A 62,832-nucleotide genomic window follows, 5' to 3' on the forward strand; every position below is an offset into this window, starting at 1 on the left:
TGTCTAGAAAGCATTAATTCTGATCTCTTGCTTGCATCGTTTTACTGAATATTGGCCAATAATGAACACAAACCAAACTTATTTTCTGGCTAACAAAAAATACAGCAATTGTTATGTTTATGTGATGTGTTTAAGTTGGAAATGGGTACAAAAGTCAAATTCTAAAATTGGCAACTTACTGATAATAATTACAGTTTCCAATTTACTTTCCCAACACAGCTGGACAATAACAAATGCAAAGCAATGATGAACATATTGAAACTGCAATATAACTGAATACTGAAATATAACTGAAACTCCATTTAGAAAATCTAGCACAATTGGCGTGACTTAAAAGCAAAGCATTTCAGACATGCACCGAATTGTTAAAAAAAATAAAAAGCCTGATTCACAGCAAGTCAAAATCAGCAGCAGCTGTATACAGAGGGGGAAAAACAAATCTGCATCTGTCTCACACACCAAGTAATTCTCACGATTAAAGCCTAATTACCAGAGACTGATATGAACCGGGCTAAATAAAGACTGAAACTGAGAATGATATGTGCTGCTCAAAGTTAATGAGCAACTCACCCATGGGTCATGGACACTGAAAATATTTCTGTATGCAAGAGGCAGGCCTCAGATTCCACATGGTGGCATAATGGAGGGGGATTAACGAAGAATACCTCCTGTCATCTGTGGACAGCGTGATGAGCTGAGAGGGGACTGAAGGAGAGAGAGAGTGATAAAGAGAGGAGGGAGAACCAGACAGAACTAGGCCAATTGTTTTGATGTGCTTAACTCTTTCTGGCTTTGTGTGTGTGTTTTGTGTATGTGCATCAGTGTGTTTACATAAACATTTTTAATTCTGGGACATTTGTCTTTGTCTGTAGGGCTGAACCTAATCATTACTTACATTAATGATTGATCTGTCTGTCTTTTTTTTATTAATAAAGTAATTGTGTACTTGATTAATCACGTTCATCCATTGTTTACTTGATTGTTTATTGAATAAAAAACAGACAATAGTGAGAAACGCCCAGAACAATTTTGCAGAGCCCAAGGTGACATCTTGAAATTGGTTGTTTTCAGTGAATATTCAGTGAACTATCATATAAAACAGGCAACAGCAGTAAATCCTCACATTTGAGAGGCTGGCGAAATTACCAGCACTGAAAGCATCAAAACTAAACTCATTCTGGACAAAAAGGTGATATATTCTTATACAGCATATTAGCCCACATGGTTAGATTGTTGCATCAGCATCATTTTACTGTTGTAGCTGCTAGAAGTGGAGCTACTTTTCAGTACTTAAGATGCAGTTACAATATGTGGCTTCTCCACTGGCATTTTTAGCTATGCCAGAGTCAAACTGTGCCGCTCTAATTTGTATTTCTGTGACCACTTTTAGTGCAACGAGCTGTGCTGGCTCTTCTCTGGAGTGGGGCCAAAGTGTGCCGGACTCGCCTTCAAGCAGGCTGCAGTGACATTTTGCCAAATGCATCCTACCAGTGATGAGACTGAACTGGTGTGTGCAGGAGAGCAGAGAGAAAAGTGTTTTTTAAAAATCTCAGTGTGTTTTCAGCTGATAGGAATCTTGCTACATTACCGCTGGTGAAAACCCAGCATTTCTTTATTTTTCTGCTTCATAATAAAAACTTTTAAAAGTCGCAGCGCTGGGCCGATGTGCCGACTCAAACCGAGTCAAGACAAGTCAGCACGTGTATGCAAAAGGGGTGTTAGGTAGTTCTATCCAGTGGATCTCAAACCTGAGGTCAGGCCCTCTTTAGATGGTCACAAGATAAATCTGAGGGGTCATGAAATTAAAGGGAGATTTAAAAAAGAAAAAGAAAAAGAAAAAGAAGAACAGTTCTGCTACACAAATCTGATGTTCTTCAAATTTTTGTTCTGTTGTGACATACTAGATAATTTTACATTTTGGGGCATCACATTCTTATTTAAATGAAACCATCTAAGAAAATTAAAGGGGAAATCACTCTTATGTGGAGCTGCTAGACATCTAAAACATGACAAGGTGTCCCCTCGTGTCCCTTTTTTAAGGTTACAAGGTCAAAAGGTAGGAAAACAGTAACCACTGGTTTAATCATTAAAGCTCAAAGCTCACCCAAATACTGAGCTAATCCGCTTCATCAGGACTGTTTGGGTGTGTTTTGACCAGATGTCCTGACAGACAGTGGTGGAAAGAGTACTAAAAATCTGTAATTAAGTAGAGGTACTGCAGCATTATTGAAATATTACTCAATTACAAGTTAAAAAACTGGTGTTTAAAGTATTCTTCTCAAAAATGATTAGTATTAATATTAGTATTATTTACTTTTTGACCGCTGATGTTTAAAGCTATAATATGTAACATCTCCACACTAAAATGTTTTTAAAAAGTTAGACATATATTCTCTATTTTGTTGAGCTGTGTTCTTTATTCCTAATGTTTCCAAAAATCTTCAAATGCAGAGAAATACATAATTTATTCAAGGTAATGGTGCTTTTATTGCTAGCCATTGTGAAGCTAGCTGCTAGTTGCTACAACAAAGAATATTTTTTGTCACTGCCCTTCAGCATTTCATAATGATGCATATGTTATCCTTGAGCAGCAGTAGAAGACACGGCCAGAAAGCCTCTTTAAAGTGGTTAATGCTGTGAAATGGTTGCAGTTTGTTGGTTTGATAAAGGTCATGTTTGGGTCAAAATAAATGCACTTTGTTACGCACGTCATGGAATGTAAATGACGTATATGGCAAGACAAAATTTACATGACACATGGAACGTTTTGTACCTCAAAACTTATTAATGTTTTGGATTACATGAATCCCAGCATCCTTGATGAAAGTTCTGTGTATGTTTGACACACACATGTCCACCCCACTTCCTCCATACGCAGACTTTCTCACTCCTTATACTACATTACCTGACATGGATGGGTTTACATTGAATTAACTTGGAAACCCGGTGCCTCTCAACCACTAAAGCGTATCTTGTGCGTCTATGTGAGATACCAAGGGGCATGACAAAATGTTGTTATCTGACAACATAAGACTGAGAACAGGCTGGCAATACTCATGTAAATTAAAGTTGAATAGAGTACCTCAAAACTGTACTTAAGTACAGTATTGGAGTAAACCTACTTGGTTACATTCCACAACTGGGATGATGAATAGAGAAATGCACCAGCCCTCAAGCAAAGCATTTTCAAACTCATATGTACCGTCATCTATTCATCTCATCTAGTAAAGATTAGTCTTTGTTAGGTAACATGGAACGCACCACAGCCTGGGAACCATTATACTGGAGAAAAAAACATTTCAACAGAGAGCACTTTCAAAGAGGATATGCTGTTAATACCCTCGGCTTCCATGTAAATTTATACGCATGCAGGGATTGTGTCATGGATTGTTTTTAGCAAAAACATCTGCATTTAATCCCCTTTTGTGCATTATTCAGATGATGAGAATTCATATATGCTCACATGACAGAATGCTCATTTGCTATTTTTAATTTTTTCTTACTTTCATCATAATTTATGCAGATTTTATCTTCCTATACTTTACCAAAGAGCGTTCAATAATAACACGAAGGCCGAGTTAGCTCAAGCAGTAAATCCTGAATGTGATGAGATGTGAGTTCAAGAATCATGCTGAAAAGTGTGTTAGGTGTGCACAAATAATATTTGAGCAAGACAAAAGACTAACATTTATCTGGTAATAAATTGGACACTAACTAATGGCAGTGACAGTCCTGACATGATGGGTGTTTAGTTGTTAGTTGGGATGTATTCAAACAGGTGATAGCTCTTGGGAAGACAAGAAAAGTGGTTTTACTCTTAATGAGCCCATTTACTTTTTGGCATGAAATTTCATTATAATGATGGAAACCCTTCTTAACCTTGAGACTGTTTAATGTCCCAAGAATCTCCACTTAGCTTTCTTTTGGTGTAACTTGGCATGTACTTGTGATTGGAGCAAGAAAAGAGGAGGACAACCTTTGGCAATGCACATAATGTGACGTCCATTAGGAGATTGATTCGCAACCCAGAGAAATAAGATGAGTGCATGGCCGGGGATGGCCGGAGAATGAGGGGGGACGGAATCATTAGAAAAGGGGAAAAATATATTTTCTGTTTCCTTGTCAATACAAACTGCATTATCTCATCAGTGGTTCCCCGTCCTCCGCCCCCGCGGTGCCCCCGTCCCTCCATGGAGACCAAGCATCCGCTGTCACCTGTCAATCAAGCCTTGACAGACAGTGACCTTGCTCGGCATTGTTAGAAACGATTTGAATCGACCTTGCATTTTCAAGTTGCTTCCACTGCTGGTTTCCCCGGCAATTGGCTTGTAAAAGAGGTGCCATGCCATATAAAATTGGATTGACTGGCTCTCAGATAAGTTGATTTATTGGGTTCGAGTCTGAGGGGTGTGTTTTTATATTAAGTTGTGCTACAGATTCACAGTGCACAGATGATGATATTTAGTTGATAGCTTTTCTCTTTATGGCCCTGATTTATCAAGCCAATGTATGCATTAGTGCGCTTTTACACTGAAGGTTAACATATCTCCTGTGGAAATCTAACAATTTATACACAAACATCTAGTGTAGCTGTGTATTGGCAAGAATCTGACTATACGATATGTATCACATCACAGGGTTTACAGGGTGACATATCGCAAAACTGTAAGCAAGATGATATATTAGGGTAGAAACAAATGACTGATTGATTAGTCTGTTGATTATTCTCTCGATTAGTTGTTTGGTCTATAAAATGTCAGAAAATGGTGAAGTAGTGTTTTTTCCACAAGCCAAAGAATTTCTGTTTATTTTCTTAAAGGAGTGAAGACACCAGAAAATATTCACATTTAAGAAGATGAAAGATGAAAAGAAATTACTCAAACCAATGAAAAGATTATCAAAATAGTTGGCCAATAATTTAATAATCGATTATTTATCGATTCATCCATTGGTGCCCAACCCGGGCTCTGGGCAGCAAAAATCACAAGGTTTTGTCTCCTGTGAGGTTGTCAAAATTAGACTTGCACATATTAACTAAAAGCACACAAAAGTCACAAAACTATATAAAAATACACATAAACTGCTGGATTACCCAAATGATCTCTGCAGCTCTAAATATGATATCGATATGTTTGATCTTACCTATTAACATCCACATTAGATATAAGAATACAGTTGAAACATTTACCATCCTTTGAGAATTTCCTTTTATAGTAATCATAGAAAATGTTTGAATAGACTTGCTTGACATTCCATTACTCCAAACATACTCTTTGTCTTCAATCTAGCTGTCTTTGTTTTGCAGAATGAAAATGGTAAGCATAAACCTTGTTTTTGTTGCAACTCAACAAGATGAGAAATACTTGACTGCAGGGCATTGTCATTTACCAGAACCCGCTATTTTGTGCAAAAGTATGTCAGCATGATTTGTGTTCTCTACTGATACTTGTGGAAGTCTGCTTTGTCCTAAATTATTGGAGAAACCTCTTATGTCAGCCCCCGAATTTGTATCTAAATGGAAGTAGAACAAATGAGGGTGCTGCGTGAAGGCGATCCATAATGTATGCGATTGTTTGTTGTTTTTGTGTGGGTATTTATTTGCAGTTGGGGGGAGCTGAGGGAGAGCAAGGGTGATATTAGTTGGTTTGTGTGTGTGTGTGTGTGTGTGTGTGTGTGTGTGTGTGTGTGTGTGTGTGTGTGTGTGTGTGTGTGTGTGTGTGTCTTTGTGTGCGTTGGCAGCGTTAGCTGTCTAACTCAATCTGTCCAAGCTCATGTTTCTCTGTCGGGGTTAGCGTAAGCCAGCAGTCAGATATGTCAGACATTAAATGCCAGTTTCAGGGAACAAAGTCACTCTATTTTTTATTTTTTTTTAAATCACAGAGAGACTGTGGAGGTTACTATTGTATGAGCAGGTAGGAAAACGAAGACAATTATACAGCAGGGAAGACGCCACTACAAAATATGCTGATGTGCTGTGTGTGTGAGTGAGTGTGTGTGAGGATGCATGTGACAGGAAGGTAACACATGGTGATGCTATTCCTCTCGAGGAGACAGAGAACTGTCACAATCTGCACCTTAAGCACTCTCTCTTCCTCCCTCTGTTCCCCCTTTGGCACTCTGTTTCAGTGTGAAAGTCAAAATGATTGAGGCTTTTTTTTGGTGGGGGGGGTGCTGTGGCAATAAAATAACAAAATTGTAGCCTCTGCGAGCAGTGATTTTGTCAAGTGGCTGTTGCCCGTCTCTCTCCCACATTTTCCCTCCCTTTCCCAGTCAAGCTCATTCTCACACATCACAGCCTCTACCCTCACCCCTCCCTCCCTCCTGTCTCCCTCACTCTGTTTTCCTCCCCCCCCCCCCCCTCTTCTCTCTCTCTCATGAATGTCACCTCTACTGATGGTGGCTGCTGGAATTCACGCACACATACTCTCACAACCACTCGCTGACTTTGGATGGGAGGAGGAGGAGGAGGAGGAGGAGGAGGAGGGGGAGGAGGAGGGGGAGAGGGAGGAGAAGGAGGAGGAGGAGGAGGGAGGGGGGGTTCGGTGAGGACTGTGGGAAAGGAGCGTGCCATCGGAGGCAGAAGAGGAATCTCTGTCTGTCTGTGTCCATGTCTCTGCTCTGTTCCCAGCTTCATTCCCACAAAGACCGCCAGCGTCCCGCCTGCTGTTCTACCTCTGGATTTAAGTCGGCTGGATTACCACTCGGACTCTCGGCTCATTATTCCATGCTGCCACGTTTAAATGGGAGGCAAAGTTGGACCTCCGTGGACTGCACAAATGGTGACACACAGTTTGGTTTCTCTCGCGCATTTAAGAGCTTCCTAGCATTCAAAATGATTTCACTTTTCTTCAGTAAAAGTGTTTTTATATGTAAAATAAATTGAGCTCCGTCTCTTTGGTATTGTCTAGATTAGTTCTTTTGCAATATAATCTTTTGAACTTGGCTATTTAAGGGTGCATTTTGACGTGAAACATGAGTGGGGACGAGGGGTAGAGTCAGTCTAACCTTGGTTTTTCTGTTGTTTTTGAAACTGAAAATGTGACTGTGGCACTTTTCCGTGTGCTCTGTTAGTGTCAGATTTTTATTTTTGGTCAGAGTGGAGGCTTTTCATTGGACTGCAGGTGAACTTGAATCTCTTCCTGTTCTTCCCTCTCCAAGGGAACCCTCAAACTAAACTCTTCCCTGTTAACCCACTTAGACACCCCGATCTCCCCTGTGGGGGCTTCTCTAAATCGTCCGTCCTACTCTAGTTTTTAGAGAAAAGCAAAAGCCAAACCCAGCGAAAGGGGGTACTGGGAAGGAAGACACCCCCCTCCCAAAGGTGAGAGGGGGGGAAGATGGCAGCTCTCGCCAGCTCTCTCATTAGACAGAAACGGGCGGTCAAGGACGACCAAACCAACCGACCGGTAGCCAACAAGCGCAAGCCCTGTCCTAAGAGCAACAAGTCCTTGTGCCAGAAACAGATCCTGGTCCTGATCTCCAAAGTACGACTATGCGGGGGTCGAAAAGGTCGCAACGAGAAAAGACCGGGTGAGTCATTGCTATCGTTTCCATCTTTCTCTGCTTGTTCCTTTTCTCGCTCAGCTTTTGGAGTATTTGGATATTTGAATGTATGTTAAAATGACTGAACATGGAGCAAATGAGTTTTACATTTTTACAATTCATCAAACACAAAATTAATCTTCATTTCTAAAATAAAATAGTTCAATTTGTTTTCGGAATGTCAAGATTTCAAATTCAGTGTATTTTACTTCAGATTAGAATTAATTTCTTGATTTAAATTAATTTGAAAGAATCTATTTAGGTTTAATTAGTCAATCAAAAAAAGCTGCCAGAGTGCTTTTTCCTCATGATTCAGTTCTGTTTTATTTCCAGTGCATCTGAAACTACAGATCAACGTTGTACCAAAATAGTCTTCCATTAGGAACAAGGAATCAGCATGACAGCTAATTTTTATGCACAAACATCTGTTTACCATAAATTCATACTTATCAACTTAATATCTGCTGCTGTCATAGCTCATAAAAGCTAATAGTTTCACATTAGCAGTATTTTTCAGGACAGCCACCTCTTGCAGCTTCACTGACCAATACTTGATGCTACAAAGTAAAAATAAAACAAGTTGTTGAATAAATTCAAAACTCAGCTTAAATGACTTTTCATACTCTCAAACACATAATTATGCAGAAACCTGCAGGAACAATATATTTTTTTTAATTAGTTGCAAACCATCAGCAGTTTCATGCACTTGACTCTGTTTCTGCACATCTGCAGATTGTGGAATTCATTGCAATGCACATGATTGCATACAACTGCACTTGCACAACACAGATCAGAGTTGGCTCATGCAGTGAGGAAAATCACTGGTGAACAAACTTGAAATGTTAATAGATGTACATACACAAACTTACCACCATGCTGGCTAGTTTGTGTGTTTTTGTTTGAATTTATTAACTGAATCTGTGCAGCATCCAGTGAGTGACAAACGCCCACATCCACAGACTCACACAAGCACAAAATGTGTTTGGAGGGAGGAAATCCAGTGCTCAATTAAGATTTTGACTTATAAATTGAAAGAAAAATTATATTTAACAGGAATAAACTACTTCTTTGAATAGTGTTTGCTCATTTTTGTGACTAAATGTAAAATTGTTGATTAAAATAACATTTCTGACATTTTTATTTTTTAAACTGGTAGACTAGTCTATGGTACTGTGTCATACCAAGTTCACGTATGTAAACACTTCACTGTTAAATCTCACAGTAACACTGTCTTGACACCCACACCTGCAACACAACAAAATCAGTGTAAAAAATTTCCTGTGCTCGGTAACTCTGCCAGCTTCTCTGATGTACTTTCTCTTTGAAAGCAGAACTTCAACACTGAGGCTCTGAATGGAGAATTATGTGATGTGTTGCCAACACCACCTCCTCTCTTACCAATGTGCTACTTGTCAATGGAAAAGAAAAATGTGCTACAACACAAATTAGTACACTTAAAAGTATACGATCTCCTTGATGTTGTGCTTGTAGGTGCCGTGTGTGCTGTTACATTCTTGTTACATATTCCTATTCATAAATTATGCAATCTCTATGTTTAACATTTAATGGTAAGTGAGCTTTCTTAATATGTAAACTCCTGTGTGTTATTTTCCCCATAATTGCCTTTTTTTCTAAATGCACTATTGCATTAAATCAGGAGAGAGAATAATTTCTTTTTTTTAAATTTATTTGCGCAGTATTCTTTTCTCCTTTGGTGTGACTGTTAGACTGCTGAATTATTCAATTCATGACTGAGAAATGTTTTGCCTTATTCATGCACAATTAGTAAGAGTAGTATGCTTAAGTTAAATGATGCATATTACAGCAATGTCGCTGAACAAACACCCTTCATAAAGAGGCCACAGACTTTCATGGCTGATTGGGGAAGAAACAGTGAATTTAGACACCCCCTCCCACCCCCACCCCCGAGCTAAAGACTGCATCTAAGCAGATTGAACGTGAGAATGATGAGCGATGAGCAAAGCTTTGTGCTTGATGAGGACTTTCGTTTCATTCTGCACCACTCTGCTCTCATACGACTACTATCTTTCAAACAGCATTGCAATTTGAAAACTGTGAAGTCCACCGCATGACCAAAAGCCTGACGTGCTGTTGATAAGAAGGTATCTACGGTGCGGTGTTCATTGTGAAAACAGCAAAAAAAACTTCAAATTCTAATCCAAATCGCCCGAAATTTGTCTGGGGATGAAACAGTCTTGCTTATTTGTAGGCATCTGTGGTACTGTTGGGTAAAAGACACAAAGATTTGATGGTACTGGCTCAATACATCCTTCCGCCATTAAAGGAGAATAGCATCCTGCTGATTGCTTCTCTGGCCAATCACATTCCAGTAAATACAAAAACTCTACTAAAACATCTGTGTTGCTAACACAATCCCCAATTTTCAGGCTTAGCAAACATGACATAACAATGACAATATACTATAAATAATAATACAGCTTTGTTTCTTAGAAAAAGTGTAGTGGAGCCATTATTTTGCATCTGCTCTGTGTAGCCTGGACAATCACTGTGTTTTTTAAAGCTGTAAGATGTTTACATAATAATATCAGATGTTTGTCTGGTGTTGCAGCGGCAAAGGGATTGAGCGCATGAATGAAAAAGCTAAGCTATATGTTCACAAACTGTTACATACTGTCATGAGAATATAATCATAGTTTTTGGTTTGTTTTGAAATACTCTATTTGGCTTTTGAGTTATAAAGCTCTTTGCAACATGCATTAGCTTTTGGGATTTGTTGTAATATTGAACGATGAACACTGGGTTTTACTAAAGTACTTGTGAATGCGTATGTTGTGCATGTGTAACTGTGCATGTACTCATGTGTACTGGTGTGGAGAAAGAAAGAACTTTGTACAGTATGTTCTTGCAGTGCGTGCTGGACGTGTATGTGTAAATTGTATTCTTATGCTCTTTTTTTTACAGATTAAAGTAAAAACCAAGTAAAAAAAAAAAAGTCTTTATCTACCGTCTTGTTAGCTGCTCCTTGAGGCTGGATAAAATCCCAAATGCGAATGCAATCATGAGAATGTTAATATGTTGATGTGCTGAACACATATTTGCTGTTATTTAGCGTTTTCATCATCGCAATTTGGCATGGTAGCATGCTAACATAGGCTAATTAACACTGAGGAATAAAACTGATGGGAATGCCATTAGTATGGCAGATACTTGGTCATTAACCAAAGTACAGGATAAATCAGAACTTTAAACTGATGATGGCACTAGAAAAGTCAGAATATCATCAAAGTTATTTGGATTTTCTGTGGACCAGGAATGTTTGTACAAAATGTTATGGCAGTCCATCCAATAGTTGAGATATTTCAGTATGCACTACAGTGGAAGACTGAAAAACAGCCTTGTTGACATTGCCATATACAGCCACACATTGATTACTTATAGCACTTCGACAACAATGTTAATTGCAACAGCACCAAACATCTGGCTGTATGTCCTCTGCTTAACTAGCATGAGAAAGTCTGTTGAGACTGTACAGACGACAGACTCTGGCATTACAAATCAAGCAGTAACTGCATCAAGATAACATGTCTGTGTATTAAATAGTCCTAGCTAAGCTGCTGGGTAGCTTTTTTCCATCTATTTTTATTAAAACAAACTTGCGGATTGATGAAAAAATTGATCTAAAATCAATTGTAAAAAGTTAGGAAACTACTCCCTCTGACTATCTTAAATATACAGAAGTTTTTATTCCAAAAAATGTTGTGTTGTGTAGCCCTGCCTAGAGGTATACAACATGAGGCCCAGCCACAACTTTCATCTGGCAGTGAGGGGTGTTTAACTACAGTTTGACAAGTAATTTGGATCCATCCTCTGGGAAAGATGAATGTCTGTACAGAATTTTTAAATTGTCATGTTAATTTACAAAATAGTTTTTGGTTTGGTCTAAATAGGTGGACCAAATGACCAGCAGACTAGCTTGCCATTGATAGGGTTATACCTCCAGCATGACTAAAATGGTTATTTGGGGAGGCAGGGTTAGGGGTAATGTTGGAGATTACAAGTAAATGATTAGCCTGTTCTAACTCCTAGGTGCTAACATTTTGTCACACCTCTCAGTGACACAAGGTACCCTTTAGCTGCTGTATGAGAGGCACCAGGGTTTGACATATTATAAAGAGTGAGAAAATCAGTGTATGGAGAAGGTGGGATGGATGGATGAATGGGTCAAACAAATATAAGACTTTTACCCAGGAGACCGTGGGTTCGTGTCCTTTGTGAAACCAAAGCATTATTCAAAGTTTTAATGAACATAATGTTACATGGTCATATAATGTGCCTCATGCAACTTCCATCTTGAGAATTGCTTCACATATGTGAGGTACGTAATATAATAGGGGTAGGTGGTGTCTACTAACTTGACATATGAGGATTTCCACAGTGAAACATCACAATGGATGATGATATTGTTACTGGATTTAAAATGGTCTTCCTCTCGGCACCACATGTACCTGATTAGTTGCATCTAAATAGAAAAAAATAAACATAGCACGGAAACGTAATGCAATGAACAGCAGCAACAGCTTCTTTTCATTTTTAGTCCCACATGTCAAAAATGGAAGGCAAGAATTCTATGGCAACTCTGAGGGGACATACTACCTCAAATACAGAGGGCTTTTTCAAGTCACGATGTTACGATGGTAGAAGACTTAGTGGTTGATGACTATCGGCCATCGCTTTAGATGCCATCCTTTATCGGCTCATCCCAATAACATAACGTACATTTTATAATCAGAAACACAGGCTTTTATTAATCCTAATGACCAAGTAGCTAAACCTACCCAAACTGCAACCCTGTCATAAAATTAACCATGTCTTAAAAATGCTTGCTGGCACCATCTCACACAAAACAGGCTCACAGACTCACTTGCAAACTGACAAATCCTTATTCACCACAAGGGAGAGCTAATTGGTTCATATCAGGCCTGTACTACATCTGCCAACCCGCTAGACCTGTAGATGTACATCTGCTAATGTTGCCACCTACAGGCAAGGAAGGTAATATCTGCTACAGTTTACAAAGTGTTTACAAAGTGTTACTCTTCTTATTTAGTTTCAGTTTGAGAGCAAAGTAGGAATAATCAGCTTGATTTAAACTGTTGACCTTGTAGTAGCCATGTAGTATTATCTGAAAGACATTTGAGCAGATTATAGACTGTATATTTTAAAAAGGTCTAAGGATTTGAAAAATAAAGTTCCAGATCAGAAATGACATTTCCACATTTATGCAACAGAAGTACAATCCTCTGTAACAAGTGCACATAATACTTTGTCTTTGCACAAGTTATTACCTTGTTACCAGGAAGTACATTTTCACATTTTCTCCACCCAGTACAGGCATCACAGGAGTCTAGAGATCCTCCACCAGCTCTGTTTTTTAAAGCAAAGATTTCTTCTCAGCTGTCATATTAGCATTACACCAGCACACATAAGCTATATTTACTAGTGCCATGAAGCAACGAGCTACTGAAATGATAGGGGCGGACATAAACCCTACTGCTTATACATGTGGTTAGCACAAAGCTCACACTGGATAAGATCCATGACAAACCAGTAGGATCTGCCTGATTTTACCTGCAGCTCCCCTTTTCAACATTCTCCTCGATATGTCCTGTACAGTCGCCTACTATGCAAGAGACCCCTTCAAGTGCTGGCCTGACCATTGAAAAAACTCTCCCACTGTCAGTGATCTGCACTGTTGCCCTCTTTTCAGATCAATTCACCTCATTAAGGTATAGCGATTAATCAATAATCAACCTCTTAGTTTGTTCAAGGTGGAATCTGACTTGAAAAGGGAGGCATATTGAGCTGCTGCTTGCCCCTGTGTATCACCTTTAGTAGCCGTCTCTAAGTTAGATCAAATGAGCATGCAATCTTAGCACAAACACGTGTATGGAAATTTAAAAAAAAAATTCAAAATCACACAGCAAACATTTAAAATCCACATAAAACGAAAAGCAGAGTGCTATTTACTTCCACATGGCAACATGGTTCCTGTAAAAACAGTCAGTAAGGGAGGGACTTATCTGAAAGAGCATTAACACGAAGACCTCCAGCCATAGAGCTACACACAGTGGTCCATTAGCCTAGCTGATTCTTCCCAGCTTGGGAGCTCCCAGTGAACACAGCGAGACTGGGACCAAACAACGGCTCCAAAACTAACAGCCTTTTGTAAACCAGAACTAGAGTGCAATGGTTTTCTTGTGGGGTTTGCCCGCTGACACCCGGTGGCTGAGCCAGCTAACTGGGCTACATGGTATATACAAATAAATAGTAGATAGTGGTTACAGTAGCAACTTTAGCAACAACTACAGAAATCAGGATGCTAAAGAAAGCATCAGGAGAATCAGTAAATGACCTCATTATTGTATTGCTTGTCATTCTCAGAGGTTTTGTTCTTTTGCCCGCTAATGGCAGCTAAGTTAGCAGAAACTCCAGACCCAGAGTTGAGGCTGAGCTGCTGAATTACATCAGAGGAAAAACCAGAATGCATTTCTCCATAAAATACCCAAATAAGAAGACAGAGTCATTAAGTTGTGTTTTTGTACGGTAACATTAATCAGTCACTGTTACCACTTAGATAACAAATTCCCCAAACTGAATCAATTCTAGCCAGCAAGCCAATTACCATGGTATTTTGTTGAAATAAAGGTTTAAAGTGGTGAACATCGTTGAGGACACACCGCTGTTCTGTGCTGCTGTTAGTTAGCTAACGAATGGATCTGTGTTTTAGCACTGCAATGTTGAAAGTTTGAAATCAACTTATATCGGGATGCAATAATATCAGTGGTTGAAATTGGTTAGTTCTAGCCATGCATCCTATTTTAAAGGCTGAATAGATGTCTGAAGACTTCACAGCAGCAATGCCAAAAAAATACAAATATGTATTAAAAATAGCAACACTATTAGCTGAGTCATTAGAAACTAATGCATGCAAATATAGTGCAGACCTAGACATCTTGTAGCACTGTGTGGGCGGTTTGGCATGGAGGTGCACTGTAGTATGTTGTAGGAGTAAGCATCCAAGGGGCCAGTCGACAGTCGGAGCACAAATGTAGGCCCCGGCTGGCGAGCAGCAGACCAGGTTACAAGGAGAGATCCAGCAGAGGATAGCATTAAGCTGACCCCAAGAGATCAGGGCCACAAACTCGCTTACTCAACAACACCTGATCAGACAATGCAGTGTTGGGTAGCTTCTCATCAGAACTTTACTGACTGTGACAGGGGTCAGAGAGAGAGACAGAGAGAAAGAGACAGAGAGGGAGGGAGAGTCTGCGGACGTAACCAGAGGTTTTAAGAGGAAAGTAAAGGTATTAAATTGTATCAAAAGGTGGAGGTGGATGGCAACAATGGGGGTGGACACAGATAAAGAGGTAATCAAAAATACAGGAAGAGAAGTGAGATGAGATAGCAGTGGAGATTAAGGGGAAGGTGGGTGGGACTGAAAAGAGCTGTGAATCAGCCTGTCACAGAGGCAGCATGTGGAGAAGAACATGAGATGGGAAGCAACATGGGGCTGGATATTAACTGTCACTGCAAAACAGCTTCCTGACATGAAACTATTCTCTTGTTTAATAATCTGTCTAGAAAGTGGGTTGTTTTTAATTGAAAGCTGAACATTTCTGCCTATATTTAATGAATGTTGCAGGTGTTTTAGTTAAAGTTGGGTGAGTGGGTCATGGACTGGTGTGCTGCTTGAAAACCCTGTCTCCTGGAGATTACATTTATACACTGCTTATTTGTTATACCAGATTCATTTTGTGAGGGTTTTTGAACACAGGAACTACTATGTTCTCATACAACACACTTCTTAAGGAGGCGTTGAGGAGAAGCAAAGGACATCCTGACTCCCATGTGTGGGTAGGTTAAACATATTTTTACAATCAGCTTCCTATTGTAGGCAATGAGATCCTTTACCAACACATTTTTTTTTGGAAAAGGTGGAACACTTCGGGTTATTTCATGGAAGAGATTTCTGTGTTTGTGTTTTTGTCTGAGCACTACTGACTGGTTTGGAGTGGGTGGGGCTCGGTTCAGAGTAGGTTATGTCAAATACTTCGATGCACAAGTCACACCAAATTTGTTGTCAAATTCTGACAACAGTCAGGTGGGTTGCTGCTCATGTTGCCAGGCCAAATCTCAGCACACCACACATAATGGTAAAACTTTAATATATTTTAATAGGGATTTAATATTATAGAGAAATGTTCAAAATTTCACAGCAAGTTTTTAGGGGCTTTATGTCGACAAAAGCACTTTAGTTTAGAGTTTGGTTTTGATTAAATAGATGTGTCGTCTTGGGCCTCAAGTCACTGTTGACTTTTTCAACAGTCAACTAAGACCACAATCTTTCCTTGAAGCAGAAATATGTACTGTAATGTGTTTAATATACTAAATAATAAAATGACAATGATAAGTACTAGAAATTAACAAAACATGCTAATTGAAATACTGTCTTCACATTTTACATTCCTGGCCGAAATAACTGTTTTTTGTTTTGACCATACGGCCCGTTTCATGCAATGTTCTTTACCTTGAGGAAAAGTAATCCTGAATTATGTTAAATGTTCACCAAATCAGCTAGTGTCTATGGAAATTATTGAAAATCTTCTGGTGGGAGTAGATGCTCAACAGTTAAATTGAGCAATATGTTAACAGTCTGGAAACAGTAAAGCAGACAGTCACTGAACTCATACTCCAGAGTTTGGATTTTTGTCTTTTGTTTTCAGGATAACGGGCTTAGCTTTATATTGACAGACAACTGACAGAGTTACAAAAAGCTGATCAACTTACATTGTAAGACTCGCCATCCTTTGTCATTGTCAAAATATACTGTTGTGCTCCTCATGAACTTGTGTAGGCTCAGTGTCCCTGCAGCCTGCAGGCAACCTGCCTGGGCTTTAAGTCGGGGCAGAGAGTACTGGGGAAACAACTTGCCCCAATATTTTGAATTTGGACTGAAGTACCCATTTTTAAATGGTATGGTATTACATATTTCACCTTTAACCTTAACTGAGTGCTGTGAGTGCCTAGAAATCACCATAAAGGAATTCATTACGTTCACACTAAATTTTGTAGATATGTTCAGTATCCATATTTTGCAACTTGGTTAATGTGTTTCCCTGTTATATTAAGGTGCACTGCTATTTTCATGCAATGATTATTTTGTCTAAAACCATTGCGGTAAACAGTACAGTGTCGTACAGTCAGAAAAAAGCAATTATCACTGTAATGATGGTAACTGGGGCATTCAGCGCAACTGTTTTCTAAAGTTACTTGCTTTTGCAAATCTTAGTAAATAATAATAATAGTAATTTGTATGAGGCAGGGTTCACACCCCTATAATGACAAGGTAAAAATTATTTTGAACTGTTTTGAGCAGGTAGTAAAAGTTAACTGAAAGGTGACAATGAATGCCTGGTCAGATGTCAGATGCCATCTTGGTTATTCTTATCAGACAGCTCCTGATTTAAAATCACTCTTTTGCCAGTTTCATGCAACATTCTTAACATTACAGAACTTCTCTAAATAAAAAAAAAGCCTTGTGGAAAACATTTTTAGATTTCCCAAAGCACAGTATTGAAAAAAGTAACTCTGTGGAATGAGCACTATCAGAAAACCATAATAGCGCTTGTTTTGAAAATGTTCAAACAAATCCAGCCCTAATCAAAATTTGAGAGATCTCCAAACAGCAACCGCTTTGTGTTCGTCTGCATCCAGACAAGACAAACAAAAGATTAGTGGTTGATTGCTTTTGAGGTCATCTAATTTCTGGGGATTTTCAGCTTTGAACAACCCTTTGAACCCTTGTTTCATCAGAGGGATCTTAAATATCCGGTACCAAATGGTCAAATGGTATCAAATGGGGATGCAGATGTGTGTAGAAGTAGGTGATCTAGTTCCTCCCTTAAACTTTGTCCAAGAAGCACAGATCAGATTTAGCCACAATGAAACAAGAAAGTTTGGAGCGCTAATCTTTTGGAGCGTCTTACATAAAGTAAAAACCCCTGAGAGATTAAGGGATTTATTTATGTATTTATTTTAATTTTGAAAGTTGATTTAACTTTATGTCTCTGGGTTGCTGGAACTCTTTAGACAGTCAGCAAATAAAGTCAATGGACATGAGGGGATCAGGGGGATCAGTGATTTTGTCTACGAGTATGATGATAGTTCAAGTTTAAAGTTGGCTCATAAAAAGATGGTGAGCTGTTGAGGCTGTTGACAATGGCCTTAAGTCTTATTAAAAGTGAGGCAGCGGAGGGATGTGTGTACAAAGAACACCCCTTTGTCGTTGTCCTGAGGATACCACCTTAACCTCCCACACATATCTGCTAAATTGAATCTGTGGGTGCTTTGATTAAAGCTGACAAGGACAGATAGAATTTGCCTCTAACAAGAGAAAGACAGTGAGGATGGAGGACACTTATAGAGGTAATAATGAGAAGACAAGGAGAAGGAGACTTTGAGACCATGTGAGAGGAAGAAGGGTATAAATGGGAGATGCACAGTACTGCGAGAGAACCAGGAACTACTCTGACACAATACCAATGTGCATTAAGAATTCCCTCTAAAAATCAAATTATTACATTTTACTGAAATGCAACATTTCACATGGCAGTGTCCAAATTGGCAGAATTCAGTTCATCAGTGTTATCATGCCTAACCAGTGCCAACACTCAATTTACAAATTGCAAATGTGTTTATGTCCATTAAATATAACATAATTCAACTAGGTAATCTCCTTGAGCTTAGCAAGAGAGGCCAGAGAACGTCATACCACATTTGAAATATGTTCATGAGTAATAAATACTTGGTTTTAAAAGACCAGTGTGTAGGATTTAGCGGTATCTAGCAGTGAGTTCGCAGATCTTTGCAAAGACTGTCTCATCCCTTTCTAAGTATGTAGGAAAACCTACCGTGGCTGCAAAATGTGAAAAGCCATATCTGGAGTCAGTGTTTGGTTTTTCTGTTCTGGGCTACTGTAGAAACACTGCAGTGCAATGTGGTGGTCTCTATGGAAGAGCACCCACACCATTTGGAGATTTAAAGGCCCCATTCCAAGATAGCCACACAATGATTCTTATTTTCAGGTAATTATACACTAAAATATTGTTATGAATATTGTATTTAATTTCTGCCATATTCTGCAAATAAATCCCTGTGAATCTTACACACTGGACCTTGCAATAAAGCCGATTTCTCTTACCGTCATCTCAATTTATCATATATTTTCAATTTTACCAGGACTTGAACCTGAACTTGTAAGAACCCATAAGGTCTAGGTGCTAGGTTTTGCCTTTTCAACAATGCAGAATGTCTTGGATAAATGTCATTAAAAAGGAAACACCACGCCACCGGCACCAAACATTAGAATTTTTATACACTGTTTGTTAGGGGAGTGTGACAACTGCCCTTTAATTAAGAATTGGCATTTGTCAGTCCCTCTACAAAGTTGCGATGTTGCGATTGAAACAATTAACCAATCCCTGTGAATTCTGTGCAGTCTTGCAATTTTGTCTAAACTCTCCGATTTTGCTGCACATTTGACTGATCATCGTTGTTTCCTGTGAGTCCCCCACGCAAACATCATACATGTAAATCTCAATAAACCAATTCAATGTTTTGTTTTTATTATTCACTATTTTTTTGCATTTATATCTTATTTTATCACAGGTACTGAAAAGAACTCAACATATATTATTGTTATCACATTTATTAATCCTCTTTGCACTTTTATTTTATAATTTTGTGCCTCGTTTTTGGTAAGGTGACTTAGAAAACTCAGAATACTGTGTGGTTTTACTCTCCCAGGAACAAGCTGACAATGAATTATACATAAAAAATGCAACTTTCTTTTGCAATTGTCACTTGTTCCCACAATTTCATTGCAAAAAACACCTAAAAGCATTGCAGGGCATTTTAGGCAGTAACAATCACAAAAAAACCCTGCAAAATCCTGGAGGGACTGACTAACATGATTTTCTATTATATTTACATGTGACAACTTTCAGACATCAGTAACAAGCATTTGGTTGCGGGGCCACACAACAAGGTGGAAAAAAACCACTGGTAACATCACATGATTCTTAAAATATCACCACTACCCAAATGTTAGTGGGAAATGTAATTAAACTATTAACTTACTCACTACTCTGAACACAAACTACAGTTTTCACAAATATATGTAAAACAAAGCAGCACAACACAGGTAGGATATTTTTAAACAGAATATTGCCTGTATATTGAGACAAACTTCCTTTAATCACTTATCTGAATACGTGTCTTGAATACAGCATGAAGGTCCAGGGTGTGAATTGCGATTCAGGCAGGGTCTTTCTGCTTGGAGTTTGCATGTTTGCCCCGTGATTGTGTGTGTTCCTAATTCTAGGATGGGATAATGCAGAGACTGAATTTCACTATATGTTGCTTGCTGTATGATTGTGTATGTGACAATAAAGTTGACCTTTACTTTTAAGATCCTGCAGTGAAGGAGGTCTAATATGTATTTTCTGTTTGTAATATAGAATATCATTTTAAACTGATCTTTGAAACATCTAGTTTGTTCTTTGCTCACTGTCATGCATGCTTGCATGTGTGTACTGTACATTCATTAGTTCAAGCGTGCTTACTTATGTGCCTACTTCTTTTTGTACCTGTACATTTCGGCGCAGCTGTGTGAGTATTGAAACTGTGTCAGCTAAACTTAATCTCAAACAACATTTTGCTGAAATCTACAATGGATTCCCTCCTCCATTTCCAAGCGTCTGTACTCATGATTTTCTTCTTCTGCTGTGTGGGTAAAGCGCACACTCTGAAGACTATATCAAAGTGTTTCAGCAAGCAAATCAATGCGAGTTCAAATTTGAAATCCTTTGTTGTCCATCACCATGCTGTTTAGCTTAGTTGTTTGTTTACTTGTGTGATCATCACACAATCTGACAGAGGTCTGGACCCCTGTGGGAGTGCAGAGGAATGTTTGTGTTTGTTTGTTCTGCATATATTAAAGTGCCTATTTGTGTCCTTGCTGTAGGGGCCATGGGAAAAGGGATAGGTGAGGTGAGCTGAGGAGCTGTTGGGCTCAGTGGTCTTGATCTCACTGTTTTTCCATGTGAAACCGAGTATTTAGAGATTTAAAAGGATAGTTCAGATTATTCGGATGGTGGTCGGCACCATCCCAGGTTGGAGAAGCAGTGTAGGAAGCTAAGCAATGTACTGCTCTGATGGGAAATTGCTGTTATATAAGCCAAGGTTTAAGTCATCACTTTACCTTGCTGTCAGACAGCCTTTTTTTTTATGTGAAACTGCCAATATATAAGCCAAATATCACTCTCTGCAAACCAATCAAACTCCAGAGGCAAAATCAGTTAAGTAATGTTACCTCACAGAACACAGGAGTTGCTGGTCTAATACTGTTACTATCTGTTAGTTAGTTTGTGTTATTGTGTGACTTTGATGCTTTAAAAGGATAGTTAAGATTCACCAAAGTCACACAATAACACAAACTAACAGATCGAGGTAGTGGTAGACCAGCAACTCCTCTGTTTTGTGTGGTAATCTTACTGATTTTGCCTCTGGAGTTTAGTTGGTTTGGAGAGTGATGTTGGGCTTATGTAATGGCAGTTTGCCTCCAGAAAAGGCTGTCTGAGAACAAGGTAAAATAATGAAAATAATAAATAGATAGTAGATAATAAATAAAAGTGTAGCATACACTTAAAGTGACACTGATTTTCTTAGATGGCCTTTTTGTTGCTGACCCTGTCTTCAGCACTACATTGCTTAGCCACTGTGTTGGTAATCCTCTCGTGCCAACCTGCATCTACGGTAGGCAATACACTAACTACCCCTAAGTACCTCATACATCCCTACTTTAAATAATCCTAACTATCCCCTCAACCTAAATAATGTGTGCTGTAATGTCATTGATGAAGCTCTGAGGACGCACACCACTCCTGCGCTGAGTGTGTTGTTAACTGTCACTGATATGTTCCTGTCATAATGCTAATGAAGCACATATGTGAATATTGAATGTGTGTCAGGGGAGCAGCATGAGTCCTATTTGCTTCTGCCCGTGTTTGACACACTCTTGTCAGCACCATTAATAAGCAGCAATAACTCTGTCTCACTTATGTGAACTGCTGCCATTGTCACATGAAATGATTTATGAAGTCTTGAATTTTAAATTAAGAGGCCATTGTTGGAGTTGCAGGTGATGTGATACACCTCATTCATTCCTATTCCTTCTTTAACCTCAGCCCCCATCCCGCTATCCCTCTTCTCCCTCCCCTGCAACATCCTTTTTCAACCTGTCTTACCCTATCTCCTCTCCCTACCCCTCACTCTTGTCACACTCTGTATCTTTGTATCGCTCTATCGCTCCATCACTGCCCTTTTCTCTTGCTCTGGCTATCCTTCCCTCTTTTATTTCTAAATAAACGTAGAGAGCACTCCTCAGTATTGCCTCCATGTTGCTAACTAGTTTTCACGACTTCATTCCTCCCTTTTTCCTCTCCTTCTCTCCCCCTCTATATTTTCACACAAGGTTGATAATTACTAGCAGCACTGTAGAGCTCATGGCCCAGTTTAGAAAGGAAAAAAAGGAGGAACCATGTTCTCCTTTTATTAGAAGCAGAATCCAACACTACACAAGAGACAAGACTCCCCTTTTTTTGCATGTATACAGTACACATGCATACGTGTGCATGCATGCATGCAAACATACATGTACTGCATGCATGCAGACACGAGGAGTGAGTAGGAGAGGTATGGAGAAAGCGGCTGAAAGTGAAAGAGAGCGTGATGAGCAGGGAGGGGAGAGTCAGGGAGTCCTGAAAATACAAGCCAAGGAAAACCCCTGTTGTTTGGTTCGTTCAGAGCAGAAGAAGAAATGCCCTTGGCTGCGCAGTCATGCAGGCCCCCAGTAATTACCTCCAACCTTATCAAGAGGAGCCCGGCGAGAGGGAGATCAGCAGGCGACATACTGAGCTCAAATCAAGCCAGATAAATACATTAGTGTAATGATAACCAACACTGAGCTATACACTACACTGATTAGCGATAAACCTCAACTACTGCTTATTTTTCTGAGCAATTACATCGCAGCAAAAGGGTTTAAGTGTCCTTGATGGCAGCTGCGATGCATGAAGTGATTACCTTGGGTTCTTATGTGCATTGACCTCATTTATACAGACACACACATAATTGCGGTGTGAATGGCTGTACTATAACACTAGGCTCCACTCTCCCCCAGGTGATTTTCTAAATGATTATCAGTGCTGAATGTAAATTGATGAGGGGCATCCCTGCGTAGACCGCACAGAGGTTACTGCTGGGATTAGAGGCAAACCCAATTTAATAAACAAAATGCTCTTATGACTATAATCTCTCCTGCTTTTACAAAACTTGTACTCACTTAATATTCAGTTTATGTCTGTCTGAAAATAGCAAATTAAATATTCTCCTGCAACATAACAGAGCCACAAGAAAATTTTTCCGGAAATCCATCACACTTATGCATCAATCATGTGACAAGTGCTTAATTTAAAGCTACTACATGGAGTTTTTCACTGATTGTGTTTAATACTGATGCCTATATATGACCTATGTACGCAAAGGTGAACATCCACAAGAAGACTGACTGTTTCCATTTAGTTATTCTAAATGTCTGTCTCCTTGAAATCAGATGAAACAAGCCTGCATTTAAATTTTCAAGATATACTGTTACTTCAGCAGTTACACAGAATGGATCAGAGCAGCCCATCACGGTACTTTGTTCTTGCATCATTCCCATGCCCTTTTTTGGGTGAAAACAATCGTAAAATGAACAATAATGTTAGGGGTTTGTTCAGTCTGTCTCCATCAACCTGACATAAACAACTGCATAATTGAATCATGTATCATTCATTCGCTTTTTATAGCATTCATGGAGCAATGTACATGCAAAAATGAGCATTACAATCAAAATGCTGCTGGGTCATTTGTTCAGCAAATATTTGGCATTAATTTAAACCCTAATATATGTGAAACAGGCATAGTTATTCCAGCCTGGAAACAGAAATTTCCAAGGGCTGGAGTATTGTTGTCAGAGAAGCAAGTATTTCAGCTGAAAATGTTTCCTTGATCTCAGATCACATGTCATGGCCATTTTATGATTTATTACAGGAAACATTTTACTGATTTCTCCATTAGGACACTTTATTTTGTTCCCACTTCGATACTAAAAGCAATCATTTTATGATATGGCCATATTTTTCCACAGTAAAAACGTTATTTTTTATCTACAGGCCCAATCAGCACGACATTTACTCAGGAATAACGGCTAACCTATGATCCAGTGTTTGACACAGACCCACATACAGACTGACCCTATGGTTGCTTTCATCTGTTACATTACCAGTTACAGATACAACGCCTGCAATAAAATGTGATAATGCAGGCATTTTTGAGCCCTGGCAGAGCAAAATTTGACTTTGACTTACATTGTGTATATACTGTATCTCTTAAAGCCACATCCCTGAAAGCACTCTCTCTACACAGCTGCTGTTCCGCTTGTCAACTGCAAGTCATATTTCCGTTCACGTGTGGAGAGGTCACTTGGAAATGGGCCTGTTGATGAGTCAACATGTTGTCGGGTGCGCTGACAACACTTGTGCGCTGATGTACATAAACAGACAGGGAGCCCTCTTTGACCCACACTCCACTGACCTGGATCAGCGAATGTTTTCTGTCACTCAAGCCCACACGTGTCCCAGGAGGAGTGATGAATGTAGTCACACACGCGCTCTCCGTGGGAAATACCCAGGACAGTCGAGGCTGCAGGTTGTGTTTCTGGCATACTTAGTGAAAGTTCTGCGAGGCAGATGTAGGTGTGCTCACCCTGAAAGATAATGTGCACTCCCTGCTGTTCTTTTAACTACAGAGCGGGGATGCACCTCACAGTAGATGACTCACACCTGATAGGATGCATATTGTGGGATTAATCATGATTATGAGCAGTCTCAATAGGCTCAAGAGAGGAGGGTTTTCTTTTTTTTTCTTTTTTAAGTGCTGATCCATTTACTGTACGGTCATGGTTTATTATAGAGGACCTGAGAAAATTTAAATACTTTGCTCACAGAAGAAAACTTAGCATAAATTGAGAATCTAAGCCTGTTCAACTGAGATGAAGTTAAAAATCCCATCCTCCATCCTGAAAACAACAAGTTTAATTTTCCACCACACTGTCAATGCCAACCTACTCGTGTTTTGGTACTTGGATGCATTTTCTCCTTTTTCAGTTGAATGCAAAAAAAGGCAGTCTTGTACCATGGCTTCATTTTCATCCTCTCAGTGGGACCTCAATCTCACATTTTTGTGTTAGATGAATGTCAAATCACCAGGGATCTTCTGAACTGTTAAGCAATTAATATAAGGCATACATTTTTCCCCACAAAAGTTGAAACAATTTCTTTTTTTGAAGTGAAAATGCAAAAAATGGTACACTTCCAGATCCTGACAGCAAACTGACTATCTTTGGGTTTTTGACTGTCTGTCAGATAAAACAAGCTATTTGAATACATCACGTTCAACTCTCAATCTCTGACACTTTAAAGACAAAATGATTGATTGAGCAAATAGTCTGCAGATGACCTCATAATAGATCATTGTTGGTTGCAGCCCTACTCTGCACAACAGGGGACTTTGGTTAATACGTTATAACAACGGTAGAAGAAATATTCAGATCCATTACTAAGTAAAAGTGCCAATATTTTAATGTAATGATACTCCTAAAAATTACTACCTACCTAAAAAATTATTAGATGTAATACTGATGCAACAATGTTTAAGCAGCATTTAACTGTTGTAACTGGTTGAAAGTGGTCAGATAATTAATGGGCTTTGAATGAAGGAGAAAATTCTACACACATTTGTAGTCAGTTGTGGACAGTTTTCAGTTCTTTGCCTTTCTTGCAAAATTTTAGACTTTCATATCTTTGTGCCTTTAGCAGGTATTGAAATGGAACTTCAACAAATCTGTAAGGTGAATAAGGCCCAGACACTGTTTTATGAAAGGGTCACAACAAACCAAAAGGGTTGGGAGCCACTAACTTAATCTTTGACAACACATTTTATACTATGAGCTTATTGTATATTATTGTATATTTTTAATGTAAAATCTTCATCTCAAAAACAATGGTAAGTACAACAACAGATAAATGTAGTGCAGCAATAAGGACAATATGGCATCGCTGTCAGGTGCAAACCTTGCATCTACATATTTTGATTTTTTCCATTGCTCACTGTCTGTGGGTTTTTACAAATGTTCAACTGTTGAAAAGTATATAAAAGAGTTCCTAACCTTGACTAAAACACAGTTATGGATATATGAGGTTTCTGCCAAACTGCAATGTAGAAGGCAATACAAGTACCTCCAAATAGTACTTAAGTACAGTAGCCTACTTGAGTAAATGTACATAGATACTAGGGCTGGGCAATGTATCAATACTATATCTAGAGCACAATACATTGGTCATCTGTTTTTTTTTTTTGTTTGTTTGTTTGTTTGTTTTTTTAGAGAAGATAATGCTGATTCTTTTTTTTTTAGCTTTATAAGCAGCATTTTATGGATATAAAAGGCATCACTTCAAACTGAGATTGTCAAAAGTACTAATACTTCAATCCCACATGTTAAAAATGTTAAAATCTCTGTTAATTGTACATTCATTATTATTTAAAGTACAAAAGCTATGAATAAAAATTAACTAAGTGATCTAAAACCTCAGCTGAGTTCAGTCTTTATTGTCCTGCCTGTCCTGGTTTGCAGCAAAACCAGACACTGTTCAGTCGTCTGCAACTGCAATGTGTGTGGATCAAGAAAAAAAAAATCCTATTTTGCGTGCCTAGGGCTTTTCTGATTTTGACATGGTATCCAGTAATGTTTTTTTACACTAGTATCAAAGTTTAATATTCTGGTATCGTGACGACTCCACTTCAAACATTAGATCTGTTTGGGTTGTGGTCTTATAAAACAATGATTGCTTTTGGCTCGCTGCCACATAAAATATGCTGTTACTGTTTGAATACAAGTATGCCCTCACATACCCAAATCACTAAACATGACCTTTGAGTCAGTAGCTCTCCGAGTTATCATCTTCTGTGTTTACCCCCGTGGAGCAGTAGAGACTACATGTGCACACTATGCATCCTCATGATACAAACACAGGCTTTTTGCTCATGTAAACAACTCTGTGTGCTTTGCTAATCCAACCAGAGGTAGACTGCTGTCACAGTGTGTCACTATCTGTCAGTGTACTTCTCCAGGGCTTATGAAGGGGAAGGAAAGTTGGCTCGCCTGGTAATGTGGGCTCTCTCTTATGTGGCTTGGACACAAACCAAGAAGTTTGAGCTTTCTACAAGTTTGAAAAAATGACTCTGGTGTTGTCAGCAGGGTTACCTCATGACATAACCAGTGCTTCTGGAGATTGATCTATAGTAGGGACCAAGAGTCAGGATTTTTTCTGCCCCTGCTGCTTTGATTTTGATTTTTTCATCATCTTTTTTAAATCGGTCTCAAAGCAAAGTACTTTATTGAAGAGCAAAACAAAATCTCTCGAGATCCCCTATAATTTATCCCCTGCAGCAGAATGAATGGTCAAATAGCAGCACATAGGAAGACATCATAAGCATTTACTATTCAAGTATAAATCATCAAGCCTTCATAGAAAGTGCTGTTGATGAATTTTAAATTATTCCTGTCAAAATGCAATACCGGCTGTCGAAGTTGTTAGGCATGAAAGAACATAGAAATAAAGACAGATCTGCAGCACTGGGTCTTGTTTAGAGAATAACAACCCATTTTACAACCTTTAACATATGTGTTTGTGTTCTTTGTGATTTACTCCATTTTACTTTGTATTTCAATGATCATGTGCGTTACTTTGGCAAACATGTGACATTTTTGTTTATGTATTCACTCCTAATGCCAATGTACTGCAATATTAACAACAATGGCAGAAAAAGTGTGTCTGTGTGTGTGTGTGTGTGTGTGTGTGTGTGCGTGTGTGTGTGTGTGTGTGTGTGTGTGTGTGTGTGTGTGTGTGCATGCACACATTATGCAGACACAGATGCTGTCAAGACAGTGAGAGGGGAGCAGTTGGCAGAATACGCATGGGGATGTAGTGCATCTCTGATATTTGATGACACTCACCCGAGTCAGTGTTATGATTATGCACAGTTTTGTTCATTTGCATGTTGTTAAAAGCCTGGTAGCACTAAACTATTAGAGCCAAAAAAGAGCTTCAGAATTTTACAGTAGACACAAGCATACATGGAAAGAAAAGCAAAAATAACTTAAACACTCTTGGTATTATGCCACACATCATGATCATGTGTGCATGGCAATATGTGTGCAATTATCCTGTATAATCATCCACTTATCTGTATAGGTGAAAGTGGTATGAAAGGTGTTCGATAAGCACTGACAAACTATACACACAGAGAGACAGAGATGGACAAACACATAATATTACATCGGATAACATGATAGTACAGTATCAGGACAATAATATTGGCTGAACTATATATATATTGGGTCTATTGGTAGGGTGAAGGGTAGACAGAATAACTACATTTTCTTAGGAAAAAACTAAACGAGTTCTGTTGCAATGAGCACTTCAGCTTATCTGTAAGAAAAACAAGTGAATAACGTTAACATTACATGTACTATTTTTGAACTGACAAATACAGCCATGAATTCTGATTGTATTGTATGGTTATCATGGCCACTTACTGTCACGTACATCCCAGTTCTAAATGTCCCCAACTTCTTCAGCAACTTCATAATTTATTCTCTGCAGTAAAATATGAGTGCACTTGCTTCATGTGCAAATTACCAAAATGATATGAAGAAGGCACACTGACAGTTTCAGAAATATGACATTGGGTCTAAACAGTTCAAAGTTGCACTATTTATATGGTAATAAGGTGGCACGAGTCCACCAGAGCTGTTTTATGTTTTATCATTTTTGAATCTCAGTTCTCAGAATCTGCAGTAAAATACAACTGTTTTGCTGGAAGCATGCTTTCATAACACAGGGTCAGAATTTATGGTGGGCTTCGATGGGGATTTTGAAGTTGGAGCCAGCTCCTCTAAGTGAAACATTAGTTTTAGTGCCCCTGACACCAAGCAGGGGAGTTTTGATTGCAGCCATATTGCACAAGCTGTCTATTGAATTTCTGCCTAAATGTGCTTTTTCTCGTGCACATAGAGCCGTCACTCTTAATGAAATGACAGTGTCATCTCATTCACTCTGTTCCCTTGCTGTCCCTCTGCTCACTTCTCTCCTCCCTCATCCTCTCATTTCCCTTTCTTTCTCTCTCCGTCTCATCTCTCTGTTTTGCATCTGTGGGGACAAGTAATGAACAGCTTCTCTGCTCTGATTGGATGATGTATGAAGTTATTAGGTGGGATGAAAGCATACATAACTCAAAGGATATGAAATGGAAAAAGGGGAGAAAGAAAGAAGAAAGTGCAGGAGTAGAGACACTGAAATGTTTTGACAAGCGGCTTTGAAAGAGAGAGGATGGGGAGCGCTGCGGATGCTTGCATGTAACAATGGGAGTAGGTCACAGTTTCACTGATGCCTCAACCCTGGCACACTTCCTCTGGGAAATTGTCCTACAGATCTCATCCCTGCATCTTCTGCCACTCTCTTGCTCCCTCTGTGCTAGTCCGAAGAAGACAGGCAGATTGCGCAGTGCCCTAGGTCCCTCCCCGGGGAGTGTGTGTGAGGGCATGGGCGAAGTATAGCAGAGGGGGAGTTCCCAGATGGCCCTCAGTCCTCTAGAGGCTCTGTCATGAACAGCTGTTTCATCCATGTTTAACACTTTATTTTGCAGTACACTAATAAGATGCAACAAACCTTACTTTATACTAATATGTTCTTTATTAGACCCTTTATTAGACTTTCTCAGAGAGCCATATTACAACAGAACTGTACTGTAAACTAAAGTATATTATTTCCCAGTGTTAGACCCTTATTACACTTTATTAGAATGCAATTTGGTAAACATTACAAAGGTAAACAGTAAAACAGTACTGTAAATTAAAGTGAAATCACATATCTGCTACCTTCCCAATTTTAAAAAAATATGTGAACCAGATCTATCATGAGAAATATTTTGTCTACAGGTGACTGCACAGACTTGATGTAGAGGAGCAGGCGTCGGCCTTGGCTACTCTGTCAGCTGTTTGGAAGCAGCCAAAGAATGTGTGTGTTTCAAGTAGCAGATATGTGATTTTGCTTTAGGTTAAAGTACAGTTGTGTTATGCAATATAACGTATACCAAATCCCAAATAATCCTATAATAAAGTCTAATATGGTTATGACAGTGGGAGATAATACACTTTATTTTACAGAACAATTAGGTTGTAATGTGTCTAATACAATCTAATAAAGAACATATTGTTTGTATTTTTTGTGGCTTGTTACATCTTATTAGTGTGCTGTAAAATAAAGTGCGACCCATGTTCCTTATTAAAGCTGCACTGATCACTTCACTGACCAGACTAAATGAGCTTTAAGCTAAGTCAGGGGACCTACAGGGTTCTCCTTGCTGTTGGAGTATCCCGGTCGAGGCGGCGAGGTGCTGAGCTCAGGAGACAACTTAAATTTCCACAACACAGAGAGTAGTTCGTGTAATTGAGGGAGGGGGGGTACTGGTGATGTCTGAGAGCTGCTGCAAAGATCCTGTCTGTTTCCTAAATGAACGCAAAGTAGGCTGCAGGGACTCCGCTCATGAAACATTCAACCTCTCTATTCACCCTCCGTCCTCTCCTGCACCACCCAGCCCCCTTGATTATATATCTTTTATTTAGCGGGAGACAGACTAACTCTCTCACTTGACTTCATCCTCTGATGGCCCCGGCTCTTGCTAAAAATACCACTGGTAGCAAGAGAGTGGACTGATGCGTTATAGCTTAAGTTATACAGACATTTTATTCATCGGTTCACTGAATTACTAGCTGCTACATCATTTCAGATTTATTGTATTTTAGACATCCCCAGTGTCAGGTGAATTAGTCCAAAACTGTACCTTGGGCAATTCACTAATTAAGAAATTGTTATTGAATACTGAAATCCTAAACTCTTCTTTTGTGCGGAATATTTTTATATCTTTTCTCCTCTAGAGAGTGAATCTCTGACTTCTAACAAGAAATGTACCACATAAACAGCTGAATTCTCCTGCAGTTCTGTGTGGTGTTTAAGGGTTCCTCTGTTATGGTCATGATGTCACGGATCAATCTGTTCTGCAAGGCATTTCTCTCATGGTAAAACTCACAAATGTTGTTACACTTTTGGCCAACAGGCCTTTCATGTGACTTTTAGAATTTTATGAATTAATAGAAGGAAGTAACGAAATGGGCAGTCAGGGCTTTTGTTTGTTTGTTTAACATTGTCACTGTCTTAGTTTATTGTGTTAGCATGCTAAGCCTTGCTAATGCCACTAAATAATTGAGGATTATTAGTTTTGTAGCTGGTATTGGAAAGTATTGACCTGGTTATGGCACTATACAAAAAATGGATAACCAAATTACAAACAAATAAACACTTCATTATCATTCATCCACTGGGGACCACGAATGTACAAATCTGTCCATCCAATAGTTGAACTTAATAGATTAAATAAAAAATTTGAGTTATACATAAAAGAGCCACACCAATCAGTCAATGAATTGAGCATCATTTGAAATACAATTAGTTGCTAACTACATAATTTGATAACCGATTAATCATTTCAGTCACTTTTTGAGCAAAGGTGCACAAGCATTTGCTGTTTCCAGCTTCTAAAAATTAAGGATCTGCTGCTTTTCTTTGTCATTTATACTAGTTAATGAAGAATCTCTGGGTTTATGACTGTTGGTTGTACAAAAGAAGCAATTTGATGACATCACTTTGGGTTTGATATATTGTGATGACCATTTTTCACCTTTTTAAAAAAATCAAACATCTGAAATTTACATTATTCATGTTGTAACTTCACACGTTGCACAAAGTGAAGCTCCTCTGTGGTTTGTGTTTTTAACCTCTGACATGTATGACTAACTCTTTCTTTTTTCAGGTTCTATAAATCAGTGAATTTCACTTCTGCTTTTGACCTCTGGCAGTGGCAGCCATCTAATTCAATGTTGTTTTCCTGTGCTCTCTTGCAGAGCCACAGCTGAAGGGCATTGTTACACGGCTATACAGCCAACATGGATACTACCTGCAGATGCAGCCTGACGGCACCATGGACAGCACAAGGGATGAGAGCAGCTCATTTTGTGAGTGTGTGTGTGTGTGTGTGTGTGTGTGTGTGTGTGTGTGTGTGTGTGTGTGTGTGTGTTTTTCTGTCTGTCGCCAACATGTCTTTGCTTGTGGTCATGTCTTGCCTGGTCTCTAGCACTAGTTGGAGGAACAGGGTAGAAGCCATACTGTTCTGAATGCATGCAAGACCTGCAGTTTTCACCATCCTGTAGCTCAAATATGGAACAGCTCATACCCTCGTTGGGAGCCAAATCTCAAACTCTGGCAAAGTTAATGCTGTACTGTATGCGCTGAGTTAAACAGAACCATGTCACACTCTGCTATAGGGGACCTGTGGCTGAAGAGTTGCGGCAAAAGTTAGGATTTTGTCAACTCATCTGTCATATCTGTTCCAATTTGTACGGTTATTTTTGTATTTTAATAGGCACGAACATCACGTCAAACTGCCTGTCAAACTTTGGCAATTTAATGTGTCCTTGCTCATATGCAGAAATGCATGTGTTCATCCTTAAAAGCAATCATTGCTGCATTTTAAATTAGAGACACTGGGTCTCAGTATTTGAATGTTTTTCTTTACTCTTATTTTCAGTGGGATTTATTTTAAATCCAACAACTATATTTTACATTAATTATGACATTATGTCCCCATTCATTCTTTTTTATTCTTTTTTTTTTATGTGAGGCCCTTAGTGTGTGTAATGTCTTTGTTATAGCACTTTGACCTACATTTCTCACATGACAGGTGCTATACATTTTTTTTTTCTATTAGGGGTGTCACAATTCTCCAAATCCATGATTTGATTTGACTTTTGATTTTAAGGTGATGACTTGATTCAATTTTTTTGATTTAAACATTTACTGATGGCTTTGCCATTGTTAGACTAATTATTGATTTGCAGAAAACAACACATCATTGGTTTTATGCCCTAACAACTGTCATTTACATTTTCAAATCCTTCTGTGAAGCAATATATGGGTTATCACGTGTGATATACCAGCTGATAAGCTGAGCTGTGTTGTCTTTGAAGTTGTCTTACTATGATCAAGATTAATTCTTGATCTAATATTGAAATTGTGACACTCCTATTAGTAGCAGCATTATAGTAACGTTTGTAAATCACAAAAAGCAGAATATAAAGGGCTTCTGAGTAATTTACTGTCACTGTTGTAATGATGTAAAAAGAAAAAAAAACCATTGTGCTGTCCTCCCAGTATCATTTCACTGTATTTGTCTGTTTGACCTTCCAGAGTCCGACATGCGCCCTCTTTCAGACTGCTGTTTAAATGTGGCTGATTTTTAAGTCTTATTGTTAAAAGGTTCAGAGTAGTTTAACCAAGCCAGATGCTGGCTCTATCAGCCCACTTTTCACTGTTGTTGCTCTGAGCTGCTTTGTGGCAGAGCATCTCCATTATGTTCCAGATTTAGAGGAAGTGTAAAGCACAGCAAAGGTGACATGGCGTTTTGTTTACATAAACATAAACTCTGAGAGGTCACAGCATTTTGAGCTTAAAAGAGATATAGCATGTGGCAGTGACACTGCAGCCATTCAGCCTAATACAATACAGACAGAAAAGCAGACTCTGCTGGTGATACAGCATTGTACTTTGATTTCACAATCTTCTCTGACGTTCTCTTTTTGTCTCTCTTTGTTGTGCCCTCTCTCTCCTACTTTATTCCCCAATTTAGCTCAGTTCAACTTAATTCCGGTGGGACTGCGGATTGTGGCAATCCAGGGGGCAAAGACAGGGCTGTACCTTGCCATGAATAGTGAAGGATACCTCTATACCTCGGTAAGTATGCCCTACACATCAGTCACATGTACACAGAAGAAACTAATTGTCAATTATCATATATCTCAACCAACCCATTATAAAATGCTTGATATGCTGTAGATCTGAATAGTGTTAGGACTTAAATGTCAAACTACAGAGGACAGTATTTTATCATATTAATAAGTTCTACAGTACACACAGTATATATGTGCTGTACATGTATGCCATATAAATTCTCTACTGTCAAACAAAAAAGCCAAGCCAAGAGTTGTGTGTAGTGGGTGTGGGTGTATGTTTAAGGGTGTATGAATGTTTGAGAGAGACAGCTGAGAGACGGAGAGGTGGGGAGTGAGAGATAGGGTGACAACCTGTTAGACTACCTGCATGAGTATTCCAATTAGTTTTGAAGAGACGAGGAGGGAGGAATGGAGATGGAGTGGGTGTAAAACTACTGTGGGAGAATCTGGAGTCTGTTAAGTGCAGGAACTGTTGACAGATTCTGGGTCCAGGGCAGGTGGGAATGTTGCAAATATGTACATGATACTGTTTTGTTTTGATTTTGTGCACCTTTTACAGCCCCATAACTTTTTATACTTTCACTCATTTTGTCCAGTTTCACTCACTTTTAGTACTTATTCCAGATGTTAGTGAGGTGCCAGGTGCTTTCAGGCCAATCAAAACTGAATGTCTGCAAGCATGATGACATAATGACTGTGATTAGGGGTGCAACTAATGATTATTTTAACTATCAATTGCCAATTATTTTCATGATTAATCAATTCATCATTTAGCCTATAAAATGTGAATTTCCCAGAGCCCAAAGTGATCTCTTCAAATTGCTTTGGACTCTGGAAACTTGGGATTAGCATTTTTTGTCCAACCAGTCCAGTCCAAAACATAAAGATTCCTCATTTACAATCACAAATGACACAGACAAGCAGCAAACCTTTACATTTAGAAAGCCGGAGCAAATGTTTGGAATTTTTTGCTTGAAAACTGGCTGTAACAATTAATTGATTATTAAAATAGTTTGCAATTAATTTCCTTTCAATCGACTAATTGATGAATCGATTAATTGTTGCAGATCTTACTATGATCAAGATTCAAAGGTTGGAAAGTGAAATGTGTGAAGCAGTGGCACGGGGGTGAAAACAGAGATGGGGAAATCTTTGAAGTGCAATACCCATGACCGAGTGTTACTATCACAGCTTGTTTTGTCTAATTTAGTCGGTGCTGCAAAGCACTTCATTAGCTCTTAAGTATCATTTCAATTATGTCTAATAAAGTGTCACAGGGTATCAAGCAATTAACCATAAGGGCTTCATTCAGTGCAAATTGTGTTTCTTCAGTAAACTTAATTCAAGACAGAATCTGAAACTTAAAATCGAAAGACAGGCTGCTGAGCCACAAATGGGAATTCTGGTGAGAACTCGAGTGTGATTTTAGTTACAGTGTGTCCTCTGATCAGCACCGTGGACAGCACCGGAGACCTTAACAGTGCTGGTAAAATTATTTAGTAATAATGTTAGTGCAACTCTGCATAAATACCAGGTTTAAACAGAATAAATAGACATGCAAAAAAAAATAGAATTGCAAATTTTGATTTAGACTTTGAATGTCTACATTATGAATGAAGCTTTAAAGCTTCAATCTATTCAGTACATTTCAAATATGCTGCATGTATCTCTCTTTAGTGGTCATCTGTGTGTTGGTTTCAACAGAATATGTGGAAAATTATATGTGAAAGCTGTGAATTCAAGAGTGGTTTTATGCATATGACATGTAAAGCAGAGAGAGCATCATCCGTACATGTGAGAGTTAAATCTTGAATTATGGCAAATACGCCATCTTCTATTATCCTCTGAGCCCCTGATTAGCATGCAATAGACTTTGGTGCCTTGCCTCTGTGAACAGAGAGGAGAAGGGATTTCCTCAGCACCAGTCAATAGCTGTGCTACATCTCACACTGACCTCTTTCAGAGAATTTCCTCTCTCTCTCTCTCTCTCTCTCTCTATCACACACACACACACACACACACGCACACATACACATACAGTTACAAGAATGTGTTGATGTAGGCGCTGTGCAATGGAACAGCTGTTTTCTTGTTTAATATCATGCATGTCTGATTTTATGACTCCATGATATTCTGTATAGTGTATCTGATGTACTGATTTGCGGGTGTAGGAGGGAGTGCAGGTGGCATGATATGGCTCTTTATACATGCTGTTGTGCTCTAAGAGCATGTTCATATTTGCCTTTACATTTAAAAGCATGCCAAGAGTGTGCGTGACACTGACGAGGAATGTCTTCATATACGATAAATAAGCTCATCACTGTCATTCTCCAAAGAGCCTGGGTGACTGACAGAGTGACTAGTCGCTTCCTTCCAGCTATTTCCGCATCTTCTTGCATATACTGCCTCTTCTGCTGCTGGTTACTGCTGGTAATTATGTTGTTTTCTCCTGAATAACTTAAGAGCTTCTTGCATCCTCCTCTCTCTGTCCCCTGTACATACATGTAGTGGCTAGGCTGTGGGCCAGACTCTGTAACAAGCAGACAAAGTCCACTGCTGCCTTGTCTCAGACATAAATCTGAGCCTCGCTACCTGTAGGTGACAACAGGAAATGGCTGATTCTGATATAAAAATAGAGCTTGGCTCATTCGTGCCCCATTTTATAATCTATGTGCTCTGGAAAACTCAAAAAGAGAGAGAGAGAGAAAATGGTTTGTGTTGAAGGAGGCTGACATGACAATGACAGGCAAGCTTTCACAGAAAGAGTTTTGCGCCAATCAAGACTTAGACATGGGTTTTGCCTGTTATTCTAAATACTTGGTGCCTCTGAGCAGGTGTTTGCGCACGTTTAACATTTTAACAGCCCCTACACATGACTAAAATCTTGGTTGTGTCAGACTGGACAATATCAGTTTTGAGGCATGTCAGAGTGGACAGTGAGGGACTAGAATTAAAGATGCTGATCTGGACATATTTCATGGGATTGAAATTGACTGATTGATTGATATTACCCAAAATGAAGCCAATCAAATTCAGCTCCCTTCTTTACTGTCCTGTGCCGTGTTTTGTTCACCTCAGCCATCTTGTGTTGCAGTTCTGCTCTATTTTACCACAGCCCACTCCACAGTTTGAGCATTCCACTGCATATCTAAGTGAAAATTAGAGTGTGCGATTTAAAAAAATATTTGGTACACCAGTGAGTGACTCAGAGAGGCTGGCAAAATACTTATCAGCACAGAGCAGTGTACAAAACATTTAAGCAGCAGCCTCTCAACTTTAGTCAGTGCCGTTTGTCGCTTTCACCAGTTAAAATGACAAACAAGGCCAGCAGCAGGTCATTTCAGCTGTCGCTAATTAACATTATTTCTGTGAGTAACTTGAAGGCAGGCAAACTGAATCTTGTTTGTTGTCTAGTTAAAGTAATCTCTGCAGCTGGTATCTGTGCTCACCCAGATCTCATCCCTTTATGAGGGACGATCCTCCACATTGGAACACCACCGTACAATCAGAGGTGGATCGAGTTCCAACAAGGACTGATAAATCTTCTCTCACACTGATCGTCAATTTCAGGATTTGCATTCTACAAGTCCAAGTATCATTCTGAATGAGGGCCTTCAGTATATACTGTAGATCAAGTAGTTTGTGAGATGCATATTTAAACAACAGGAAAACACAAGTATCAGATCAGGACTTGGATCAGGATCAGGGAGACAACTTGATAGGGATGTCTCTAGAATGCATATAAATAAATAAAGTACAGAAATATCCTACAAGAAGAGGCATGTTATCAACTCTTGTCAACCATGTGTGCGGTTCTCATGCCGCAAACCAAAAACCATGATCTGGCCATAACAGGACTGTACGTCAACCTTTTTGTGTACATAGCAGTGGTGTTATAATGGTTGAGTGTTTTTTTTTTTTTTTTGTGACGTGTGTAACCATTAGGGGTGCCAAAACTTCAATACTAAATTGAAAATCAATGGAAACGAGCTTCCAATTTCACTATTCAAAATCTAAGGCAGAATTCTTTTTTCTCTCCACCCCTGCCTACTTGCAGCATTCAGCATTTCACTTCAAAGAAGACACAGAGTAGCTTACCAGCCATTACATTACACTTGAGATACTTGGAATTCAGAATAAAGTCCAAAGTCAAATCAAATTGTGGATTTGTAGAATCATGACACCTCAGTTACCATCTCTAAAAAAAATCTACAAGCTGTGCATTCATCACTTAAACATGTGAAGAGGTGATGTAACAACTAAAAACCAGAATCCAAAACATTTTTTATTTAATTTGAATGTAACAGATTCATAAAATATCTGAAATAATAAATTACTCCATTTCTATTAGGCTATTTCTTATTTTGCCATTTTAATTCTGCTAAATTCTTCACCTTATTGTAGTGTTTACTCACACTACTAACTACTTTAATCTACTTTAATCCGAACACCAAGGCACTAATGCTCCAGAAACTGGCCCAAGAAGCCTATATGAACAAGGATAAGGAGGTCAAACAGAGTGTAAGGAACAACAGAAGGGCCTTAGTTGAGATTCTAGTCTGCAAAACAGAATGGGCAGCTAAAAGTGGCGAAATGAGTGTTGTGTATAAAATCTTCAAACAACTCTGTAGCAAGAACATCAGCCAATCTGCTCTTGTACAAGACAAGGATTCTAACAACCTCTTTAGAGAGGGCAAACAGGCAGCAAGATGTGTGCAGCACTTTCAGAACGTTGTCAACTGCCCTGAACCAGAATATCCTGCTATCCCCTCACCTCTCGATAACATACTCGACATCAACACCATCAAGAGTGCCATCAAAGCAACAAAGAATGGAAAAAGCTGCAGGCACTGATTCCACTTACGCCCAGATGGTAAAGACTGACCTCAACACCTCAGTCAGAGTTAGGAGGGGTTTCAAGGACTGGTACTAAATTGGTACCGGTTCCTGATTAGTCAGAACGGAAGTATTGATAAGCTTTTGGACAAACTGTGCTGCTATCAGCATTAATTCACATTAATACACTCTAAAGGCCACATTCAGATAGAATCAGGCGTTGTCGTGATCAGCCTTTTTTTTCAGCATCCCCTCCTGTTAATGTCAAGCCATCTAAAAGTCATAGCAGTACAGTCTAAAAAACAAGATCAAAATGTGTAACAGCAATGTTAAATCAGTACTGCAGTCTGGCTCCAAATGCTGGTTGAGAGTGGCATGGAAAAGATGAATGCTTTCTACAACTGATGTCTCTAAAGGATATATTGTATCTTTTGGTCAGAAAAGATATCCATTGAGGAACTGAACAAACACACAAACTGCAGCAATGTGGAGCTGGAAATTAAACTTCAATAGCTACAATGGCTCAGACACATCCTCATAATGGACCAGTACCATATTCCTAAAGTAACCTTGAGATGAATTCCGCCTGAACTGTGACCTCAGACCTGAAAATGGTAAATCTAATTCAGTGTGAGGCACAACATGCTGCACAGGATAGAACCAAATGGAAGCAGATTAAAAAAAGCACATGATATGATTGACACATCGTTGGAGCACTAAAAAAAAGTGGAGGCCAGCTCAACTTCGGTATATTGGAAAGTTTTGAAAGAAATGTAGCTTAAGTGGAACAAATGGAAACTTTCCTCCTTATGTGCAACTATTTTTTTATTCTTCTATTTATTTTTGTACTTTTATGCATACATGCATATATGCATGCATACATAGATAGTTTTGAACCAGTGGCTTCATTATATACTGTAGATCAAGTTGCCAGTGACTCCATTATTTCAGTAAGTTACATACACATTCAATCAACATTTAGGTAAATACAATATAATCATACTGGACTCAGATCATGATCAGGGCTGAGAAAACATGATTGGGACATCCCTTAAATCCATTTAAAAAAATATATACATGCAGAGACCTGTCATCAGCTCATGTTATCCATCTGTACTGCTCTCATGCAGTTCAAAAAACATGCTTTGCCCCTGACTCTTGCATGCCTTATTCAGATTTGATGGTTTTCTGTGGGTTTTAGTAGGAGTCACATTGCAAAAATGTTGTCATCAGCTTTCTGTGGTTGCCAATGCCCTAAATCTATCGTTGTGGATGTGTCTCACAGCTGGGACAGCACACAATCACACATTGTATATGGGCCTTTAATGCATTAAAGAAATACTCAAAGGACAACAGCACAATAAATACTATTGTTTGTGATCTGTGTAGGCCTGTGATACTTCTGTGTGATAGAGAAAGGCTGACAGAAAGACACAGGAGAGGGATAAAGAAAGAGAAAGAGCATGAGACCTATTGATGAAAAGCTGTGTCCTTTCTATTCTTTTCATGGGAGGATTGCATTGAGATGCAGGACAACACCAGCAGCAAGATAGCATCGCTTTTATCACAGGACAGGATAAAATGTGGACATTAGAAAAAAAAAGTAGTGGAGAGAATAATTGGCCGGAGCGAGAGAAAAGAGATGAAGTGCGGAAATGCAATGATAAAGACAGACACTTTGCCAGGCAGCCAATTAAGAGCACTTAGGGGAGGCAAAACCTATTCTTCCTGATTGACTCATGATATACCTTGTAACAACGCTCTCCTTCCAAAATTGCCTCCAGGATATATTAGAATGAAGTCCTACAGTGATGATGATGATGATGATGATACACAAGCAACCATCCTAGAAAATTAAAAGCAGGGTGATTTCTGATAAAGGCAGCAGCCGGTGTGTCACCTCTGTCATTGAGGGTCAAAGAGGGAATGTCATCTACCACTCCTCTCACAGTCACATTATATTGACAGGGGCTCTTCCAGCTGTCAGTCAACACTGCAGAGTCCCTGCACATGTCTATCCACTCTGCTCTTGTCATGCAAGCATCATGCCTCCCTGGGCTATCATAAAGCATTAGAGACAGGCCATACATGTGTGGTGCTAGACAGTATTAACTGCCAGGCTCATCCTCTGTAAAGCCCCTCTTAATAAGCACGTCTATGCCCTATTGACTTACGTAACGTGGCGTGTCACAGTGCATCTACATCTGGCTTCAACAACAACATCAGCAACATGCCCTGCCGGCGGCATTCTGCACTGCATACACTCACGCACAGATTACATACATACATGTCTGTGTGTATGTAACAAAGGATTGTTATAAATGAGTGGAATGTGAGTGAGTTGCTGCAGCTATAATGCAGTTGCTGTGGAAATATGGTGGGATTACTGCAGCTGGGCAGATTTCAGAGCTTCCCGTTGGTTACACTGGGAGCTTGATGGGACAGTCAATAGATGCAGGAAGCCTGTATGACACTGTGACCCCTGCTGTCTAAATAGGGGACTGCAAATAACTGCACGTCACATATGCTAAAACGTGGTTTGAATTCCAGAAGTAGAGCTACATTTTCATGGGCGTTAGCTCTGATTTCATGCTTGCGCATGCATGTTGAAATGAAAGTAAACAAGATATTAAATATTATTCATGGCTTCACTTCATCTTTTTTTCATCATAACTGTCATTCCTGGTTATAAACCCCAATTATATGCAGGGAAAGACTTCAGATTTTGGGAACTCTGCCCTCTGAGTGTGTATTATTAGTACTTCACTGTCCTTATTTGGTGGCGAGTGCAGTCCCAGTGTATGGTGGCATGGAGAGTTAAGCATCCTGAAGCAGGTGGAATCGATGTAATCAGACACGAGAGATGAGGAAGGAGGAGGTGGTGTGTGTGGGCGGGGGATGGGGGGGTGGAGGGGTTGGGGTGCTGCTCTGCATCATAAAAAGGTTCTTCCCATCTTGGGGATTCTCAGCACGGACGCTACATATTACCTTTCTCGTCTGCTTTCATTTAAATTCATTTTTGGCTTGAGACACATGGAAGGGAAGCTACCCAAGTCTCTGAATAAGTCACGGTCTAAGAAAGAGGTTTTTATTTAATTTCTAGTCCCAGCACCCACCATTTAGATGGAAATATTCCCCCATCGCTCATAAAAATGTGCAACCCTCAACACATCCTAAACAATTATTCATCCGCGCAGGTAAATCTGGTGTTTGATACATTGAGTCAGAACACTCTGGGTGGTCTTTGCTGAGGTCTGGAGGTTACCTCAAGGTGAGTTTGAGATATGTTGGTAATTACAGCAACATATTTGTATGAGTTAAAGGCAGGCATATTGGCCGTTGGGTTAGGTTATTACAGTCATATCATTCACCAACCAGTCAACTTGCAGCTTACTTCCATGTCTGTCCAGACTCAGGACTTTAAAGGAATTTCCTAAAAGGATTTAAGTGTATTTTATTTATACTACATATGATTCCAGTGAATAATTTCCAGGAAGAAAAAACGCTGTCTCTCCTTAGAGGCTATTTTTTTTACAGTGCAATACAGAGGACAAACAGAGAGCTTTGAGTGTTTTTCATGACTTCATGATGTCACAGTGAAATTGTCCTCAACTCATCATTTTACCCTATTAAATATTTGTGTGAATTTTTTTCATAATTAGCGTTAGGATTCTAGAGTTGCGTTCAAAAATATGTTTTGTGAGGTCACGATGATCTGGACCTTTGATCACTTAAATCCAATCAATTCATCCTTAGGTCCAAATGGACATTTGAGCCAAATCCAATGAAATTCCGCCGAGACATTCTTGAGGTATTGCATTCACAAGAATGGGACGCATACGTATGTATGCACGGACAACCTGAAAACATAATGTCTACGACCACAGCTCTATTAAAATCACTTTATAAGCCTGTCTTTAAATTTTCTGGACATTTATTTCATTGTCTTGTCTGCACTGTCAGTGCCATTTTTTTCCTCCAGACCTTTAGAGACTTTTTGCATGAAATACAGAAGATGTGGGTTCTATCATTAGGCTAATTTCTGGGGACTGATTATGAAGGGTAATTATAGGATGACTTGGGAGAGGGGTTATCACTGGTGTCATTTCAGAGGTTGAGCTGAAGGGTATTTTGCTGGAGTGATGGGTTCTCTTTCCAGAGGGACATGAGCGTTAAGATCATGGGGTGCTGGTGACTTAAAGCCCTTGCTCCTGCTTTGGTCCTGGGGGAGGTCTCTACCTTTCTCTCCCATCTTAATCTCCTTTATTACCCAGCAACCCCTCTGTCCTCTCCAAGTGATCTTCTCCTCTCTTTCCTGACTCTCCTACCTTTCCCCTTCTGTCTCGCGCACTTCCCACCCCTCTTGCTCTCTGGCCTGATTAATAATGAATGAAGCAGATCATCTATCGATCCCATCCTCTTTGTGTTAGCACAGCAGAAGATATCAAACCTGTCAGAGGATCTTAAAATAGCTCTGTGATGTGGTGGTGGGAGAGTTTGTTGAGTTAAAAGTAGGGGGTTGTTGTTTTTTATGGTAGGAAAACAGAAGTTAAAAGGGCATATACTGAGGTGGAGCAGCAGAACAGGAGTGGACGGAGAAAGGGCACGAAGTCCTGAACTGCCTCCTCAGCTAAAGGATGACACCTCCCTGTGAAGGAGAAAGGTGATGATCTGTGATAAGTGTGAAACTGGAGGTCTCTTATACCTTCTCAATCTACTTTTGGCTCTTTATTAAAGCTCCTCTATGCCAAGTTGTGATCCTCTGGCCCTCTTCTGTCGTCCTGAGTCTCTGAGAAATTCTCCACTCAGCCATTTCTGCCCTGCTGCTCTCACTTAATCAATCCAGCAGATTGGCTTTGCTCTCTGACAGAGGAAGGACCCTGTCAAGACCCTGATGGAGACTAAGAGAGATGTATATCTGTCGCTATTGGTTAATATCACCAGTCAACATTATGCAGGGTTCAGTAGTCTTTATGTTGAGGACAGAGAGGGAGGGGAAGTGCTGCTGGAACATGATCATTTACAATGACTGGCTATACAGCTGGATTCAATCCAAGTTTTACTAATTTGATTTTGAAACGTCTATTCAGATTTAGCCAGTCACGCACAATTGACAGTACATGAGAGTAGGGTATATTAAAAGAACAGCTCTCTTTTGGGGGAATGAATTATCCTATTTCTACCAAGAGTCTGAAAACACTGGAGATAGTATGCAGTAACCAATCTTTTCAGCTTGTGACCCCTTTAAGTAAGATATCTAAGGGGCTTGGATTTTTGTGAGCAGTTCCACTAAATAGTTTGTCCTCTAAACTTTTTATAATTACTTTTACTTCTCTAACCCTGATGAAAACCCTGTGTTTTAACCAATATAACAGTTAAATTGTCTTTGAATTAAAACTGCAACAATTGGTTATTGGACTAATTGTTTAACATAACTGATTTAATTGGCAACCACTTTAATAATCAAATAATCATCTGACTACATTTTTAAGCAAAAATGTCTTAACTTTCCTTAAATGTGAATATTTACTGTTTTTCGTCTCATCTTTGGGGTTTTCCCTGTTTAGACAAAGCAAGCAAACTGAGTAAGTCATATGGGCTTTGAAAAGTGGTGTATGTTTTGAATTTATTGCTTAAGTTTTGATTCCTTTCTTTTCCTATCCGATTAATCATTTTGCAATCCCTCAGATTAACCTTCTTAGCCTTTGGAGCGTCCTCATCCCATGTTGATGGTGGTTGAATGATGCGCTCAATACACAAATGTCTATGGGATCAAATAAAGCTTCTTTCAAAAGTAGGCATCTATATGCTTCTCTATAGGTGAAAGAGTGACAGCTGGGCTATCCGTGGTAAACAAGCTTAAGCTTAAGTCATTAAAGTCACTTTTTTTTAACTATAAACAGAACAGAAACATGTGTCACTCCAAGACCACACACATGCAGCCATGAGATAGCCTACAGAAAATAAATTTTGATATGTATACTGCAGAAACTGTGACTCTAAATACTGTTACGTTTGATCGAGGATTTTGTTCAGAGCTCAACACTAACTAACACTAACACATCAGCTTTTGGTTGCTGAAACTGAAAATATGGTTAACATTTTTAGCCACCATATAGTCTGAATAATAAGAGTCAGCTCAATATTGAAAATGTGACAGAAAATAAGTTTTAAAAGCTTTATTACAGAAACCCCTGATTCTGTAGGTGGGCCACAGGAAATTTTATTTGGGTGACCAACTAAATAAATGACTGTGGAAAAAAAAAATCAGCATATTTAAAATTTAAAAAGTGTATTTAGTTTGACTAATAAGAGGAAAAATGAAAGCCTGTAAAATTCTGCCAAAATGTACTTACTTTGTCTCATTTATGAAGCAGGCTAAAATGTCCTATATTTTTTTCATGATGAGAGGAAATAAAAATAATAAGATGGCCTGTTAATGCAAGTAAATGTATTACTCATTTATGAAGTATTTAAAAAGTATATGAATTCAATAAAATGCATCATGCAGAAATGGCAGTAAAAATGGTCAGGAATGTGTATTTCTGCACAAAACAACTCTTTCCAAGATTTATTCTTAGGGCTTAAATTGGGTTGCAATGGTCTGTCATTTTTAAAAAGAGGGTCCCTAGGAAAAAAAAGTTTTGGAAACACTGTTCTATAGATTGTGCGACCTCCAACCTGTAAACTTGTTGTGTCACTAAGCGAGCTGTATGATGCATATGCTTGGCAGATTATTTTTCTGTCCAGTTTTTATACCTGATTATTTGTCAGCTGAATGAATTTGCACATGCATTTGTGATGTTGATTGGATAGTTCAACTTTTCACCCCCGAGTCAAAGAACTTAATTTCCTTCGCCAAAGTCTCTAATACAGATGTCTGTGAGCATGCAAGTAAATGCAACAGCTTATGTGCAGCACTGTCTGGTACCAGTTCGAATTGTAACAGCAATATTTAAACATCACATGATCAATATTAAAAATGTATGTATTTTGGGTTACATGTTTTGTTGTTTGCTGTCCATATTTTTGAGAGGTAATCTGGTGACCTTTACTGCCCTGCTATAGGCTAGGAAAGTTGCTTTAATGAATTTAGGATGCCTCTGAAGCAGCCACTGCAGTGTGATGTCAGAATTAGTCATTTATATGTACAGCATGTAATGTATGTTTATAGATAGCCTCTCATTGTATTGGCATGTCAGTGTGTGAGAGCTTTTCATCTTCTCAAGTCTTTTCCTTTGGGGATGTGTTATGTTTAGCAGAGATGTTAATGCTCTTTTTCTATGTATAACAGTCTATGCATCCTTGTCTTGCCGGTCTCAAAGGAGCAGGATGCTCATGCTTTCAAAGAAACACAAGTCCAGATATAATTCTATCCATTCTTTCCCTCAGGAGGAAACAGTCACCTAATTAATGTATTTCACCGTTTATGTCCATGTATGTTCTTGTTTCAAGTGCATGCTCACGTGCACTGGAGTTCATGTTCAAAGGCTGATAAAAAACATTCGTTTTCTCATGACATTTGCACATTTTTCTTCTCTTCGCTGTGTTTGCTAATATGAACGCACCTCTACCCCCTTCCCCCTTTTGCATATCTCTTTTCAGGAGCACTTCACTCCAGAGTGTAAGTTCAAGGAGAGTGTGTTTGAGAACTACTACGTTACATACTCCTCCATGCTCTATCGCCAGACCCAGTCTGGCCGCTCCTGGTATATCGGTATCAACCGTGACGGCCAGATCATGAAGGGCAACCGAGTAAAGAAGACCAAAGGAGCTGCACACTTCCTGCCTAAAGTTATAGAGGGTTTGTGTCCTTTCTGTCACTTTAGCAAAATTCAAACCAATTTATCTTAATTATCAATCGCTATGGATGTCAAGATAGCAGAAATTTAGTAAACACCAGTTTCTATACCCTAGACTCACAAACCCATAAATTCTAGAGACCCGGGACTATCTCCCAGCTTCCATTGCTTAAACTGGCTGGAAGTTTAAAAAAAAAAAAAAAAAAAAAAAAAAACATCAATTGCTGAGCCAACATGACATTGTGTGCTAGTGCTAGGGGAATGGAGGGCAGGGCATTGTTTCTGTTTAGGCACGTCCTTGAAATGATGTAAGGTTTGATAGCAGCCATTCTTTCTGCCCTTTAAGCAATTATTTGCATCTATCCCCAGATGATCAGTAGGTGGGAAGATCCCCAGTCATCTGGAAAAACTATTGCAAAACTATTGATACCCAATTTGATACCACGGTGAAAAATAAAATTCAGCCATTGTTTCAGCCATGTTTTTACTTTGCCATCTGACATAAAAACTCCTCTGAAACTCTTCTTCCAGTACAAAAGACTGAGAAGGATATGCAAAAGTAACTTCTGCTAAAATCCAATGCTAAATTTGAATATAAGCTGAACTCAAGTGCAAGCAGTAGTTAAATTTGCTGAAACATTTTATATTGATGACAGATTAAACAGACTGAACGGTAAAAAGTCAGGACAGTAGCCTTCACTACAATCTATGTTTGGATTATGCTGGCCTAAACATGCAAGCCATAGTAGTGTTTAGCCATTGCAAATGTTGTGGTACATAGTTAGCTACTCAGCAATGCCAGCTATATCAAACAAAAATAATGTTAACAAGAACTTAGACTCTACACAAGTTGGAAATGTTTCCTCCCTTCAACTGAAAATTTTGATGGCACCATTAGCATACTGTTTTTTGCAAATTCATTGTTAATCCCTGATGAGCCACCACAAAGTGGTTTCATACACAATTCTGTTTCTGTTTTAATTTTCAACAAGTCGAGGCAGAGGTGCGCTGCAGCTGCACTTGTCGCCAGCCTCAGTGTTTTGTTGACAACAATGCCATTCTTCCTCTTCTTTTGGCCTTTAACAACAGATTAGAACATGTGTAGGTTTATTTTCTAACCCCCTCATGTATGAAAGAATTACATCCCTGTACCTTCTACAGTGCAGCAGAAAAACGAGTATTGTAATGTTTTCAGAATTCTGGAATTGACTTGGTACAAAGTATTGGCTCTTGTGACACTCCTATTAATCACATCCTTCATTTTTAAGGCTGGTTATTGGCAAGCAATTGGTGATACGATAAATATCACAATACGTGGGTTATGATTAAATATATTCCAATATGGCGATACTGTAGGCAAGGTGATATATTGCTATTTTTTATATATATCATTTTAAAACTGCCCTATTAAAAAGAACACACCACCATATGCATAAGTTAAAAAAGTTTACTTTTTTATGCAATCAGAATAGTGAAGATAGATAACAACACTGCTATCTAGAGGTTTAAACACAACACTACCATTGCCACAAATCTTTGCATATATCACAATGTCACAATATGGTGTTTTTGAGAATCAATATAGTATCACAATATATAAAGCAATATTCAAGTGCATCAATATTTTCTTACACCCTTTATAATTATTAATCATTATGCTTCTATGTTTGGCACGCAGTTGCGATGTACAAGGAGCCATCGCTACATGAGCTCGCCAGTGAACCAGTGAGTCCTCCTCGGAAGACAGTGAAGACATCAGATTCGCCGTCCCTCAAGAATGGACGGAAAGAGGCTCCCAAGGCTGATGCCTCATAGCACAGGAGACTGAGGGTGGGACAAAGGGCAGCAGTGACACTGGGAACACAGTCGCCCATAATGCACTGAGGGCGGCTGAGGGAACGGCCCTTGCCGGCCACCACATTCCAGAAGTGCACTATGAGATGCTGAGGGATAAAAGGGTCAGCAGTCCATCAGCAGCCAAGAAGGCCTGAGAGAGGAGTCCCCCCCTCACCTGTCACCACAGAGAGAAAGCCCAGGGCCTGAGCCAGAACTACTATCAACGCCTCTCCCACACGCTCCCACTGTTTGTCTCTTTCTCTGCCCCCCATGACTCCCTAATGCACAGTCTCCTTCATTTCTCTGTCATGCTCAAGCTTCTTTGTCCCACTGACAATTCTGTCTTTTTTCACAAGCCTACCCACCGTCTGCTCTATTGTACTGTACATTCACCACTCACGCATTTCCAGCGCTGACTCGGCATCATAATCCTCACCCGTGGGCCCCCCTCTTGAGCCCTAAAGTTGGTGACAGTGTGGCTCAGCCAGCTTTCCCACCCACCATCTGCCGACGAGCTAAGCTAATCACCAAGGTCAACTAAAGCTCAAAGTGAGATGAAACAGCTCAGAGAGGAAAGAAATCAGCAGGAATCCTGGGTCAGGTCAGGTCAGTCGAGCAAGTGTAGGAGAAGGTGTGTGGACAAAATAACAGCTGCATTTAAAATAGAGGTTTATGACATTGAAACTTATAGCAATTATTCTTTTTTGTTTTGTTTTTCTGAATATTTCAACCAATCCTGTCTGTGATAAGAACTGGAAGTCATCACAACTCAGATGGAAATGGAAAGTCTGTCTATAAAAGATGGTTAAGATGATTAAAAAAAAAAAAAAAAGCTCAAAACATAAGATTAAAATGATAGCAAGACTGTGAAGATAATGTTAAAATTGATGGTGACCCTGATGCTTATGGTGATAAAGATTTAAGAATTTCAGAAGATGAGTATAATAGAAAAGTCACTAGAGAGGTACTGCTTGCATAAGTGTCATAAAATATACATAAAAATAAAAATAAAATAAAATAAAATAAAATAAAATAACTATTCTTCCTGGGAAGATGAGCCATAACAATAAAATAGAGCGTTAAATACTGGAGTTTTTACTCCAGACTCTTGTGGATAGAGTCAAAACGCCAGAGCAATATTTGTACCAACAAGCCAGAAGATAACTCTCAGTGAAGACAAAAAAAGTGTGTGAATGAGCGAGAGAATGAGCATCACCCTCTTTGGAGCCTCTCGTCTCTACCAGGTGACCACTTATTATATTGCACTAGCTTGTTAAGAGGCTACAAATGAACAACTGGGTCATGTTTTAAATCCCGGGTGGATCTGAACTCAGTCACCTGAAAAAGGAGCCGTAGTGTGTACTTCACTCGGCATCTGCTGTCAGCATAAAGCCAGTTTTGAAGCCAAACATCAAAGCCACAGGAGCCTCTGAGCTGGAGCACTTGTTATTCTGAGGATGTTCTGGCAGCTTATCCACTCGCTAGCTTTATCAAATCACCTTGGAAGAAATCGCCCTCAAAAAATGTAGTTGTCTTGAGTGAATGTTTTGATGTGATTGTGTTTTAACCCCTGCGTGTGGACATCTTCTCCAGTATAGATGCACTGTGAGATTCAGTGTGTGAATGAGAGCCCATGAGGAGGATAAATAAAAATACTGTGGGTAACTTCTGCCGTGTCCTTCAGACAGGACACGACATTGCGTCTTTGATATGTCTGAGTCTGTGAATAGTTGATTTCGGGGGTACATATGTCTTGTGTGCTGTTTACCATTTAAGAAAGGAGGCAGCAACATCTCTGAACCCACAGAGGGTACTTTATTTATTTGATATAGGGCTGGGTACCAAGTTTTGGTACTTTTATGGCACCAACCAAATTCCTTCAGTCCTATCGAGCATTGAAAAATGTTTTTTCATTCAGTTCATTAAGCATGTAGCAAGCTTGGTACAAGCTTCTACAAATGCAGGTGATGCCTGTCTATATTAACTTCATAGAGGCATGCAGGAAAAACACTAAATTAATGTTACACCCAGAGAAGGGATCATTGTTTGTTTTGTTTTTTTTAAATCTAAGTACTAGCCAGAGCAGCTAACCTGTTAGCTCATCTGTAAGTCTACCACGTCGTCCACTCACGACAAACATCACCCACACAGTCATTCCCTTCTTCTTCTTCGGATTAGGCAGAGTACTGTTAGTTCTTAATGTTCCTTTGGACAGTTATTTATATTTTTATATAGTTCAATACAGTACAGACATTCCATCAGTTTCTTTATTTTATTGCAGATTTCTACACTGAGTAAAGTGCACACAATGAAATGGGAAAAAAAAGTATCATTCAGGAACCAATATCGAAGTCAAGGTATCAGTACTAGTACCCATATCACATTTTTTGGACTATACTCAGCCCTAATGTAATATTTCTTTTAGGTGCAATAAACTAATATTTTGATTTGCACAGAGTAATGTGCAATAACCTAATAGAAGTTGAGGCTCTAAACGGGAGCTGTCAGGGTATTGGCTGTTGTCATGTCAGTGCTGGTTGCTGTAGGGTGCTGTCTGCTCTGGTAACACACTGAGTGAAAAAAAATGTCACCACAATGTTCAGTTAAAGTGAAAGTACATGAATACCACCAACAAACACAGGCAACAGTACATCCCTCGCTATGTCAGGAAGAGCTATGCTCGGAGATGTGTCAGGCAAACTGTAAAAATGCTCATTATATGGTCGCTAAAAATCACAGATAATCTCTAGGAGGTTCAAAGCATCGGGATGGAGTCTAATTTTAATGTGAAGGAGGGTTACAGAATGTGAAACAGAGACTGTATGAATGTGCTGCATTGAGGGTGAGAGCAAGTCTGAAATAGGGTGATGAATTGTAAAGAGGTCAGCACACGGAGGCAGTTATTTAGAAAGAGTGAAGGATTAGCAGGTGTATTCTTGAGGAATGTTGATAAGGAATTTCTGCAGTAAAGTAAGCAAAATTCTTGGCAGGGTTTTATGCGGCGTGTGGATATGATAATTAATGTAAGACAAAGAGGCATGTAAGGCACTGCGCGCTATTTATGACAGAGGGTCTATGGAGGAAATTACTTGGAGGGCTTTGCATTTTTTTCATTAAGTCTTTAATTTTCTGGGCTTTTCCAGAGGGAATATCATTCAGTTTAAATTTGGATATTTTGTCCTTGTAGCAGATTTTGCCTATAAATCTCTATTTTTTACTGTATGAGCCAATGCCTCCTCTCCTTGGTGAATCTTTTACAGCCTCATATGGTTTCTCACAGTGCATTACCATCTACTGTATGATATCAAAGAGTGTGCACAGTAGGTAGTACACAATGCTATAGGCTTATTTTAGCTGTCAGGACTCATACAATGTATTTATGTTTTCCATCTGGGAGCGTCTTCATGCCAGTTCACATTTCAAAGTTGATCGTAAGTCCGTTCTATAAAAGGAAAACACTTGGAGGTGCAAAACAGTGAGTGACTGACAGCAAGGGAACCCAGCATGCCACTGGCAATATATCTTTCTCCTAGTCTATACCAGGCCCATTCAATTACTTTTTAGAAGGACCAGATTTGGAAAAGAAAAGAAACATTTTGAAAAAGTATGGGGAAAAAACAATGTACTTTTGTAATCCTAGATTAGAAATAGTTTGTTGTTTAAATAAACCCAACCCAACATCTTTTTTCATTTCGTTTGCCTGTCCTTAATTTCTAGTTCCTCCTTAATTCTCTGCTTAAACAGCTTGAGTTAATACTTTTAACAACAGATTAGCATTTAACAACAGATATAACCAATGAATGGGCTAATTAGCTGCTTGCTCATTTGAAGAAATTATTCATTTACACTATTTTCATATTTAATAAAAGGTTGTTAAAGAGGAGCGTTCAACCAATTGAATAGGCCTGGTCCATACAGTAGGTCTGCAACTATAATTATAACTATTATTCTCATTACTGGTTAATCTGCAAATAGATTAATCAGCTAAATATTATAGTTTTCCACAGCCCAAAAGGATGTCATCAAATGTCTTACTGTGTCCAACTGAAAGTTCAAAGCTCCTTTACAATAATATAAAACAGAGAAAAAAATGTTAAGTCATCACATTCCTGAAGCTGAAACCATCCTTTTTTGTGGCACTTTTGCTTAAAAAAATGACAAAAAAAATTGATTATTGAAAGAGTTGCTCATTCATTTTCTATCAATCGACTAATTGTTGCAGCCCTACATTATAGTGCATTAAAGCAAATGGAAAGGTTAACTTTAAAAGTAAACCCTCACCATGACTTAAAAGTCACTTTATCACTTTATCATGTTAAACATTACAGATCCAAATGCTCCATAGATTTGTCTCCAAAAAAGCACCCAGTCCTTACAACCCTAACACTGAAGAATGTCACAGTAAGTTGTCTGAAGGTGATACTGCAAGTAGACAGACAAGAACAGTGAATGTTAAGTAGTCTGATGACGAATGTGAAGAACGCAGTGGAATGTAAGACAGGAGGATCTGAACAGCAATATGTTTTTAAGGTGAATGGATAGCGAAGGACGTTAAGAGGTTCAGAGACAAGAAAAAAGTAAGTGCAATGAAGGCAACAGAGGGTAGGACTCTGGTCATACTTCTGCTCTTGAATGTAAAAGTTCTGGGAGAAAAAGGTCGCAAGAGGTTGACAGAAAAAGCTAGCCAGCTATTAAGAGGATCTTTGTTATTGTAGTTTGAAGAAGTCAGAAAGTGTTCTGCTTGTCCATTGACATTTACAGTGCAGCGCTAAGAACGAGGTAGTAACATGGAAAATAAAAATACCAATGCAGTCTGTGTGTGCCCACGTGCAATTTAAAGTCGTAATCCCTTTCCCTTCCCACAGCCTACAGTATCTCTAGCCCATTAACTTTCTTTTCAACACTATGTTGTCTGTGTAGGTGTATACTTACAGTGTGTTTTTAAGGTCTGTGTTTTTCTGTGTGTGTGTGTGTGTGCATCTATGATTAAGAGTAAGGTAAGACAAGACAGAGAGGCAAGGAGAAAAAGAAAGGGCATGAGATTGAAACAGTGATCGATAGACTCAATAAAACACGAACGAAGAGAACAGCCACCCTGCGATGAGTGCAAAAATTTCCCCAAGGTCTGCCCGAGACGGCAAAATCCATTTGTTCATAATGAACTCAGAGGACTGTTGTTGTTTGATTTCTACCCGTAAACTCAACAGAGAACTCAGCTGGACGACAACAGAAGGAGGAGTTTTTCCTCAAGGCCTCTACACTGGGCCTGACAAACACTCTCACTCCTGTTTGAAACAGTGTAAGCATCAGCAGCAGCCATACTATGATAGTACAGGTGCATAACATAATACCACGTCCCTCAACCTGCTAAAAGTCATTGGAGAACTGGAGGAACATTGCACATTACAAGCACTGGGCATTGCTTGCAGCATTCGAAAGTTAACTCTCTGTCTTGAGAGGTTTTTAACAGATTTTAACTACAAATCAGCAAACAGGGAATCCCTCTACTTCAACAGAGTTAGTGGGAATAACAGGCAATAATAACATTAAACTGCAGCTAATTCATCACAAATTTTTGATATAGCTGCAACTAACTATTATTTTCATTTGTAATTAATCGGCTAATTATTTTCACACTTAATCAATTAATCACTTCGTCTATAAAATATCAAAACCTGACCTCATCACACTTTTGAAATTTTCAAATTGCTTCTTTTGACCAACCAACAGTCCAAAACCCCAAAACTCTTTATTTTTACTATCATAAATGACAAACAAAAGCAGCAAATTTTTACATTCAAGAAGCTGGAATCTGAAAATGTCTGAAAAATGACTTAACTGATGATTAACTGATTACCAAAATAGTAGATGGCAGTTCATTTTCTTTCGATCAACTAATCAATTAATCAAGTAATTGTTGTAGCGCTAATGTTTTAACAGTGCAGTAGAGATTTCCTGCTTTTGTTGCATTGTACAATTTTGGTACAAATCTAATATTTTATTTTAAATGTATTATAAAGAACCAACAAGGCATCTTAATCACACCATTACTGGGTGCAGTGTAACAATACCATTCCAAACCATACTTTTGATTTGAAGATTTTATTTATGAGTCTGTACTTTGAATTTTGTTGTCTTTTTTAATCAAGGTGTTTAAACTGTATAAATTTTAAATGATGGTCTGGTCCTTTTGTTACTGATCCCAAAATCAACAGAATGATGCAACTTTAAATCAGACCGTTGTGATCAAACAAAATGTCATCACTGTCCAAAATCACAGTTAGGCTAATTCCAGTGTCATATTCTCATATGCTGCACTTATTTGCAGTTGGTGTCAGTATATTGCCCCAAATACTGCTGTGCCAACATGTTCTAACAAATATGCATGCTGAAATGTGTACAATGTGTTTGTCAGTTTATGGGGAAAATCTGTGTATAACTGGCTCCCTCTAATGGAAGCACTTGGTTGTTAAAGGGCAACACTGTTAATGAGGAGCACAAAGACACACTGTCTGGTTTGTGGGCAGAATTTCCAAACATCAATTCAATCAAACTCAAAGCTGCTTTACTATATGCCGAGACATAATGTGCACATAGAACCTAACAGTGTACTACTTTACTGTTTGATTTCCTGCAATTTATGATGAGGTTCTGCTGTTTACATCATGCTGTACTGTGATGATAACACACACATAATGGCTTCAAAATGTGGTTATGATGCCCTGTTATGCTTTATGTGCAGCACTTTCAAATGCAACAGCTCCTTACACTTGACTGGTGCTCTCCTGTTAAATCATTTTCTGTATCACAACTAAAATTTGTACACGACAGTATTCCGTACAGAAGAATTTTATCCAAGAAATATATAACAATAAATTGATTAAACAAAAAAACGCTTAATATCATAATATACAGTTTTCTTTTTGCCTTTTTGTTTATTTTTTCTTTGAGAAAAACTGGTTTTCTTCTCAAAGCCAACTGTGTTTAGAAACTATGGTTTTAGTTTTTTGGAACTGGTTGTGGCAGCTGAATTATGCAAACCCCATCAAAAACAAAATCTAAATCAGTCCTTAAATTACAGTATAAAATGGACATGTGCCACTGTTCCTGTGTATTAAATACTGAAAGGAAGACACTTTAAAAAGATTGAGCTTTGGCCACAACACTGGGTTTGAATTTTTCTAATTAAATAAGGATTCATATTAAATGGCACAACCCAGAAGCCATTTATTTTGTACTTTGTATTTTTGCTGCTGCAGTATCGTATTTATTCTAAGTATGTGGGCTCTTTGAGGAATGCAAAAAATGGGAAGGATGTAAAATGTTCTCCTTGATCTCCCTACAATGCAGCAGCAGCTTCCAGATCACAAAACCTGTCTGGATGGCCTAAATGTACGGAATGCTGCCATTTTACATGTATGTTATGTCAATAATACAAATAGTGTATATCTGATGTACTATGTCAGGTTTTTTATGTACTTAAATAGTCAGTGTTGATGATTTTTTTTTATTGTCTTTCAGTTGTTCTACCTTGTCACGTTTCCTTTCTAATACAAACTCCTCAGATAGTGGAAGAATTGTTGTTGCTCTCCAAATGTTCCTCCCTGTTTGATGTGTTGTTTTTGGTCTTTGGTCTGCACTGTTGTATCCACACTGATGTGTCCCCCGAGTGAACTTCACCCAAACTGAATCCCGCTGTGCGACTGAGCTGTGTGTTTGTGAAAGATGCAATGTATTCAAGTGAAAACAGCAGGAAAACAACTCCTAAAACCAACATGTGTTCTGTCATACACAGCAATGACCTTGCTGGTCTCAGAGTTACAGTCACGCAAGTCTTCCAGAAAGTTCCCACAACCTCTCTCTCTCTCCTACTCTTATGGACTCTTGGTTTTAACTCCAATCGTATTGTCTTCCGAACAAACTGACAATGAAAAATGAATAAAAAAGAAGAACAACAAAAAAAGCCATAAATAAAAAAACGGCCTTGGCACTGATGAGCCACAGAAAGAAGGCCTGAATCCTCAGGCATCTCCCGAGTGTTACCAGGGATTTAGACACATGTTGGACTCCTTTCAATAAGAGCCAAAGCAAGCGGCAGGAACGTACTGGCTTTTTTTGACCACTTCAGGAAGCAGCAAACTGGAATGAAGACCAGCAATATGCAATGAGAACTACCAGCCTGCACTCAAGGAAGGGAGACGAATTCAACAGGCTAACAAACTACAATCAGGATTTGCAGGCTACAAAGGCAACCAGAGGTCTGCAATAATAACTGATAATTGTCTAGACTGACACGGGAATTTTTTTGCAAAGCATGCATATGTCACTGTTCTTTGGCTCATTAGGGATGACTCCCTCTCAGTATCTACAGACACAAGCCCTCGATTCACCCTCTCTCCATGTTTGCCATCAGACCTGTGTACATTTCTACAATAACTCCTACATGAATTGAAAGGAGATGTCTTATTCTGGAATATTATTCAATAAAATAACATATATTTGTATGATTGTAAGCAGTGTCCTTTGATGTTTTGTCTTATTTTTCCTGTTTCCTTTAGAGTCTCTCTAAAAAGCTGTATTACTTTCCTCTTTTATGAAGGCACTGTAGGTTATGTGCATATTTGTCTTCCCTCTATCTGAGTTGTATTTAACCTCCTCAACTCATCTAGCCACTGGGATGCCCACATACTGTGACTGACATTACTGTCTTTCAAAGGTAGGTAGTCAAGTTAGTTATATGAAACTAGATCCGCCTAACCATGTCATGCTAGCTTGTTGGGAAGGGGGCTAAATAACTGTCCAAAGTCCGGTTAAATTTTGGCGAGGCTAAATTTGAACTTCACAACCACAAACTAGAGACCATTCAGAGGATGTATGACTTTCTGGGGTATATTGATAATATAGAGTTTCTGAGAAAATACCAGAACAAAAATGCTTACCATACAATCACCAAAAAATGCAATTTTTACATTTTGTTTTCCTGTGGTATTCCTGAGATGTCTTAATATGGCATTTTGGATGAATTTTTGACCATTTTTATCATATCTCAAATGGTCAAAAATAGTGCACCAAATCTGTGTAAGATAGGATATCAGCTGAAAAATTCCTGCAACAACTTAATAATAGAGCATGGGAGTGGCCGTCATATACTTAAATCACACTGCTCTAATACACTCTGAACCAGGGGTTCTCAAAGTTTTAATGACTCATTTTTTCTGAAACCTCTTTTACACCTCAGCCACACAGCATTTTCCATGGTGGCTATTCCATTTCGCTCCCATGCTAAAATGCCACTTTGTCCAAAATACAGCACTAGCAGTGATGGCACCACAGTGTATTAAAATGTAGTCTACTGAAAGTAATAGTCCTAAAATGGAGCGATGATTAAAATATAATGCATGCATTTCATGTCACGATCAGGGGCCACACAAAATGTTTCTGAGGGCTGCCACTGGGCTGCAGGCCATACTTTGATAAAATCTGAATAAGCACAAACACAATGTTTATCATTGATTTATGACAAGTAAAACATGAAACACAGCACTGAGCTGCATCTCAAATTGCATACCCCTGACAAAAAAAAAATTGTTCCACCTAAAAAAACAAAAGAGAGAAAATTGTGTCTATGGCTGGGAGGGGTGGAGATGAAGACATTAATAAGTGAACAGTCTTGATCATATAACATCATAAAAAATATAAATGAGGAAATATATTATTGAGGTTTTTACACCAAAGTTAAAGTTATGATTGCTACTAGAAAGTGTGCCAGTGTTTCAGAATAAGGTCCCAACTGAGCTTGGAGAGACAGGTGACATAGGTGGTAGCTCCTCAGGTCCCAGTGGGCCGGGCCGAACCAGCTGACCTTCCCCTGATTTTCTCTTCAGAACACGTGGAATTGTATTTTGCTCCTATTGTCCTAACATCAAAAAACTGTGCCTTTTTGCTATGTATGAGCAGTTTTACAGAAGGGTAAATATAGGTTCAGCAGTGCTGGTTTCAGGACATTCTGACTGCAGTAGGAGATGACATGGTTATTTGGAGGGGTGGCTTCAGAGAGAAACTCATTTATCCGCATATAATATAGCCATATCACCTCCATTCACCCAGTCACTTTGGGATATCAGTAAAATAATATAATAATATTCAGGAAAAATTCAAAAGCAATATTACAAATGTTCCTAAAAGCTGGATATGAGGCTGACCTTCCAGTAGTCACTTCTTAAATCACATTAAAATGATAAACTAATTCATAATCTTTCAGTGAACACACTGATGTTCACGCAGCTCCTTTCAACAGACGGTGTATTTGATAATCAGTCTAAATTAAATTAACCTTTAATTCATAGAACTGATACTTGACAGTAACAAAGCTAAGTCATAAAACTTTTAAACACTGATAATCATAATCACTGAGAAGGCCTGCACACTGTATTTACAGTCTCTATAGTCTGTGTTAAACACATAAATAAGGGTCACCCTGGTCACTCACCTCATGAGTGTGCACTGCATTTGCTGTGGGGGGTCCTTACTACAGTAGGCCAGGTTTGATTCCTGCCTGTGGCCCTTTGGTATAGGTCATCCCTGCTCTCTCCCTTTTTTCTTGTCTGCTCTTCAGCTGTCCCTGTCAAATAAAGGCAAAAACCTTAACAGCAATTTAAAAAAAGAAATAAATGCTTAACTATATAACAGCAAGAAACGGAAATTGATTAATTTAGTCTGTAGCAGAAACACAAACTTCAGCACTTCTAATGTAGAGTTGTCTGCGAGAGGTAAGGCTGTGATCAACAGATTAAGACTAACAGAGGTTTGTGTGGACATGCAGAGTGGATGCCCTGCAACACAACACTGGTGGCCTCAAGCCTGCATGAAATTCATGTTGTTTCCTAACAAAAACATGTTGTCTATTTTAGGTATCTAATCCAAAAGTAAATATGGTAAAAAGGCCTATTAGATGACTGCATTGCATATATGCAGAGTTTCACGAATCAACATCTGCATGGTGTTAGACTTGTTTCACAGCAGCCACATTGATATGAATTAGCTGGTAAACACAGGTGTTAGCAATGATAATAATTAAGGTTCTGTTCCATTTGGAGCAGGAAAGTCTTTCAAGACTTTCAAGAGAGCCAGCATTAGGGCTGGGCAATATACTGTTATTATATTAACAGTGTGATTTTGGACAGTTGATCATGATATAAGTGTTGACTTCTCTTGGTTTTAAAGGCTGTATTACAGTAAAGATAAACAATTTTCTGAACTTAGGAGGCTATTTAACAAAACATCTAATTTTGTTAATAATTAATAATAATATTTTGTGAAAATTCAGTCACAGTCATATGTACAACACTGTCACAATATTCACAAATATAAATATTTTGGTGTTTTGTTAAAATTATTGTGATATTTGATTTTCTCCATATTGTCCAGCCCTATTTCACATACTGTTAGTAGTAGTTAGTGGAAGTTTAATCTACAATGTCTAATACTCTATAACATAATCAATATTTATTTTAGAGAAAACATGGAGGCTTATATCAAGAAATAAATGTATATGTATATATCGAGATATTATTCATATGCCATATAGCCTGAGCCAGCACACAGCAGCAGGCCTAATCTGTATGACCTGAATGCAACCTTAATTAGTATCACTGGTAACACCTGTGTTTACCCTGCTCTGTCATGTCAAAATAGCTGAGTAGAGTAGAGTAGAGTAAAAGAAAAAAAAATTCAATGAGAAAGACCCACTTGCTCAATCATGTCAATTTCTCACATACATTATGAGAAAATCACCAGTTCATATACTGTTAGTAGTAGTTTACCAGTCAAACCTGAATTACACTATCTAGCACCTGCAAGTCATACTCTTAAAGTAAACTGTACATGCATTTAAAAAGCAGTGGTCATACAGCCTGATGCACTGCTAGAATTAATAAAACTAGCAGCCTTATAACATTTCAACACCCAGAGGGAGACAAGCCTGTTGCAGTTACTAGCTAAACTTACGTTAAGCTAGCTGGTGGATCCTTCACATTTTTGCTTCCCAGTTGTCCTTCAAGTTTGTGCTTTCACCACTTTCCTCAGTCCCAAACTGTTGCTGTAGCTTTCTGTTTCTTCTTTTCCTTTCTTTCAAAATTGCCTTATTTCATTCCACCAACTTCGGTTTGGCGACTCCTCCATCCGAATTGTTTTATATTATACAATAAACACACCTGGCAGCGCCGCCCTGTGGCGGAGGTTAACATGTCATTTCCCAAGAGGGCAAGGCATGTCCCGCCCTATTCTGCCTCTGATTGGCTTACCCTGATATTTTTACCGTAACCCTACCCAATCACACTTCTCATGCCTATCCAGGAAAAAAGTAGTATACTTTGTAGTATTAGAAACATAATTTAGGAATAAAAAAAGTTATTTCAAGTACTTGAATATACACTTGCAAGTACTTTTTCAAGCTTAATTTAAAGTATATTTTAAAGTGTCAAAAATAGTTAGTTAGTGGTATTTTCATTGTAAGTGTACTGTGAATTGTGTGTTAGAGTACTTTTAAAAAAATATACTGAATTGCAAATAGTTAAAATGGCAAGTTGGTTTAATCTAGAAAAGTATTATTTTGAAGTCTTTTAATACACTATTCATAAGCTTTATTAAAGTGCACTTTAATTTCACTTCATTAGAATTATTTTTAATTATGCTTATAAAAAGTGCACTCAAGTTTATTTAAAGATGTTTTTCAGTGTACTTTATCAAAGTAAAGCATCACAAACGAGGCAAACTTTAATTTCATTAATCAAACATGCATATTGTTACATACACAGCCATATACTTTTAAGTGTCCAAAGTATAATTGAGATTGTTCCACTTAAGCAAATGAAAGTACACCACGCCAACTTACTACAATTTAATTGCAACTAAAATATACTTAGTAGAATATTGTTCAAACATAGCAAACTTCAGATTACCTAATCATTAATACACATTAAGTGTACTGATGGTTAGTTTCACTGCAAGTACACTCAAGTCTGCTAAAATCGAATATACTTAGTATATTTATTTTTCACAAGGGTAAACCTATTCATAACCCTGAACAACCCAAACTAATGAAGGCACAGAGAACTAGCCAATCAGAGTGTGGAGGGCAGCTCATGATTTCACCATCCAGAGGGGAAAAGATTGTGAGGGAGACTGTATGACCACACAAACATGGTCTACATTTGCATGTTTGGGGTGTGTAAAGTACATGCTCTGGCTTTTTTTGTGTGTCTGCCAATATTATGTTACGTATACATAAGTCTGAGCAGGATGAGAGGACTTTTTTGGACTTTGTTACTCTCAAGGGTATTTGCTCAGGGATTATAAAAGACAAGGGCAGTTAATGAAGAAATATTAATAATAACGGTATTTGTCAGATGAAATCAATACATATTTAAATGGCCCACAACTCATTTGTCTTTGAAATTCTTTATTTTTAAATCAAATTACTCATTAAGTTACTTATTAACTCAAAGGTAGAATCAGTCAGTTGCTGTTTGTAAACGCACCAGAAAGATAGTTGATTGTTGAGTCTCATTCCCAGGATAATACCAACATTTTGAGTTGGTGAAGCGTCCTGAGCACAGAAATATGATGGCAGGATTTGAGGAGGGTGTGGTCTCAGCATGTGTCTGCATTTTAATTTTACATGCTTTAGTAACCTTTGAATAAGTTTATACAACATTAAACACGGTCAGAACCTCTTGAATTATACTGCTCTTACCAGGAACAGAATGAATAGCATATTTAAGATTTTTCAGTATGAAGGACACATTTATGACATCAGAATTAAGGGCAGTCCACACCAAGAACAATAAGAATACCTTTGATACCTTAGATTAAAATATTGTGTTGAAAAATATTATAACCCAAGTGGTTGGCAGAGTCAGTAGGATCTGTCAGATATGAACAAGAATCTCATTACTTCACAAAAACAGAGCTTTTTTTTTTTTTTTTTTTATCTCAAGTGAATGTAATAAGCTTCTGTAGAAAATGGCATCCTTACGTTTACCTGATTCTTGGTACACAGAGTAAATAAAAGTATAACTCCTATTCCTACTACTCCTACTCCTGTAGCCACAATGATCTCTACACCATCATATTCAATACACAGTTTTACTTCCTAATTGTACTCGCCATGATGTTATTTTTGTCATTGTTTTTAAAGAGTGGGCTCAACTCTGGCTCATGACCTTTCTCAAAAGCCAAACCATCTGTCTCTCCTCTTTGCATCTCACTGCTAGCTATCAACCATGACAATAAAACTTTATTATAGTAATAAACTCTGTCTCTGAACATAAACAAAGAGAGGTCATTACATTTTGCAATGCAGAATATAAGTCAAATTGGAATGATGCATGTAAAACAAAAATAAGAAATTCTAAAACATCCAGCTCAGACAACATGCAGCGCCGCACAGTTCATCTGGTCTGAGATTAACAAACTAACATCTGTCTGATCTGCTGAGGAGTCATCTGTCTTTTCAAAGACGCGGGATTATTTAACCGAAATGTATCAGATGGATGAATGGCTGTAATTACTTCTAGTTCACAACCCAGAAGTCAATTAGACATTACAATCTCTCAGTGATAGCCGTGGTAAATGGATGATGGCTCATGTCCCACAGACAGGGATAATTAAGCTACAAGTCATCCTCCAGAACAAGCTGAAGTTGAGCAG

At 38.7% G+C, this 62,832-nt stretch overlaps 1 protein-coding gene across 1 annotated transcript; it reads left to right on the forward strand.

Annotated features, from left to right (window-relative positions):
* Window positions 1–6,595: 6,595 nt before the first annotated feature.
* Window positions 6,596–50,136, forward strand: fgf11b (fibroblast growth factor 11b). Its single transcript, XM_084730855.1, has 5 exons — window positions 6,596–7,530; window positions 31,766–31,876; window positions 33,547–33,650; window positions 46,091–46,289; window positions 47,966–50,136. Exons 1-5 carry the CDS (start codon window positions 7,338–7,340, stop codon window positions 48,100–48,102), a joined length of 744 nt encoding a protein of 247 aa, XP_084586981.1. The 5' UTR covers window positions 6,596–7,337; the 3' UTR covers window positions 48,103–50,136.
* The last annotated feature ends 12,696 nt before the right edge of the window (window positions 50,137–62,832 follow it).

This window comes from Lutjanus erythropterus, chromosome 11 (assembly GCF_056507025.1).
Source record: "Lutjanus erythropterus isolate fLutEry1 chromosome 11, fLutEry1.hap2, whole genome shotgun sequence".
NCBI classification, from domain to species: Eukaryota; Metazoa; Chordata; class Actinopteri; order Lutjaniformes; family Lutjanidae; genus Lutjanus; species Lutjanus erythropterus.

What these genes read in the sequence shown, in the direction of transcription:
- fgf11b (XM_084730855.1), top strand. Translation starts at nt 7,338, where the DNA reads ATGGCAGCTCTCGCCAGCTCTCTCATTAGACAGAAACGGGCGGTCAAG. An exon ending in TCGCAACGAGAAAAGACCGG is followed by an intron (nt 7,531 to 31,765) that starts GTGAGTCATTGC and finishes GCTCTCTTGCAG; the next exon opens with AGCCACAGCTGAAGGGCATT. An exon ending in CCTGCCTAAAGTTATAGAGG is followed by an intron (nt 46,290 to 47,965) that starts GTTTGTGTCCTT and finishes TTTGGCACGCAG; the next exon opens with TTGCGATGTACAAGGAGCCA.